General features: G+C 35.5%; 3 protein-coding genes across 5 annotated transcripts; 1 reads left to right on the top strand and 2 right to left on the bottom strand.

The window, feature by feature from the left end:
• Positions 1-22,148: 22,148 nt before the first annotated feature.
• Positions 22,149-26,258, bottom strand: LOC115713018 (chaperone protein dnaJ A6, chloroplastic). 3 transcript variants are annotated; one of them, XM_061114292.1, is made up of 9 exons: positions 26,043-26,248; positions 25,466-25,569; positions 25,013-25,122; positions 24,509-24,650; positions 24,339-24,396; positions 23,911-23,953; positions 23,685-23,733; positions 23,511-23,591; positions 22,149-23,414 (listed from the first exon to the last, which is right to left on the bottom strand). In XM_061114292.1, the coding sequence occupies exons 3-9, from the start codon at positions 25,111-25,113 to the stop codon at positions 22,566-22,568; spliced, it is 1,323 nt and encodes a 440-aa protein (XP_060970275.1). In that variant the 5' UTR covers positions 25,114-25,122; positions 25,466-25,569; positions 26,043-26,248; the 3' UTR covers positions 22,149-22,565. The 3 variants fall into 3 exon arrangements, with proteins under 3 accessions (XP_060970275.1, XP_030497345.1, XP_030497344.1); XM_030641485.2 differs by lacking the exon at positions 25,466-25,569 and having other exon boundaries at positions 26,043-26,258; XM_030641484.2 differs by lacking the exon at positions 25,466-25,569 and having other exon boundaries at positions 25,013-25,158; positions 26,043-26,256.
• A 26,475-nt stretch (positions 26,259-52,733) lies between these two features.
• Positions 52,734-54,528, top strand: LOC115713966 (wall-associated receptor kinase-like 15). The gene is made up of 2 exons (XM_030642462.2): positions 52,734-53,800; positions 54,190-54,528. The coding sequence occupies exons 1-2, from the start codon at positions 52,882-52,884 to the stop codon at positions 54,240-54,242; spliced, it is 972 nt and encodes a 323-aa protein (XP_030498322.2). The 5' UTR covers positions 52,734-52,881; the 3' UTR covers positions 54,243-54,528.
• A 63-nt stretch (positions 54,529-54,591) lies between these two features.
• Positions 54,592-58,403, bottom strand: LOC115713967 (uncharacterized). The gene is made up of 4 exons (XM_030642464.2): positions 57,535-58,403; positions 55,466-55,558; positions 55,241-55,308; positions 54,592-55,110 (listed from the first exon to the last, which is right to left on the bottom strand). The coding sequence occupies exons 1-4, from the start codon at positions 58,159-58,161 to the stop codon at positions 54,942-54,944; spliced, it is 957 nt and encodes a 318-aa protein (XP_030498324.1). The 5' UTR covers positions 58,162-58,403; the 3' UTR covers positions 54,592-54,941.
• Positions 58,404-72,089: the final 13,686 nt, after the last annotated feature.

Genomic DNA, 72,089 nt, shown 5'->3' with positions numbered 1-72,089 from the left:
AAAAACACTGGGACCACATATTAGAAATTCGTCAACAAGATATTTGCTGGCCAGATAGGGCATAATATGGAGGTGTATGTTGATGATATGCTAGTGAAGACCAAGAAAGCGGAGGACTTGATCAAAGATTTAGATGAAACGTTCGCTACCCTAAGGAAGTACAAGATAAAGCTTAACCTCGCTAAATGTGTCTTTGGGGTTTTATCGGGCAAGTTCTTGGTAAGGCTGAGCATGAAATCCAAAAAACTAGAAAAATCGTTTAAATTGACCTACCGAACACCGTTGGAATCAAAACTGACAGAACCAAAATTGAAAAAACCACTAACAATTAAAATCACCATTGAACGATTGGTTTTTTTGGATAATAAACTGACCAAAAAAACTGAAACCGATCGTTATACATATATATATATTAATTTATTAAGTTTTTTTTTTGCTTATGTATTGTAGCTACTCATAATATATAATAATATATTATAATTTTATTAATATTAAAGTCAAAAGAATAAGAGAGAATTAGTTTATGAACAATTAATTTGTATGGTTGTAGTTGTAGAATGTAGAATAATGTGCTTATAGAATAAATTAGATCATATTTTAAAGAAAAAAAAATTGGTTAGGGCAGTTTAAACTGTCCAAACCGAGGTTCAAAACGGTCGATTTTAAGATAAGTGTAGGATTGGTCAGTCGATTTTTGGATTGCACCAATTCGACCAAAAACCGAATTTTAGATTTTTATATAGAAAAAAACTGACCAAACCGACTGATGCTCAGCCCTAGTTCCTAGGCTTTATGGTCAATGAAAGGGGGATAGAGGCAAACCCATAAAAAATAAAAGTCTTGATAGAGATGGAATCACAAAAGAATTGGAAGGAGGTGCAGTGTCTCACAGGGAGGGGTGGTAGCCCTCAACAGGTTTATCTCGCGATCAATAAATAAATGTCTACCTTTCTTTGACGTGTTAAGAGGAAACAAGCCATTTTTCTAGAGTGGGGACTATAAGGAGGCCTTCAGGAAACTCAAAGAACACTTGGGGAAGCTGCCGCTATTGGCAAAACCAGAAAAAGGATAAAAATTATTTCTTTATTTGAGTGTGTCGAGGAACGCCCTCAGTGTGGCCTTAGTAAAAGGGGAGGGAAAGCATCAGCAACCAGTATACTACGTTAGTAAAAGATTGGTAGATGCTGAGACTTGCTACCCTAAAATGGAAAAGTTGGCTTATGCACTCGTGATGGCCTCCAGGAAGCTAAAGCCATACTTTCCATGCCCACTCCATAATTATGTTGACCAACCACCACCTATGCCAAGTCCTACACAAGCCTGAAACTTCAGGATGCCTTTTGAAGTGGACAATTGAACGCATATAATTTGACATTTTTATGTACCTTAGATAGCAATTAATGGGCAAATACTCGCTGACTTCATGGTTGAATTCACTTATCAGCTCGATGAAGAAGGAAGTCAAGGAGTATTGGAGGGAAGCACCTCAGATGGGGAGGAGAGGTGGAAGTTACATGTGGATGGGGTGTCGAGTGATGGAGGATCTGGGGAAGGAGTAGTGATGACCTCACCCAGGGGAAAAAGATGTATTATGCGGTGCAATTTGGGTTCGAGGCTTCCAATAATGAAGCTGAATATGAAGCTTTGTTGGCTGGCCTATACTTGGGAAGAGAGTTGATCACCAAGTTTGACATCTTTAGTGATTCCCAACTAGTTGTGTTCCAAGTCAAGGGAGAATACTTGGAGAAGGGGAGTAGGATGATGGCATACCTATCTAGGATGAAAAGTTATTTGGAATAGCTGCAGCTTTATACTGTAAAGTAGATAGCGTGAGATAACAACACCAACGTCGATGCATTGGCAAAATTGGGATCAATTAGGGATATTAATACCTTAGAATCAATACCCGTGGAGTACCTCAAAAGGTCGACCATTGAGGAGCAAGTGTGTGTAGTGACTGATGGAGACTCTTGGATGGCCCCATACCTTAGCTACATCCAGGAAGAGGAGCTACCAACAGATAAAAAGGAGGTCATGAGGATATTGTATAAGGCACCCGTTACGTGGTAATTGATGGGGTGTTAGAGGATTTTCAACCCCCTCTTGCGATGCATAGACAAAGGAGAAATACAATAAGTCCTACCCACCATACATGAAGGGGAACGTGGCAATCACACAGGGGGCATTCCATGTGTCGTAATATTCTAAAGTAGTGATATTATTCCTCCCTAGAGAAGTATGCCAAGGAATTTGCCAAAAGATACGACAAGTGCCATAAACATGCAAACTACAGCTGGCGTGCACCTATCGAACTCACCAGCATGACCAGCCCCTGGCTTTTTGCCATGTGGGGGATGGATCTAATAGGAGCACTATACCAATGGCAAGGGCTGGGGAAAAGTACGCAATTGTGGCGGTGGACTACTACACCAAGTGAGTGAAGCAAAACTGCTAGTGCACATAACTATTAAACAAGTAGTCTCGTTCGTCAACAAGTTCATTATCTGGAAGTTTGGAGTTCCTTATAAAATCATCACTGAAAATGGTACTCAATACAGAGAGTTACTAGGATCATGTTGTGAGGAGAGGGGGATACAAAGAGGATTTTTAACTGTGGTGCACCCCCAGGCCAACAGCTAGGTGGAGGCCACCAACAAAGTGATCAAGAAAAACCTCAAGACCAAGCTGGAGAAACTCAAAGGGGTGTGGGTCAAGGAGCTCCCTAATGTGTTGTGGGCTTATAAAACCACCCCCACACTATGACTAGAGAAACCCCATTCTCTTTGGCTTACGGGTGCAAGCCTATACTCCCTATCAAGATGTAGATAAAGGCTCACAACGTCAAGACTCAAAGAAAGAGAAAAATGTCGAAAGGCTTAGGTGTAGGGAGGATTTAGAAGAAGCGAGAAACTAAGGAAGATAGCAACTGATATGAAGTGAAGATGAGATGAGAATTGCAAAGAGTGGGATCCTATTTATAAGGAGGGGAGGTGAACGACAACCGTTAAATCGAGATGAGATCAAAGGATAGGGTTAGTCACATGAACACATAAGAAGTGACATGTGACCCACCTACCTCATTGAAGGGTCTCATCAATGTTTCGGTACGGTATATCAAGTGTTTCACCAGACGAGGTGCACCGCAAAGAGCTTAGAGAATAGCTCAGTTGCAGTTGAAAAGATCACTTAAAAGTGTTCTTTTGGAATGGGGGCAAGTGTTAACTGCAAAGTTTAAAAAGAAAGTATTCCTATGGACAAAAAATAAGAGGGAGAGATCATGTAAGATTCTTGAGACAAACAAAAGGAACAAGAGGAGGTCCCCAACTCTTTTATCCTTTTTTTGTTGTCACATCCCCACTACCTATTAGATTTTTCCTTCCATTACAACTCCACGCACAACAACAATAAGCTCCACGCAATATACGCCTACCCTCCTTGAGTAGCAACTAAGGATAGCTCCTCGCGTAAGCTACCCCATATAGCAGGAGGAGGCTCCTCAAATAAGGTTCTCCACGCAGCTGAAGGCAGCTCCTCGCACAAGTTTCTCCATGCAGCAACAAGTAACCTCCTCAACTTGCACACCTGCAACCTTCGATTCCCACATATCTGGTCTACTCATACAAATGAAAGTAAGGAGAAGTTATCGAGGCTAGAGATGTTTAAGTCAGGGATCGCACACCAGATAGCAACTACGCAATGCATATTGGTATAGGAGACAAGGTTCAGTTAATCCAAGAGGAAGCTTTAGTGTAACTTAGGATGTTTGATACATTAGGCTACTTGAGATATTGTATTATTAGGTGTGAAGGTGACTTGACATCCTAAGATTTACAGATCTGATAAGGTTGTAAAGTGTGAAGAGCTCACTATAAATAGAGCCCTTGAACTCATTGTAAAGGGGACCTCTTGGAGGAAAAAAAAGATATTAATTCAACAGTGATTTTTCTAAAGAGTGATGTAGCGCCCTAACTATTAGGCACGCTACCCAATAAACTTAAGAAACCCTAATCCCCTAAAAGGAATTACTAATAAAATTAGCGCGGAAATTAAACTTTAATTACAAATGGAAGAAAAGCAAACTTATAATAATTTAAACTTTATAAACTAAAAGTTTCATGTATCGGGATCCCAAAAGTATTTTACAAAATAATAATACAAGTTCGTTTTCACTAGCCGACCTAGGGAGCAAAACAGAGTCACGAATACATCACTAGTAGACTCCAACCCGCTTGGTCTAGTGTGGCTCGAACATGTACATTCGCCGTCTAGCTCCCATACTCATGGCTGATAAGAAACAGCTTTACCCTTTCCTGCACAGTAGAGCACCCGTGAGCCAAGCCCAGCAAGACAGTATAATATATCAAAAACATGTTTATCACACTATAATAACATTAATGCCATTCTTATATGTCTGTGTGACACAGACCTGCATGTTACGCTCACATGCCTATTTATACCTACGTAACGTAGGCCTACCTGTTGCGCTCACACGTCTAAATACAATAAGGCCTTAAAATAGTTCATCTCCGTTCTAGTTACCGAGTCCAACATGATTATGCCTTGAACGCATAACCCTTAATCTCAATATATATATAACACATAATTAATGGTGCCACTGCACTACTACTTGCTATAGACCTACATGTTACGCTCACACGCCTATATATGTCTATGTCGCATAGACCTACGTGTTACTCTCACACATCTATATACAATAAGGCCTTAGTAGGGTTACCTCGGTTTTGGTTACCGAGCCTAACCTGGTTATGCCTTGCTCGCATAACCCTATTCATATATATACGTAATCCATACATTACATTCTTTCGGTGGTTTATCCTAGTGATCTATACCAGGTCTAACCCAGTTATGTCTTATACACATAACTCTTAACATACATGCCTGTATTCAATATTTACCATAACATATAAAATCTTAGGGTAATAACCCTAACTTGCATACTAAGTAATCATTCATATAATACATTACTATATACTCAGATAACATTTACTAAGAGTGTTAACCCTAACTCATGCTTTCACTGGATTCATAATATTACCATATATTAATGATTTCCTACCTTCATAATATTCTAGGGTAATAACCCTAGACCGCATTCAAATTAAACTCTCAAGGTACTAGTTTACCGAGTCTAGCTTAATTATACCTTAGGCGCATAACTCTTTATTCTAACATATTTAGCATGCCATAATATTTAACATCTTTTAACTACTAGGGTAATAACCCTAGTCTAAATAACCGCTCATTTTAGGGTAATAACCCTAATCTCGGTTCTTAATTAATCACAATCACAACATACAATATGAGCGCCACTGTGCTTAACTCTACGTGCATACTACTGTCTTACCTGATGTCTTGCAAATATGGAGATTCCAAATCTCCGGGTGCTCCTGACCAAGTGTCGGTAATCTTAGTCACAAATTTTGGGATTCACACATATAGGGTTAATACCTAATTCCACATTTATAAATAATATACTTGGCATTCAAAATACAAATATTCACATAGAGCTCAAAACGAGCTTTCCAACGGTATATAGAACTCCCAAAACGGAGTCCGAATCACAAAGTTATGGCTATTCGAAGTTTGCATAAGGATCTGCTCAAAAAGAAAAGGGCAGCGGCACCTGGGTTCCAAACCCAGAAAAACCAGTAAAAACTTCGAATTTCAGCCCCTAGATCACCTCCAAACAACCCAACACTTAACCAAAACTTTGAAACCATCAAATAGATTTTTAATCATCATACAGAGAGTTTAAAACCCAATTTGAAACATTAAAAACCAACAATAATAACCCCGAAAATCAGATTAAACAACATACCATACACACTTCAATTTAAAGCAAGACTCACCAAGAATCTACCTTCAAGAACACCATAGCTTCACGAAAAACAATCTCAGCCCACAACAACAACAAATTACAGTTACAAGCTCAACTAAGAACACACTAGCATAAATCACAATATGCATTCTTATTTCTAGCAAGAATTTTAAATTGAAAACAGTAAGAACACTACCTCAAACTTTCCCAATCTCAAGCACAAAAGCCACCAATCTTTCAAACTTGAATCCAAGCAAATTTTCAACAAGATCAAAATTGAAGAGATGAGATTTGAGAGGGGGGGGTCGGTTTCAAGGGGCTGATAAAACAAAGCCAAAATTTCATTTTATTTTACAAATAATTCACCTTTGTTGTTAATTATCCAAATTGCCAAATTACTCTATTGCCCCCAATGGCCATTTAATCACATAAAGGCTTTCAAGGATAAGCATGTCATTCCACATAACATCGATACACTCAAATAATTTCAGATTATTCACACATAAATATATAATACCAATAATTAATCCCAGAATTATATTTCGGCCCCGAACTCGGTTCTGCCCGAAATACCCAGTTGTGACTACCGCGCCAACCTGTCAGAACACACCTGAAAAAGACAACACATACATACTATATATTAATATAATCCCATAAGCACGTTAATAAATTAATTTCACTGTTTCACCCTTCTCAGGTCAAAATTACTAAAATGCCCCTAGCTCACCAACGAGGTCTTAACATATCATAAACCATATAAATTCACATATATTAAATTATATATTAATATAATTCCTCAATAATTCTTAATTATTTAATTAGAGTTTTGCTAATCTATTTCTTAATCCTAGGCTATTACAAGTGAAGATTGTAAGATTTTTACTTTTAGTATCTTTAAATACCGCTTCGAGTTCCTATTATTTTGTTGATGATTTCTTACCATGAGGAGTTTAGCTCATAATCAAATCTAAAATTAATTTAACATCAATATACACATAGAATTCAAAAGAGAATGAGAAGGAAATCGGATTGGGATTGTCATGGATCCCCAAAGTCTTGCTCCAATCTTCTTCTTTTTCTTTTCTAGGGTTTATTTTTAGTCTCCCTTGGCTCCCCTCTATTTTTTTCAATCATCTTTTGCTTTCAAAATAGAAATTTTAGCCAAAACATGCAAAAAGACTAAAAACCCACCTTTTGCATGACGACGGTACCGCGGTGCCTGGAGCTTTTTCGAAAAGTCATTTTCCCCTGTAAAGTCATGTCGTGGTGCCTTGGAGGCACAATTAGCGTCGCAGTGCTAGTAATGGTCGTCGCAGCACCTGACACTCTAACCAGGTAATTTTTTGCTTCAATCTCTCTTAGTAAAATTTGCATAACTTTCACATACAAACTCCAAATGAGTTGTTTCAAGATTCATCGGAAAGTAGAAAAAGAGATCAAAAACTTATATGCTTTGACTTTTTCCAAAATATAATCAGTTTATAGTTAAATTTAGGCTTAAAGTTTCAGCTTTATTTTTTTATAAATTTTTTCTCTATTTTATAGATCACCATATTTCCGATATTTGACCAATTTATATATTCCAAATGTCGAAACCTGAAACTAAAGAAAACAAGTATAGTTCTGTTCCAAAAACTAGCATTTAAGAAGAAATTAGAAGTTAAAAATATTTTGAACAATAGGTTAAAAATAACCTAACTAACTCTCCCAAACTAAGTCCTTACTTGCCCTCGAATAAGACAACACTAAGCACAAACTAAAACTAACACACAAACAATTAAGCCTCCATTTTTATTCAAAAACTGCTCTCACCATCTGTAGAATTTTAATAAATTTTTCAAATAGAATTTCAACTCAATTACTCTAACAATTATTCTTGCAACTTCTGTTTTGAGAGCTTAATAACATGAATGGCTGGGAACATGTTATACAATAAGATGAATCCAAGCTTTCTAAAAAGATTGCATATTAGCTCTCCTATAGTGTTAATTCTGGGTGTGACTACAGTTATATCCAAATCTATAATTAGAATTATATTAACTACTCACATTGAATTAATGGAACTTAAGAAATTTAACAGATAATTAGAACGGTAAAATAGTAATTTTGACCAGCTCTAATTAGGTCCAAGCTTATATTAACTTGTCCTGTGTCGTACTCGTGTAACACACTCATGCAGATTTAGTGTTGTGCTAGAAAACTCAACCTAAATGTAGAGCTCTAATTTGTGAGTTGGATAATCTGATATGAATGACGATTGAAATACTATCTTTTATTATTTTTCTTTTATCTTAATTTTTGTAATTAAAGCAAAAAAAAATATTTTAAATTTTTTAAAATAATTTTATGTATTATTTTATTAAATTTTTATCTTTTACGTTCTCATGTTAAATCCTTTTTTTTTTTTTTTGAAGAATAACTTGCACTTCATTAAAATAAACCAGAAAGTACAAAGCCAACAAGTTATAGGGATGGCAAAGAACCATTCCAAACTAACTCATTATCTAGTCCTAATCCTAATTTTGCAACCCAATGAGCCAATTGATTAGAGTCTCTATACACATGCTCAACTTTAAGATTAGGACTCAAAGATAATAAGTTCTTAATACCTACTAAAATATCATCCAGAGGACTAGCATTCCAATTACAAGAATTAAGTTTATCCACTATAGTTTTACAATTTGTCTTTAAAACATCCACTGGAAGATGAAGCAGCTGAACCCATTGAATAGCATGATAAATGGCCTTTGCTTCAGGTATGATTGCAGGGATACCTCCAATTCAAGGCTTAGCTACACCAGCTTTCACAAAACCAGAATCATCAGCCACCACAATACCATAGCTATGCTTTTGACCACGAACATCAATGGTAGCATCAGTATAAACCTGCAAAGAAGATCTAGAAGCACCATCCGAGACCCTGCTTCGAGCCTGAGCTGAAACACTATAAGGCTGAATATTTTGCTGGGCATCAAGATACTGAAAAAAATAATTGGCACTCCAATCAAAGATATCAGCAGCATGTATAACATTATTACAGTGTATGTAATTGTTTCTTTGATTCCACAAAGCCCACAGAAAGCAAAACAAAATGCTAAGATAATCCTTATCCAAAGCCTGAAAAGAACACAACAAAAAATCAGTGATATCAAGATGTTTATACTTATGATAATGATCCAAAAACCTTGAGGATTTCCAAGCCTTTCTCAATCTGGAACACCCTAGCAGAGCATGATGAACCGTCTCAGAACTATTCTTACAAAAAGAACAAAGTGGGGAATCAATAATATGTCGAGCAAAAAGAGAGGAGGCAACTGGAATAGTATGAGACACAACTATCCACATAAAGTGCTTAATTTTTGGAGGGGCTTTAGAATGCCAAATTTTATTCCAAAACTTCCTAGAAGTCACAGTAGATGAGGGAGATGGGATATCCTGAGTAGAGAGAGCCAAATGATAGGCTGACTTAACAGTGAAAATACCAGAGCTTTCTCTAGACCAAATAATATCATCTTTACCAGAGAAACCAGTGATTGGAACTTCAAGGATATCCTGAATATCAGACTCATAAAAATGATTTCTAAGCTTACTAGAATCCCAACACCCAGAATCTGAGATAAAAAAAGAAAGCTTAGGTGAAGGAGGCATATTACCATCTTTATAGCAAAGATGGCTGTTATTGGGGAGCCAATGATCACCAATGGTTAAAATGTTTTCCCCATCCCCAATCTTCCAAATTAGACCCGAAGCCATCAAATCTCTTCCCCAAAGGATGCTCCTCCAAGCATAAGAAGGGTTATGAACAGGGACAGCTTCCAAGATAGAAGAATTTGGAAAATATCTAGCTTTAAGCACACGGCATAACAAAGAGTTAGGTTGTTTTAAGATTTTCCAAGCCTGCTTTGCAAGCATAGCCTGATTAAAATGGATTAGAGAGCGAAAACCTAACCCCCTAAACATTTAGATTGACAGAGCTTTTTCCAAGACTTCCAATGAATTTTATTAATATTACCAGAAGATCCCCACACAATCTAGCCATCACAGCTTCAATTCCTTTACACAATTTAACAGGAAGCCTAAAACAAGCCATAGCATAAACTGGGATTGCCTGAATAACAGCCTTAAGAAGAATCTCTTTACCAGCCTTGGAAAACCATTTACCAGACCAATTAGTAAGCAGAGACAGGATTTTGTCCTTAAGAAAGGCAAAAGAATGATATTTAGATCTAGTAAGGCATTGGGGTAAACCCAAATACTTACTAACAAAAGGCCTATCCTCAAGATCGAAGGTGGTAAAGAAAAGACTTCTAATATCCTGGGGAGTATTAGGAGAAAATAGGATGGAAGATTTAGCAAAATTAATAACCTGCCCAGAAGCTATAGAAGAAAGATGAAAAATATGCCTTAGAGAGCTACAGGAATCCCTATCAGCAGAACAAAAAATGAGGCTATCATCAGCAAAAAGAAGATGGGAAATAGAAGGAGCCCTCCTAGAGATAGCTATACCCTTAAGAGTACCAGAAGATTGATGAGCACAGAGAAGGGATGACAGTCCTTCAGCACAAAGAAGAAAGAGGTAAGGTGAAAGAGGATCCCCCTGTCTTATACCACGGGAAGGTTTAATCGATCTAGTGATTGAGCCATTAATCAAAAAAGAAATACTGGAAGTGGTCACACATTTCATAATCAAGGAAACAAAAGAGACAGGGAAATTGAAATGAAGCATTACACTTTCCAAATAGTGCCAATTGACTCTGTCAAAAGCCTTAGTCATATCAAGCTTCAAGGCAGCCCATCCACTTTTACCATGTTTCCTGGTATTAATAGCATGGACCACCTCTTGCGGAATCAAAATATTATCAAAAATAACTCTACCAGCCACAAAAGCGCTTTGGAAAGGAGAAATAATTTTGTGAAGCACCAATTTCAGCCTATTCGCTAAGACTTTGGAAATAACTTTATAGAAAGTAGAACAAAGGCTGATTGGTCTAAAGTCCCTAAGAGATCTAACCCTCTTCTTTTTAGGAATAAGGACAATCAACGTAGAATTGACCTCAGAAAAGTCAGCCCCATTATTTAAGCAATCTAAAACTGCATGAACAAGATCACTACCAACAGTGTCCCAATTCCTTTGATAGAAATAGGCATTAAGGCCATCAAGACCAGAAGCCTTATCTCCCGAGAGCTGAAACACAACCTTTTGAACTTCATCACATGTAAAAGGCTGATGCAAGAAATCAACCTCCAAATCCTCAAGAGGGGGACCAAGACAATCAAGAATATGATTAACAGCCTCCGTATCACAACTGTCACATTGGAAAAGATCCTCAAAATAAGAAATAACAAAATTACTCAAATCTTCCATACTACTAGCAATATTACCATTATCATCCCTAAGGAATGAAATAGTATTATTACGCTTCCTCTTAGAGGCATAACGGTGGAAGAACGTTGCATTCCTATCCCCATCCCTAAGCCAATTAACTCTAGCCCTTTGATGCCAATAAACCTCCTCCCTATACAAAAGAGCATCAAGTTGCAATTGAAGATGTTTGATATCTCATATTAAATCCTTTAGAAAATATAGGTTCCAAACATTACTCTCAATTCTTTCAAAAAAAAAAAACATTACTCTCAATCTTGGATTTAAAATATTAATAATTTTATATAATTTTTTACAATAATTTATTAAATTCATGTATTTAATCAAACAATATTATTCAAATAACAGTAATCTAACTAAATATTTTCAAAACATAACCAAAAATAGTTATAAATTTCCAAACTGAAAAACCGTGTTTTTGCAAATGTCAGTTGTATATGAGAAAATATAAAAACTGTAAACGTTTGCAAAAGAAAGTAGCACTCGCTACAAAGAAATCGAACAGCGAATATAAAATATTTTGCAGAAAAATAAATAACTTGACACAAGAGATTTATACGTGGTATCAGTGTTCTCACGAACACTCCTAGTCCACGGGGCCACGCCCAGAGAATGAAATCAATTAATAAAGTATCAAAATTACAAAGACAATTGACTTAAACAAGTTTAGACTCCCTCTAAAGTATTGCCGCAATCCTTTGTAATCCACTTTATGAATCTGACTTCTTGAAACACCTTCAAGTCCGAACTCCCTTCGTCTTTGAAGTGTGAGTGCTTACTTCCTCCCGAAGTAAGGCTTTAGCAAGTCTTCTCCCGAAGACCAAGTGCTTACTTCCTCCCGAAGTAAGGCTTTGTCAAGTCTTCTCCCGAAGACCAATCTCTTGTTCAGTCAAGTAGTTCTTCACAACCTCTAGGATAGAGTAAGAACCGAAATAGCACAACTAGAACCTAGGTGAACAACTAGGCTCTCACAAAACAAAGAAACACTCTCTTCTCACAAAAGATAAATGCAAAAAATGAATATTGGAAGAGGTAATCCGAATGGTTGCTCTCTAGGCTCTATTTATAGATCATAGAAACCAAAGAGGCAACCACAAGTTCGAATTAGCAGCTGTACAAAAACTTTCCAAAAGAAACATGATCTGCTACATCAGATTCGGTTGCTGACGAAGCAGATCCGCCTTAAACGGGAAACTTACTAAAATCGGGACCGATCTTCTTTCAATGCTTGATTCCTGCCAAAAACAGATTAGATATTCTGATTGTATCAAGATACAATCGAAATCAATAAGGAAAAGGCAATAAACAAAGTTTCCCTAAAAAAGACAACTTTCCAAAAGAGAGTTTCTTCTCTTTTGAGAAGTTTTCAACAAAGGAAAGTTCAGCTGAAAGTGCAACTTTCCAAACAAGGAAAATGGCAACTAAAAACCGAATAAAAGAGGTAAGATTTCGAAAATTAATGCATAGCAATCTTACCATAAAAAGGAAAAATTATTTTGTCACCTAACTTGCCAAAAAAGGACTTTACAATCTCCCCCTTTGGCACTTTAGATGAACAAAATAATTTTTTACCATAAAGTACCTGCAGTGCAAAGTTAGCAAGAGCAAACGATACTACTCCCCCTGAGTAACACAATCGAATATCACAAAAAACAAAGAGCATGCTAACTTTAAACATTAAGAAACATTAAGTTCACAAGTACTAACAAACCACAACTCCCCCTGAAAAAGAGGGTCCAGAGTTGGGCAACAAAAACCAAAAAATAAATATCTCTCCCCCTTTTTGTTTATCGGAGTGCCAAAGTAAACAAAGAACAAAAATAGACCAAAGTTTAAGGAAAAAGAAACAAACTATAACACTTTAATTTTTGGAGAGTTTAATCAAGGTGGACAGTTGCCTGGACATGTCATGCTGGACATCAGCCATTGCTTCAAGACGAGTGTACACATTCTGAAGTTCAGACTTGACTTCCAGGAGCTCTGCGAGCACAGAGCTCGAACTTGCACCCGGCGAAAGAAGAAAGACCAGCCTTTGGCCGTTTTTGGAACACACCATCAAAATATTCAGAAGGTTGGAATGTAGGGCCAGAGATGGGAGGCTCAAGAGTTTCATGTGCTTGGGCCACATTCTTCTGAGAGGATAAAACCTTAAAGATGAGATTTGGAAATACAAGTTTGAAGGTTGGCTTTTTACCTCTTCGAAAGGAGACAATCTGGTTGAGAATATGAGAGGCTAGATCAATGGAAGTTCCAGAGGTGATGCGGTATAGGAGTGTAGCCACTTCTTGAGACACCACGGTCTTGTTCGAATTTGGAACCCAATTGCTTAGTGCAAACCGCATAAGGGAAGCATGAGCAAAAGTGAGGTGAGTAATTCGAAGACTCTCCCCTGGTTTCAATTCTGAACGAGCACCAGTGAGTTCAGAGTGCATCAAGTCACGATCCATGGACATCACAGCATTGGATACATTCTCAGGCAGTTGCAGAGCCTGAGCAATGTCCTTTTCAGAAAATGAGAACCAGTGACCCCTAACATACACTCTTCTATACAGTGTAGAGTTCTCATCAAGGAAATCATCAGTAAGATTAGCATAAAACTCTTTAATAATGTTAGCAATGAATCCGATAAAACCAGTAAGAGTGTGTTCCCATTGATGAAATTGAATGAACTTTACAATACCATAAACACGATGGGCATGCAAATCATAATTCCTCTCACTTTCAAACTTACGAGTTGCATAAAGATTCCAGTCACGCTCATTGTCTCGATAGTAAAAAGTTGGACAGCCAGAGATAGAGGAAGGGATATTACCGTATGGAGGATCTTCCATGGGGCTGCTTGCCTTTGGCGACGGCGGGGGGCCTTTCTTTGCCGCAGGCGCTTTTGAACGAGGAGGCTCTGGCTCGAGTTCTGTGTCCTCACTGTCCTTCTCAGTATGCAGAGAAACTGATTTGTCTGAAGAGACTTCCATTGGATCCTCTTCTTCTGAACTGGAACTCGAGGAAGCCGAGGGAGGATTGGTCTTGAGTTTCTTCTTGGCTGGAGGAGCAGACTTCTCTCGAGATTGAGAGGCTTGAAGTTCTTTCTCAGCCGAGGCTTGCTGGGCTCGAGTTCGAGTGGAAGGGCCTGTTGGAGTGGTGCCAGCCATTGATGCAGCAGGAGGAGGAACGGCCAATGGAGGAGGAGATTCCTTCGAGGATTCAGACGACGAAGTCCAGGTGCGATAGGGCCTTGCTGCATTTGCGAGCAACTTGCTTGGGTGGACGTTTTGGCTTCACGGCTTGAGATTCACGCTGGGGAAGCGATGAATCTCCAGGCTTTGCAACAGCAGGAGGAGGAACTGAGGCAGCAGGGGGTGCACTAGAAGGAGTTGGAACGGTTTCTTCTAATTTTTTTGAGTGCCCTAGATTCTTGGTTCTCACCATTTTGAAACTGAAAGGGAAGATGAATAGTGTTTGACAGAGAAACAAGAAAGGGGGTTCGGGTAGGTGGTGAAATAAGTGACAAAAATTGGTTTATATAACCTTGGAATCAAAACAAGAAAAAGGAAACCAATTTTGAAAATTCAAAAGGAAACCGCCAGCCCATGAACCAAAAGAGGAAACCGCCCACTTCTCAACTCCTTTCCCCTTTTTTTTTTTCTTTTAAAAAAATAAAAGGAAACTAGAAATGCCAACAAATTTTTCCAAAAATAAAGCAAACTTTCAAGAATAAAGACACATTACCATATAAAGATTACTCTTTACTTGGAAAAATATCATAATAAATCAAAGAAAGAATGAATGTTGATACTTACCATTTATGCACAAGATTTTCCTTGACCCATGAAGCAAGTCACACGCCTCCCTCCCTTTTTTTTTTTTTTTTATTTAAAATAAAACCGAAACTAAAAAAAATAATGTGTACAGTGAGTATATGTGATTCGAATCAAGCAGAGAAATCAAATATCATTGACAATTGACAAAGTAGATTACATGTTATGCTTTCAAGGAAAATAACTAATTAGAATCTCATGAGATGATCATACTCAATTGATGTTGAGGAAAAAGATATGCATGTTACTGAGAATTGTGAACCAGGATTATTAATTTAATTTTAATAGAGGAGACTTACAGAGTTGAACACACTTGTCAGACATAAGTGTGTGCAGTGAGAATAGGATCATTGTCCTTGGCATGATTTTTCATTTTCGCCTTTTTCAAATTGATCCCGCAACTGGATGCTTTCACACCATACTGAAGGTAGCCCTTTTCTATGGTAGTGCATCCTCATCATAGTTGCTAATTACAATGTTCCAGCTTACTCATCAGATGGCTTTCACACTTCAGTATGGGTAGCTCTATTCCAGCAAGGGGCCTGACAAGCATGAAACAAAAATTGCTCAACTCTGTATAAGAACATTATTTAATCCCAGACACAAATAAAGAGAGTAACATGAATCTTTTAACACAACATCACAAAGTATGATCTGACAGAGATCCTAACTAATTATATTCCAAAGGCATAAACATGATTTGTCAAAAACAATGATAGAAGATTTAGAGCTAGAGAAGAATCACACAACACAATTGTACACGAATGATGAACAGATAAAATTAAACAATGCAAACTCCCAAAGACTTTCCGAGGAGTCAAAGCGACTTTGCATCTAGGGCCTTTGTGAAAATATCACTAATTGTTTTTCGGTATCAACATATTCTAATTGCAATGATTTATTTTCAACAAGTTCCCTAATAAAGTGGTGTCTTATATCAATGTGCTTTGTTCTAGAGTGTTGAACAGGATTTTTGGAAATATTTATGGCACTAGTATTGTCACAAAAAATAGTCAAAACACCCAAATCAAACCCATAATCAATCAACATTTGTTTCAACCACAATAGTTGAGTGCAACAACTGCCAGCAGCTATGTACTCAGCTTCGGCAGTGGATAAGGAGATGGAATTCTGTTTCTTGCTATGCCAAGATACTAGGTTATTCCCAAGAAAGAAGCACCCACCACTTGTGCTCTTTCGATCATCGGCATTTCCCCGCCCAATCCGCATCACTAAAACAAGCAAGATTTGAATTGGTATCTTTCGAGTACCAAATTCCATAATCGTGAGTGCTATTAACATATCTAATAATCCTTTTTACAGTGATACATGAGATTCCATAGGATTACTTTGATATCTAGCACACACTCCCACACCGTAACATATATCGGGACGACTAGCGCTAAATACAAGAGACTTCCAATCATGCTACGATAGAGTGTAGTGTCTACCTTTACTCCATTCTCATCTTTTGTTAATTTCAGAGTGGTGCTCATAGGAGTACTTACCTGCTTAGCCGATTCAAGGCCAAATTTCTTGACAAGGTTCTTAGCATACTTGCTTTGAGATACAAATGTACCTCCTTCCATTTGTCTCACTTGAAGACCAGTAAAGAAATTAAGCTCACCAACCATGCTCATTTCAAATTCACTTTTCATTTGATCAACAAATACCGCACTTCATGGTTAGATGTAGAACCAAAAACTATATCATCAACATAAATTTGAGCAAGGATAAAATCAGATTTAATATGTTTGATGAAAAGAGTTTTATCCACACTACCTCCGTGATAGCCATGAGAAAGTAAAAATTGAGTCAACCTTTCATACCAAGCTCGAGGAGCTTGTTTCGCACCATACAAAGCTTTTTCAAGTTTGTATACATGATCTGGAAATTGAGGATCTTCGAATCCTTTTGGTTGCTCAACATAAACTTCCTCATTCAAAATACCATTTAGGAAGGCAGATTTCACATCCATTTGGAACAATTTAATATTGAGAATACAAGCAATACATAAAAGTAAACGTATTGATTCTAATCTTGCAACAGGAGCAAAAGTTTCATCAAAATCAATACCTTCTACCTGAGTGTACCCTTGTGCCACCAAACGAGCCTTGTTTCTTACAATTGTACCGAACTCATCACTTTTATTTTTAAACAACCACTTTGTTCCAATAACATTTATACCTTTTGGTCTTCGGACCAAAATCCATACCTTGTTGCGAACAAATTGGTTGAGTTCCTCTTGCATTGCATTGAGCCATTCCTCAAAAGTCATGGCTTCCTTCACATTTTTCGGTTCATATTGATAAACAAAGCAAAGAAAGCGGATTAAATTAATATACCTTCTGCGAGTTACCATGCTTTCTTCAGGATTTCCAATGATGAGATCTTTTGGATGATTCAGTTTGACTTTGGTGCTTGGTTCTTTCTGAATAGAGTCTGTGATGATGTTTGGATGAGTCAAGATAGACGGTTCTGGTTCTCCAGTTTCAGCTGCGAAGCAGATTCGTCATTTGCGCATCGCAATGGGTTCTCCGCATCGTATCCGTTGTTACAACTTTTGGAGGAGTATCCATGAGACTATCTATCTTGGCTTCGTGGAAAACTCGAAAAATCTCTAAAATCATCAACAACCACATTAGCCGATTCCAAAACAGTTTGAGTTCTCATGTTATAAACACGATAAGCTCTACTGTTTAAGGACTATCCAATAAACACACCAACATCACTTTTAGCATCAAATTTACCAATATGCTCACGATCTCTATAGACATAACACACACATCCAAAAACATGAAAATGACTTACATTGGGGCGCTTACCTTTCCGCATTTCATAAGATGTTTTTGAGGTACTCGGACGAATAAACACTCTGTTTATTATGTAGCAAGCAGTGTTAATAGCTTCAGCCCATAAGCGCTTTGTCAATTTCTTGCTATTTAACATCACTCTTGCCATTTCCTGCAAAGTTCGATTCTTCCTCTCAACAACTCCATTTTGTTGAGGAGTTTTGGGAGCCGAAAATTCATGAGTTATACCCGTAGACTTGCAAAAATCATCATACACGGAATTTTCAAACTCCTTACCATGATCACTTCGAATTCGAACAATTTTCCCAATATTACACCCTTTCTCAACTCTTAATCTCAGACAAAGAGTTTTAAAGGCATCAAAAGTGTCAGATTTTTCTCTTAAGAAATCTACCCAAGTAAAACGAGAAAAATCATCAACACACACAAAAATATATCGTTTACCATTCAAACTTTCAACTTGGATTGGACCCATAAGATCCATGTGAAGCAATTCCAATACCTTTGAGGTATTGATATCAGACACAGGCTTGTGAGTGATTTTTAATTGCTTCCCAAGTTGACACGGTTCACACTTACCTTCACTTTCCTTACCAAGCTTGGGAAGACCTCGAACAATACCTGCATTTGACAGCTTTTTTCGTGTTTTTAAAATTAATATGCCCAAGCTTGGCATGCCACGTATCCGTGGTGTTGTTGATAGCCGAGTGACAAGTAAACACAGGGGTTAGAGTGTAACAGCTTATCATTGGATCGAAATCCTTGCAAGATACATTCATTGTCATCATTCCGTAACATAACAATGATCACTATCAAAAGAAACAAGAACCCTTGATCACGGCATTTGACCGATGCTAAGTAAATTAGCCCTCAGTCCTTCAACTAACATCACATTTTTCAGTCTAGGTAACCCTTCAAAATTTAGAGTTCCCATACCAACAACTTTTCCAGATAAGCCATTGCCAAAAGTGACTTCTCCACATTGCATAGGTCTAATGTTAGTCAAGAAATCCTTGTCACCAGTCATATGTCTAGAGCAACCACTGTCAAAATACCACATTTGAGATGCAAGCAGCTTTATCGAAAAACCAAATAGACACTTCTTTTTCACCCATATTTGTTTCAAACCTTTATGTTTCTTTTGAGATTTTTTCAAATTATCAAAATAATTTGTTTTAAACAGGTTGTTCAATGTGAAACATTTAGGTCTGATATGTCCTTTTCTACCACAGAAATGACAAATGGGAACAAATCTTTTTACCTGAGATCTTACCTTTTTCGAAAATCCTGGAGATTTTGCAGCATCAGAAGCTGTTCTTGCTGCCACAGGCTGTGAAACTGTTATGGCAGAGTTTGTAGCCTCACGGTGATTCGTTGGAACACTAGATTTTACAAACTTCGTGACTCCAGAACTTTCCATTCCATTAGAACCAAGGCCTGCAAAACCTCTCTGACTTGCATTCTGAGCTTTTTCAAAAATAAGATCCGAGGATTAAGCATTTGAACATTTTTCTTAAAGTTTTCAAGTTCCTTCTTCAATAGAGAGATTTTTTCATCTTTATCACAAACACTTGTCTCATATTCTTTTATTTTCAACTCACACATTTCAATCTGATGAGACAATTTTTTATTCAATTTATTCAACTCTCTATTTTCAGAAGCAACCTGAATCCATTTTTCATACATGACTTTGTATGATTCAGCAAGAGATTCTTCACAGATTTCAGACTCATCTGAATCTGATTCCTCTTGTTTGGTGGTATTATTCAAACATACCAATCTATCTTTCACCTGTGAATCACACAACACATTAGTCATAACAGAGGTTAAGGCAACATTTTCAGTAATATCTTCATCACTTTCGGTTTCATCATCACTCCAAGTGACATTGAAACTCTTCTTATTCTTTTTCAAAGTGTTTGCACACTCAGATTGAATATGCCCAAAACCTTCACATTCCCTGCACTGAATTCCCTTTTTGTTAGAGACAGATGGTTTAATGAAAGTATTACCTTTTGAACCTTTCGAAATATTCTTTTTATTTCCCATCTTTTTCATATATTTCTGAAAATTCTTAGTTAATAAAGCAATCTCATCATCACATTCACTATCAGAATTTTCATTATCAGCAACTTTCAAAGCAATACTTTTACCTTTATCAGCAATGGATTTGGGTTTGTCCTTTTGTTTAATCTGTTGATTTAATTCAAAAGTACGTAAGGAACCCATCAATTCTTCCACTTTCATAGTGCTAAAATCTTTAGCTTCCTCCATTGCTAAAAGTTTTGTATCAAACCTTTCTGGAAGAACTCTAACAATTTTTCTCACAAGAACAGAGTCATCAAGCTTTTCTCCAAGAGCAAAATATTCATTAGCAATGTCAGATAATTTTTCATAGAATTCAGTTAAAGTTTCATTATCAGACATTCTAAGTTCATCAAATTTAGTTTGAAGCATGATAAGTCTAGATCTTTTCACATCAGAAGTTCCTTCAAACTGAGTTTGAAGTATCTCCCAAGCTTCCTTAGCAGAAACACAAGATGATATAAGTTTAATGTAACCCTCACCTACACCATTAAAGATAGCATGCAAGGCTTTGCTATTGTAGGCAGATAGTTTATCATCTTCAATAGACCATTCCAGTTCAGATTTTATAATAGTATTACCTGAAGAATCTGTCTCAACTGGAGGAGACCAACCTGATAGAAGCATTCTCCACGCCTTCTCATCTTGAGATTTGATGAAGGCTCTCATTCTAACTTTCCAGTAAGGATAGTTAGAGTCATTAAGCAATGGTGGTCTAGAAATAGAACTTCCTTCTGCAAAAAATGACATTCTAACAAAAACGTTATAGGACCACACTAAGAGTTTAGTGTCCCGCTCTGATACCAACTGAAAAACCGTGTTTTTGCAAATGTCAGTTGTATATGAGAAAATATAAAAACTGTAAACGTTTGCAGCAGCAGAAAGTAATTCTGCTACAGCAAAACTGAACAGGCAGAATATAAAATATTTTGCAGAAAAATAAATAACTTGACACAAGAGATTTATACGTGGTATCAGTGTTCTCACGAACACTCCTAGTCCACGGGGCCACGCCCAGAGAATGAAATCAATTAATAAAGTATCAAAATTACAAAGACAATTGACTTAAACAAGTTTAGACTCCCTCTAAAGTATTGCCGCAATCCTTTGTAATCCACTTTATGAATCTGACTTCTTGAAACACCTTCAAGTCCGAACTCCCTTCGTCTTTGAAGTGTGAGTGCTTACTTCCTCCCGAAGTAAGGCTTTAGCAAGTCTTCTCCCGAAGACCAAGTGCTTACTTCCTCCCGAAGTAAGGCTTTGTCAAGTCTTCTCCCGAAGACCAATCTCTTGTTCAGTCAAGTAGTTCTTCACAACCTCTAGGATAGAGTAAGAACCGAAATAGCACAACTAGAACCTAGGTGAACAACTAGGCTCTCACAAAACAAAGAAACACTCTCTTCTCACAAAAGATAAATGCAAAAAATGAATATTGGAAGAGGTAATCCGAATGGTTGCTCTCTAGGCTCTATTTATAGATCATAGAAACCAAAGAGGCAACCACAAGTTCGAATTAGCAGCTGTACAAAAACTTTCCAAAAGAAACATGATCTGCTACATCAGATTCGGTTGCTGACGAAGCGTATCCGCCCTTAAACAGGAAACTTACTAAAATCGGGACCGATCTTCTTTCAATGCTTGATTCCTGCCAAAAACAGATTAGATATTCTGATTGTATCAAGATACAATCGAAATCAATAAGGAAAAGGCAATAAACAAAGTTTCCCTAAAAAAGACAACTTTCCAAAAGAGAGTTTCTTCTCTTTTGAGAAGTTTTCAACAAAGGAAAGTTCAGCTGAAAGTGCAACTTTCCAAACAAGGAAAATGGCAACTAAAAACCGAATAAAAGAGGTAAGATTTCGAAAATTAATGCATAGCAATCTTACCATAAAAAGGAAAAATTATTTTGTCACCTAACTTGCCAAAAAAGGACTTTACACAAACAATCATATTTTCAGCTTTAATATTTCAGTCAATAAAATTATTTTAAACTTCTCGTACCAAAGGCGTATTAAAGACTTATGTATTTAGGGCTACCAAAAAGCATGTTAGCCAAAGATATTTTAGCAAACAAAAAAAACAAATAATTAAATAAACAAAAACTAATTTAAGCCATACATAGTGATAAACTTCCATTTTGTTTCACCGTAATTTTTCTATAACAGCTGCGGGTAACAAAGAACAAGCACTGAAAACATGTAACCCCTCAAATCTTTTGAAAAATTGTTTTGATTATAAAAAATAGTGACCCAAATCACTGGTGATTGACGAAAAGAACAGGCTAACTAAATGTACTTTTGTTTTGTATCCAAACAGAACAAAAAAAACAAGACATCTAAGAAGTTTACTCTAATGCCAAAGAATATTTTATGATGTAGAATTTTATAGCTAATACAGATTGGAAGGCTATATATCCTTAAAGTTTCACTTTCCTCGTTAACACTCCTTTAGTTAAGATGACAAAACCATCACAAGATAATTCTACCTACGACCACAACCATCCAAGCATCTTTGGTTCCCAACGGCTGAGGAACAGCTGAATTCTCAATGTGCATCCGAAATCCAAAAAAGATGCACCAACAAGGTATAATTTTGAACTAATGATATAATTAAACCAACGACGCCGAAAACTATCTTCTACTGGCAGCCTTACCCTTGCTTAGGTCTGCAAGTTCCTCAATTAGCTTCTTCTCATCACTGCTTAATCTTTTTGGTATTTCGACCTGCACCCGAACCAGCTGATCACCTCTCATGTTGTTTTTATTTAGAAGAGGGACACCTTTCTTTGCCATCACAAGGGTAGTGTTTGGTTGGGTACCAGCTGGGATCTTCAAATCAACCATGCCATCAACTGTTGGAACCTTGATTGTAGTCCCCAAGATTGCATCGATGTAAGACACCTTGCAGGTGTATAAAATGTTGGTGTCATCACGTCTAAGGATAGGGTCTGGTATAACTTCAATAATAACAAATAAGTCACCAGGAGATCCACCACGTCTCCCAGCATTTCCTTCATTCCGGACTCTCAATCGGCTTCCAGAATCCACACCAGCTGGAACTTTCAGACTAATCCGCTTTGTTCGCCTAACTCGACCATCCCCAGAACATGTGTTGCAAGGAGTGGACATTTCCCCAGTTCCACCACAGGTAGAACATGTCATAACTTGCTGGAAGACACCTAATGGTGTCCTTGCTGATGAGACAACCTGACCTTGCCCACCGCAGGTGCTACATCTGGATGGAGTGGTGCCTGGTTTCGCACCAGAACCATTGCAAGTTCCACAGCTCTCTAGACGACTTATTTCAATCTCTTTTTCAACCCCAAAAACTGCTTCCTTGAAGTTCAAGACAAGATTGTAATATTCATCCTGGCCATCAGCTGCTCTACTCCTAGATCTTCCCCCCATACCACCCATCCCACCCATACCACCCATGCCTTCAAATAGCGATTCAAATAGATCAAAAGGATTGCTGAAATCCTGAGATAATCAATGGTCATCTCATGTGAGATAGTAAACAAATAACATCAAGTTATGAAAAATCATTTTCTGTATCATGATTTCAGATATACTTACCCCAGTGCCCATGCCAGCACCTTTTAGTCCAGCCTCTCCATATCTGTCATATAGAGATCTCTTTTCATCATCGGACAGAACCTGCAAAAGAATTACCCTCCTATAAGATCAGATAAATTGATAGTGTGATCCAACCTCCACCTCCTAAATCTTAATCCAATATAATTATTTTACCTCATATGCATTACTTATGTCCTTAAACTTCTGTTCTGCCCCTGGTTCTCTGCAATATCGAAGGGTGAACTCTCAGCAAGTAATAACAGGCACCTCACAAAGAGTAAACACATGCATACATCTCTATACATAGCATTACACAAAACAACAATAGCAATGCCGAGGACCTGAGGTTGGGGACAACTTATGACTAAAAAGACTTATGATAAAAATCAACTAAACTCACTTGTTTACATCTGGATGATAACTCCTTGCAAGTTTCCTATAAGCTGAAACAAATAGCAACACAGAACTACATTTGTGAGAAAGCTTTAACTGAATGACAATATGCTATGGTACAAATAACAATCAATTAGCTTTAGTGAAGATAAGAGAGATTTTATTACAACAAGCATATATTGCATGTGAAATATAAAACACTGAAGGTGAGAAAAGATTTAACTGAATGAACATATTAAACGATGGAACTTCTAATCATGCTGTGCAAGGAGATAGGCAGTGACAAACACTGTCAAGACCAGATAAATTCATGTGAATAAATGTTCCCTAGAAGGTAATTTACAGCACAAAAGCCAAGCATTTGAAAGAAAATAGTGACGGCAAAGAAACAAACAATAACTGCATGAATATAAATAATAAAATATTGATACAAACCGCTTTTAATTTCAGATTTGCTGGCGTTTTTTGACACGCCAAGGATTGAATAGAAGTCCTGGATACAAAAAGAAGTTACCACCATGCAATGAAGGGTGAAGCAGTTAATTGGTATTCATTTCATTTAGATCTGTTATACTGAGCAAATAAAAACCAGTGCTGCTACTTACAGCATCTGCTCTAACTATAAATCTTGCTCCCCTACGGCGCTGTGAAGTTTGAGATGACACTGAAGATGACAGAGCATGCAAGGAATCCTGAGAAAAGAAGCTTGATGCTGGTGCCCCGAAATTGCATATTTTGCTTCTAACACTGCAAACAATAATATATAAAAATCATCAAACAACGCTCAATCATTAAACTGAAATGAAAGTATATAATAATATTTACCCTGGTATCCTACCAGCTAGATGAGTGTTAAAACACAGTAAAAGCCTTCGTGAGACACCAATAAGAAACTCATCACATGTCCTTAAAATTAATTACTTACGATACTTAAATTAATCTAACAATGAATATATACACATTTTCAATCAAATCAATTCAGTTTGCCGATAAACTTGCATCATACAATGAAACAAGAACAGCAGATCCAACAAATTAAACTTTCAATATATATCTATGCATATATAAGCATTTCCATTTCTACAAACAATACATTCAAATATGCTTACCAACATTGGGATGTCATCTTATTAGTGCCATGCTTCAACATAGGCTGAGGACGAATGCCCCATTGAGCAGCACAAGTACTTCCAGAAGGTACAATTGCCATTCAAAATATCTTCAACAAATGAATGAGCTCAATTATCTTGATTGACTATTGCAAGTAGAAATACAAAAAAAAAAAAAAATATCAAGATATAGTACGAGGTAAATATAAGAAATCATGCAAAGTTACAAAGAAATGAGAGAGCTGCAACGAACTTCACAGGTTGAACTCAAAGGGTAAGCAAACCAGCAAGTATAGTTTGAGTTTAGTTGACATCAAGTGAAATACTCAATCCAAACCACCAGCACTGAATTCTCTTGGGAACCAAATACTGGTACTGTGGGATAATGAGAATTGAGAGGTGAAATGAAATCTATTATTGAGACCACAATGCAACTTTGTAATCAGCACTAACAAATATGTGTCAAGCTGTCAGAGTCATATGCGAGTAGTTTGTTTTCATGACGAGAAATTCCCCATGGGGAATAGTAGTAAAGCTTTGATATTAGAAGAAAATCACTGAAATTAAAAATAAAAAATAAAGTTACATAAGATGATAAGGTATCATCTAAATTTACAAGCATACTCCCAACTCCCAAGCCCTAATAAAATTATAAAATTTACAATCTTTGAAGCCTTTAGCGATGAGAAACCAGCGAAAACTTAACCATGTTTTATAGCGACTTATATATCTCCTTCCGCGTCTTCAAAGATTCTATTGTTTCATTCCATAGAAAGACCGTAAAATAGCCATAATGGCAACCTCTCTCTGCAATTTCACCAATCACCCCCTAAAACTTGAACCTTCATCAGAACAATCTCAACAACTTCATCTCTTAACAACCCTAAGGCACTCAAAACACAGCTTATATAACATTTTCATAAGCTACTATAAAGCAATATACATACTCAAAAACCAAACCTCAGCACCACCAATGACCCAATTCAAAATCCTAGCTTTGACAGCTGAAAAACTAATGTAAGAGACGAACCTGGTTGTTGTTGTTTTGGGCAGGCCCTCTGAATCTGAGGTGAGCAAGTAGAGGAGGAGGGGTGAGGGTGCAATCTCTCAGGTGTGGTGAATTGAGCGAGAGAGAAGGTGCTGGTGGGAGAGAGATGAGGTTTTAGAGCGAGACCGCTATAATTCCCCAGTTGCTGTGAAACAAAAAGTAAACCTCACAATTTTTCTGACTTGTTTTTCTCTTTCTCATATAATAATTAATAAATAAATAATATTAATATTAATTACGTAGGGCTGATTCGCTGCTTTCCAACCCTAATCCTACGGTGTGCGTGCCTAGGTGCCATTTTCTCCGCCATATTATATATTTTTATTTCATTTTTCTAACTCAGTTTATTTACTGCAGCCAAATAAAACAATTAAGTTTTTATAAAAATACTATCAAATAGAATATTTTATAAAATACTGTTTTTTTATACAACAATCCTAAAACAACAAAACAAAACAATTAAAACAATAGTGGAATAACTAAAAAATAATCGTAGAACAATCATAAAATAACACAGTATATAGTATAAATTTTACACAGTATTTTTTAAAAAAAAAAAAAATTATCCTACAATAAAAAAAAGTAAAAAAATTAAAAATTTAAATATGTAATGTAAAAATCCTTAAAAAAATATGCCTACTTTTTAGAACCTTTTTATGTAATTGATCTATGAAAATAATCGTAGAACAATCATAAAATAACACAGTATATAGTATAAATTTACACAGTATTTTTTTAAAAAAAATAATAATTTGTCCTACAATAAAAAAAAGTAAAAAAATTAAAAATTTCAATATGTAATGTAAAAATCCTTAAAAAAATATGCCTACTTTTTAGAACCTTTTTATGTAATTGATCTATGAAAATAAAATAGGGCTTTTTTCAATTTTAACCAAAAAAAAGTAACAATATTACAAAAAATACTTTCAGCTGGCCAAATAAACAAATATACAATTCAAATAAAAAAAATTACACAAATACCACTTACACAGACCTTCAACCCAGGATTCATGCTTCCTGGGCAACTATCGCGCAACCATTGTGCAACTACGCAACAACCTAACGCAACCGAAACGAAAATTCAACCAGAAAGAGAACCACGATTAATTTCGGCGACTTCACCTGAGAAGACGACCAGAATCAATGAAAACATGGGCTATTTCGAATTCATAAAAAAAAAAAAAGTGTAGAAAAACTACTACGAAACTAAAATTTAACCGAAAATCCAGTTTAATTTGCATAAAACTAATGTTTTGACTTCAATTTTTAGATCCATGAAAGGCAGATCTCAAAAAGTTGAACTGGAGTTCCCAAACAATCCAACTCAAGTATAATCCAAAAAAAAAAAATTACATCAATACTATAGTAAAATGTTTATCCTAGTGTATTTTTGTTATTTTCTAAATTCCTCATGGTGAATTTGTTCATATTAAATCATAAAGAGACATGTAGATAGAGTTACGTATGTGAAAGTACTATTCCGATTTTTAATGTTTCACAACAGTTGCATTATAGTTGCATTACAGTTGCATAAACATTTTGCTAACAGTTATTTCTTCTGATTGAAACCTTATTCTGATGCAACCTTCGACTAACCACCCCGCAACCATCCAATAACTTTCGTCTGATTGAAACTTTCATCTGATGCAACCTTCGGCCAACCACCTAGCAACTACCCTGCAACCATCGTTTGATTGAAACTTTCGTCTGTTGCAACTACCGTGCAACCACGCAGCAACCACCCTGCAACCATCGTCTGATTGTGCAAGTGATAGTGTAAGTGGTATTTTGGTAATTAAAATCAGATCAAAGGTATAAATATTGTATTTACCTTATGGAGGTATTTTTGTAAATAAAATGCCAATTTATATTTTTTATGTAATAATTCCAATAAAATATTGGTAATTTTATTTTATTTTATGTAAGGTTAAGTCAACACTTAACTTTCATCCCATAATTAATGTTATATTTTCTCTCTCTCATAATTGTAAAAGTCTCATTTTAATTCAATATCAATATCTTTCAAAGTAATTAATTTTTCATACAAACAACTTTCATTTTTTTTATCTTCCTATTATAGAACGATTTTTTTTTCTGGGTTTCTCCTAATTTATTTAAGAAGAAGAAAACAAGTAAGCTCTATTTTTTTATTTTTTTTTATTTGATATTTTTATGGATCTCTCCTATTTTATTGGATATTGCAGAATTGAATGAAAGCTATTAAATGATTTGTATTTGATAATCGATCAAATGTACAAAGGAGATTGATACAGCTATTTATAATGCTGTAAGGTCGGTTAAAAGAGACATAACCAACTCAATATCATAACCAACTTTGCAAAAGAAACAGTAATTAATTTACTTTATCCAAACCGACTTACATATAACAGATTCCTAACTAACTACCTTAACTACCCTTAACAGTCCAGCTAGAGAATAGTAACAGTAAACTTGTTACCCCCCCCCCCCTTCAAGATGGACGGTATAGATCATAGACATACATCTTGTTGATGTGAGTAGTGAGAACAGTAGAGGCCAATGGTTTTGTGAAGGCGTCTGCTAATTGAAGTGTGCTGGAAACAGGGATCAGTCGGATGGTTGAGTTGTTAATTTTGTCACGCACAAAATGGCAATCTAATTCGATATGTTTCGTGCGCTCGTGGAATGTTGGATTATTGGCTATATGGATAGCTGATTGATTATCACAGTAGATAAAAGTTGGTGTTGTTTGAGGAATTCTTAGATCCGTGAGGAGGTATTGAAGCCAAGTTATTTCGCTGGTGGTGGCTGCCAAGGCTCTGTATTCTGCTTCTGCTGAACTTCGGGAGATGGTTGGTTGTTTTTAAGTTTTGTATGAAACTAAGCAATCTCCAAGGAAGATGCAGAAGCCTGTAGTAGATCGCCGCGTGATGGGACAAGAAGCACAATCAGAGTCTGAAAAACCCCTAAGATGTAGAGAGGAATGTGGAGAGTACAATAGACCTTCGCCCGGATGTCCTTTGATGTATCTAAGGAGATGATGCAAGGCCTGCAAATGAGTGCTGCGCGGGTTGCTCATGAACTGACTAAGGCAATTGACAGCATACATTATGTCTGGCCTGGACAGAGTGAGGTAGAGTAGTTTGCCAACTACTTGTCTGTAGTAAGAGGGATTTGTGAGTGGTTCTCCCTGTTGATCGTCTAATTTGGTCCGGGGGTCCATGGGAGCTTTTGCAGGCTTGCTGCCTGCATATCCAGTTTCTTCAAGAAGCTCAATGGCATACTTGCGTTGAGACAAAAATAAGCCATCCTTTCCTTTGGCAATTTCGAAGCCAAGAAAGTAACGTAAAGGTCCAAGAGCTTTTAGTTTGAATATGGAATGGAGAGACTGTTGAAGTTGATGCAGGGTATCAAGATTAGGTCCAGTGAGAATAATATCATCCACGTAGACCAGTAATGCTATGAAATTGTCCTCGTTGCCTCTAGTAAATAAGGTGTAATCTGCCTGAGATTGATTGAATCCTCCTTGGATGAGAGCTTCGGATAACTTTTGTACCACTGCCTCGACGATTGCTTTAAACCATAGATCGACTTATGGAGTTTGCAGACTAGATTAGATTCTGCAGACAGAGAATTAGGTAGAGTTAGACCAGGAGGTAATTGCATATATACCTCTTCATTAAGATCACCATTTAAAAAGGCGTTATTAATGTCAATTTGTAGTATGTGCCATTGTTTAATAGTGGATATTGCAAGTAAAAGCTTAAATGTGACCATTTTGGCCACAGGGGAGAAAGTATCAAAGAAATCGAGTCCCTCTTGCTGAGTATATCCCTGAGTAACAAGGCGAGCTTTGTGTCTTTCAATAGAGCCATCGCTATTAAGTTTGATTTTGTACACCCATCGACAACCAATTGCTCTTCTTCCAGGAGGAAGGGGAACAACAGACCATGTCTTGTTGTTTCTGAGAGCAATAAGTTCATTGTTCATAGCATCGAGCCATTGTTTGTATTGTATTGCTTGTTTGTATGTTTGTGGCTCCTTTTGTGAAGTAACTGCAAGAATGAAAGCCTTGTTTGAGTTAGCTAATCGAGTATAAGATATGAATTTATCTAAAGAATGTGGTGTGGAGGATTGATCTTGAATGTATGAGTAGCATTCAAAATCTTTGAGGTAACTCGGTGGTTTAGTTGGTCATGAAGATCTTCTTGGAACATCAGGTGGGGCTTCACGAGATGTTGGAGAAACATCAGTGGGATTGTTGTTAGGTTGTAGATATTCAGCAGTGCTGTTGTCGGGTTGCTGAGGTGATGCTGTAGTAGGTGCTGAGTTGTTGATGGGAGATTCAAGCCTTGTTCCTGCATTGTCAGTATGGATAGTAGGATAATCTCCAACAGGAGTGTTAGTAATGTTGGAGGAAGGCAGTGTAGGTGTAAGAAAATGATCAATGCCACTGTTATTGTCATTCAATTTGTGAAAAGGAAAAATGTTTTCGTGAAAAACAACATTTCTTGAGATGAAAATTTGCTTTGTATTCAAGTCATACAATTTATATCATTTTACACCTTGGGGATAACCAAGAAAAACACAAGCTTTGGCCCTAGCATCAAACTTGGTGCGATGAGCAGTGAGGGTAGAAGCAAAAACAAGACAACCGAATGTTCTCAAATAAGCATAATCAGGTTGTCTTTTAAATAACAGATCATAGGGAGATTTATTTTTCAAGTTTGGAGTGGGAGTTCTATTAATCAAAAATGCAGCAGTCATAATACATTCACTCCAAAAACGAATAGGTATATTGGCTTGAAAATAGATAGCCCTGGCCACATTTAACAGATGCTGGTGCTTCCTCTCAGCAATTGCATTCTGCTCAGGGGTCTCTACACAAGTATAATCATGTAGAATTCCTTGCTGTTGAAATAGATCTTTGAATGCCAACTCAGGGGCATTGTCAGATCTAAACCTTTTAATAGAACAAGAAAATTGATTTTTAACATAGGAAATAAATTGGGGAATCACATTAATAGCATCAGATTTATGCTTTAGCAAATAAGTCCATGTAAATCTAGAGTGATCATCAACCAAAGTAAGGAAAAATTTATGTCCAGAATGAGCAGGTATATGGTATGGTCCCCAAATATCACAATGCACAAGATCAAAAATTTTAGAAGCAAATTTATTATTGCTAGCAAAGGGAAGTTTTCTTTGCTTAGCTAAGGGACAAATGTAGCAAGGTGTGTCTTTGTGTAAAACAGAAACATTACAACCTAGTTTATTGCTAAGAATATTCAAATATTTATTTGAGGGATGTCCTAGTCTAGAATGCCAAACATTAGCACTTATAGAGAACACAGGAAATCGATCGGGTGTAGGATCCAGTATGTATAAGCCATTCCTACATTCACCTTTGCCAATCATCCTCTTGTGCATTTTGTCCTGTATAATAAAATGATTAGTATAGAATTTCACAAAAAGAAAATTTTCTTTAGTTAGGCAATTCACAGATATAATGTTGTATTTGAAACTAGGAACATACAACACATTATTTAAAACCAAATTAGATGAGATTTTGACTGAACCTCCTTTATCAACAAGCAGATAGTTGTTATTTGGTAGCAACAGTCTAATGGGATCGATTTTACATATAAATTGGAATAATTTCATGTCAAAACTTATATGCCTTGTGGCTCCCGAATCAAGTATCCAAGTTTCATTGAAGGGAAGCTTGGTTACATTGGAAAGCATAATACAAGTGTTACCTGTAGATGTGCTAGGATCTGCAGTAGCTGTGTTGCTTTGCTGATGAGCCAGCAAATTTAAAAGTTGCTGATACTGTGTAGAAGTGAGTTGAGGAAGGATAGCTTGGCTGTCTGCACCAGTATTGCTCGTTTCAGGGCTGGCTTGAACTTGATTAGCAGCTGCATCTTTTCCTTTATTTTGATTATAACCAGGAGGATACCCATGTATTTTGTAACATTTTTCAATTGTATGTCCCAAGATGTTACAAGGGGTACAAAATGGCCTATTCCTTTTCTGTTGTTGAGTCTTGTTGCCTTTAGTATTTTTTTCTCTCCTTGAAAGGCAAATGCCATACTGTTGCTTTGATCATTTGACACATTGACATTTCCCTTTTGATTTTCCTCTTGAGTCACCAGATGAAAGACTCGGCTCACTTCAGGAAGGGGATCCATCAAGAGGATGCTGCTTCTAACCTGTGAATAAGAGTCTGAAAGTCCCATGAGAAAGGACATAACATATTACATATGATGATATTCTTGGATTCTTTTCACACCACCACAACTGCATCCATTGCAGGTGCATGTTGGTCGATAGTGAGACAACTGCTCCCAAATGGTTTTCAGTTTAGTAAAGTACATACGGATACCTTGATTATCCTGCCTTAGATTCATTAATCCTTTTCTTAGGTTGTATATATGTGGACCATTCTTTTGATGAAATCAAACTTTCAAATCTTTCCATATAGCAGCAGCCGATTCATCATAAAGAATGCTAGAGGATATTTCCTTTGAAATAGAGTTTAGGATCCAAGAAATAACAATATTGTTGTTTCTAATCCAAGCATTATACAAGGTAAGATCATTGAGAGAAGGTTTCGAACCATCCAAGAACCCGAGTTTGTTCTTGACAGAAATAGCCAATTGCATCGCCCTACTCCAGGACATATAGTTGTCTTGTCCGGTTAGCAATTGAGAGACCAACACGTTTCCTGTATTATCAGCATGATGAAGATAGTATGGATTGGAAGGATCTTCCAGGGGATTTCTTTGCTGCATCGTAGGATTGATGGTTTCTCTGATGGCAGTCTAGTTTGAGCTATCTCCAATCGAAGTGGGACTCGTCTGATCGTTATTGGACATTTCTTGAAAGAGAAAGGATCAAACAAAGAGTTTGATCAGAAGAAAACAGAGAAAAGAAAGCACAGAGTAGTTGAAGAAAACTTAGCTCTGGGAATAAGCACGCCGGAGAAGAAGAACACACGGCGGTCAGAATTGGGATCGAGGGAAAGCATCTCTTTCCCACTCTGATACCATATTGCGGAATTGAATGAAAGCAGTAAAATGATTTGTATTTGATAATCGATCAAATGTACAAAGGAGACTGATACAGCTATTTATAATGTTGTAAGGTCGGTTAAAAGAGACATAACCAACTCAATATCATAACCAACTTTGCTAAAGAAACAGTAATTAACTAACTTTATCCAAACCGACTTACATATAACAGATTCCTAACTAACTACCTTAACTACCCTTAACAGTCCAGCTAGAGAATAGTAACAGTAAACTTGTTATTGAAGAAAACAGGTAAGCTCTATTTTCTATTTTTTATTATTATTTTCTTTCTTTAAAATGAGTATTCACATAAACTATATATTCAAATCACATATATATATAATTTTTTTTGCTTTTACTGTATCACAGGTATATAGAATTATATATAATTAAATATTTTATTTTATTCATTCGTTTTTAAGGATTTATATTTTATAAAATGTAGAAAATATCTTGTTTATTCACTGTATCTTATTCTTATTATATATATATATATATTAATTTTTACTTTTTAAAATTTTATTACATTAATTTGATTCTATATATTTTCTTATAGTTATACTTATTAGTTTACTTTATAATAAATTATTAATTATTAATATTTAATTTATTAATTAATATATTTTTAACATCTAACTTATTTATATATAATATACAGGATTATGAATACTGATACAAATAATGAAGAACAACACTCCAACAATCAAAGGAATGAAGATCAAGAAGCTACAAATGATTACGCTGTAAAAATAATGCAAATTCATTCCAACATTCCTGATGATGAGATACCAAAGGTTAGTATGGAATTTGAAACTAAAGAACAAGCTTATAATTTTTATAATGTTTATGCTTATAAGATTGGTTTTAGCATACGCAGAAGCAAAAGTCATAAGGATAATGAAAACGGAAAAATAAAAAATAGAACTTTTTGTTGCTCATGTGAAGGTTTTCGTGATAAAAATAAACGAAATGATAATGTAAAATGTCATCGTGGTACAACAAGATTTGGTTGTTTGGCGAGGATTAAGATAAAACTTTATCAATTTGGAAAATATCAAATTATTGAATTTAATTCAGAGCATACACATGTGACTTCAAGCCCCAGTATGAGTCATTTACATAGCTCACAAAGAAGAATAACCCCTGCTCAAGCATCTGAAATTGAAATGGCTGAGAATTCAGGAATTGCTCCTAAAGCCAGTATGGAACTAATGATTAGGTGAACCGGCAGACATGAAAATCTTGGATTTATTTTTGATGATTGTCAAAATTATATACGCACTAAAAGAACAATTCAAATGCGTGCAGGAGATACAGGTGGTGTTCTTGAATATCTTCAAAAGATGAAGTCAAAAGATCCTAATTTTTATTATGCATTGCAAGCAGATAAAGATGATTTGTTAACAAATATATTTTGGGTGGATGCAAGAATGAAGGAATCATACTATAACTTTGGTGATGTTGTTAGCTTTGACACAACCTACCGAAAAAAATCATGATTGTCAACATTTCGCTATGTTTGTTGGGGTAAATCATCATAAGCAAACTACTATATTTGGGGTTGCATTGTTATATGATGAAACTACTAAAACATTTATGTGGTTATTTGACACATTTGTAGAAGCTATGTCATGGAAAAAAATCAAAAACTATTCTTACTAATCAAGATGCGGCAATGGCAAAAGCATTAAGATCCCAATGGCCAGAAACGTATTACCGTTTACGTATCTGGCATATGTATCAGAACGCAGCTAAAAACTTGAGTAGTGTTTTTGAAAGATTTCGTGAATTTGTTACTGATTTTGGAAATTACATATATGAGTATGATGAAGAATGTGAATTTATTGAGGCTTGGGGGAACATGCTTGGGAAATATAATCTTGAAAATAATGATTGGTTGGCACAATTGTTCAAGGGTAAGGAGAAATGGGCTTTAGTATATGGAAGAGAGACTTTTTGTGCAAATATGACTACTACACAACGAAGTGAAAGCATGAATAATGTACTTAAAAAGTATGTCAGCTATCAACATACTATGTTGCGTTTTTTAGAGCATTTTGAGAGGTTGATTGATGATCGACATTATGAAGAGTTAAAAGCCGACTTTAGAGTAAGTCAACGTAATTTGGCACCATCACTTCCAATTGAAATTTTGAATCATGCAGCGAATGTGTGTACTCCTGCAGTGTTGAGAATATTTGAGGTTGAGTTTTCAAAGGCTTATAGTTGTATTATGGAACTTATTGCTGAGTTAGGAGTTATGAGAGAATATAAGCTTGCTCAGAATGGTAAGACCACACAGTTAAATATGATTCATCGACTAATATAGTGATATGTAGTTGCAAGAAGTTTGAGTTTGCAGGAATATTTTGCTCACATATATATTCTTAAAGTCTTTTCCTTTCATAATATTGTGAAAATAACTTCTCAATACATTTTAAAGAGGTGGACAAAGCATGCGAAGATGGCAGTTACAAGTAGTATATTTGAGATTAAACAGGGAGATGATCCTAAAGCAAGTTTGGCACTACGTTATCAAGATTTGTCAAGATCCTACACTCATATTGTAACAAAAGCATCGGTAACTGAAAAAGCCTATAAACTTGCTAGAGATGGTTTTAAACGACTTTCAGATGACGTGGATGCTTGTTTGGAAGAAGATATTGTTGGAAGAAAAGAGGAGAATCATAATAACAGTGGAATCAATACAACAATAAAAGGTATAAAAACAAATAATAAGAGAATTCGTGGTAGTTCTTCTACACGTCCAAAGAATGCTCTTGAGAAGATGCGTAAAAAAACTAAAGTTTCTAAAAAAAACTTGTCTACAAAACAAGTGCTTATTCTTATTTTTTTAACTTTATGTTTTCAATTCTATAATTTTATAATATTAAATGTTATATATTTTATCTTACAGGTTTCACAAATCTTTAACAATAATGATCAAGTCAATAATTATATGCCATTTTGTAAACCAGATTTTCATTCCCGACTACATCATATAATCCTAACGATGTAATATATTATATGTTTTATTTAATTTTTTTTTATCAACAACCAATTTTATATATACTTATATCTTTTTATTTTTTACAGATTAATATGGCACCTGAAAATTCAAACATACAAATAAGCATGACTGAATTACTTTTACAGGTATATTGACTTTATTTATTAATAATAATAAATGCATTGCTTAATAAAAAATTTAGGAATAATTACACAAGGCATAATTTTTTGTAAAATATTTACTTTTTTACATTCAAAGAATATTTTTTTTTTACATTTTTACAGTTTTCCAAAAAATAACACGAAAATAACATAAAATCAACAAAAAAACTACATAAAAGTAGCAGCAAAATAGTATACATCTAACAAAAAATCAACAACAAATTAACAAGATTACAACATAAAAAAGACCGTATTTTATGCAAATAAAATAAAAAAAAAATCGTAAAAATGTTTAAAATTCTGTGAAACTGTATTTTTGTAATTTTTATATTTTTGTGAAATAATTCCTAAAATTTATTATGTATATAGGCCGAGAAGACACCTATTGGATTTGAAGATGGTCAATCTTTCAAGAATATCTAAGAATTTTGCTTGGTGGAGTTAGCAATTGTTAAAGGCACAAATTTATTGATATGTTTTGGAATTTACTTTATAATTATGATTATGTGGAGTTAGAATATAACTTTCATAAAGAATTTATTATTTTTAATAATTGTGGGGAATTTGATTATATATAAAAGATGTTATATAAATTCATACGAGCAAAATAAAAGAGTTGGACGAAAATATAAAAAGTTAAATAGGAGTGGTGTGTTATAAAGGTACATTTGTCAATAAAAAAAATCTAGTTATTTTTATAATATTTAAGTATATATATATTGATAAAATTATTAAATGTTACCCCTTTTTTTTTAAAAGAAAAAAAAAAGAAGAGAGAGAGAAGAAGAATTATGTACGTGCCAAATAAAATTGTCAAACTAATTAATATACATACAATATTTATTAAAAAAAAATACAAATATATTGAATAATAAATAAATATTAGCACAAGATAGAAAACGAAAAAAATATGATATATATATATGTGTTATAAATAGTATTAATTATGTGGATGTCCAAATCTTTTATTTATTTCCATTAATGTAATCAACATTCCCTTTTTCTTAGTTTCCCTTTCTCTTAGTTTCTTAATATTTGACTCTTGTATGTGTATAAATAGGAGATCACCTATTGGAATAAATCACTCAGAAAATTCTCATCTCTTCTCTATTTTCTTTCTCTAAATTATAATATTACATAATACTAATATTTTATAACACGTTATCAGCACGAGCCTCTAACCAAGGTATGACAATGTTTTTGTTATGTGATCTCGAATTGCTTCAAAGTCATGATACACTAAATATATATATGTATATATATATACTCATCTGACTGAAACACATTCGAGTTAGCCATTTTTTTAATGAATTAATATTTATACAATATATGTCTATGCTTATATATATCTATATAGATGCTTATATATTATATATGTGTGTTGATTTGTTTATCATATTATATTGTTTAATCTTATTATCTTATTCTATATTGTACTATATTTTGTTGTATTTTTTTTTCAAAGTTTATGTATATGTCTAATAATTTACACTTTATATTGATATAGTTTTATCCATGGCAAACCTTGCAAAACTTGATTTTGTGGCACTTGATATTTCTGGAAAAAACTATTTGTCATGGATTCTTGATGCTGAAATCCATTTAGATGCTATGGGTCTTGGAGACACCATCAAAGATCAAAATACTGAAACAAAACAAAATAAGGCCAAGGCTATGATTTTCCTTCGCCATCATCTCCATGAGGGGTTAAAATCTGAATATTTAACCGTAAAAGATCCTCTTGTGCTTTGGCAAAATTTGAAAGAAAGATATGACCATCAAAAAACTGTCATATTGCCAAAGGCTAAGAATGATTGGTTGCACCTGAGGTTGCAAGATTTTAAATCAGTAAGTGATTATAACTCTGCAATGTTTAATATCACTTCTAAATTAATGTTGTGTGGAGAAAAAGTTACTGACTATGAAATGTTAGAAAAAACATATACTACTTTTCATGCCTCTAATGTGCTCCTGCAGCAGCAATATAGAGAGCGAAATTTTAAAAAATATTCAGAATTGATTTCATGTCTTCTAGTAGCTGAGCAGAATAATGAACTTTTGATGAAAAATCATGAATCTCGCCCAACTGGGTCTGCTCCATTCCCTGAAGTGAATGCTACAATTGCTGACAATCATAATCATAGTCGTAGTCGTGATCATAATCGAAGTAATAGACGTGGTCGTGACCATAATCAAAGTCGCGGTCGTGGTCGCGATCGCGGTCGAAGCAATGTTTGGCATCGTAATGGTCAAAATAAAAATTCATATACTCCAATGAAAAGCACAACTACTGAGAACAAGGGAAAAGGTCCTCAAAATAATAATCATAGAAATTCTGAAAATTTATGTTCCAGATGTGGAATAAAAGGACACTGGGCACGCGCCTGTCGTACGGCAAAACACCTTGCTGATCTTTATCAAGCATCTGTGAAAGGAAAGGAGAAAATAGAAGCAAATTTTGCCTATCAAGATGATGGTTTTCTCAAAGAGCCTTTGGATATTACGCACTTAGATGTTGCAGATTTTTTTAATGAAGATCTCATTAATAACAACATGAATATCGATAATGGAGATGGGAATGTCCACAATTAGTCACTTTTCTTTGTTATGTTTTTTTTTATTATCATTTATTTACTTTAAGGTGTTTATTTTATTTGGCATGTTTATGTTATGAACTTTTAATATTTAAGCATTTATATTTTGAACTTATTATATTTTTTTTTGTTAATGAAGTAATGGACATTTGTCATTCTATACATGATTCTACAAATAATGGTGATGATATGTGTTTGGTGGATAGCGCAACCACTCATACAATACTTAGAAGTGATAAATATTTTTCAAATTTATCAAGAATGAAGGCAAATGTTAATACAATATCAGGCACTGCAAATTTAATTGAAGGCTCCGGAAGAGCAATTATATTGATGCCTAGAGGAACAAAAATTATTATAGATGATGCCTTATTATCCACCAAATCAAAAAGGAATCTGTTGAGTTTCAAAGATATACGTCGTAATGGATATCATATTGAGACAATAGATGAAAATAATTTTGAATATCTTTGCATTACATCTATTGTTTCAAGAAAAAAATGCATATTAGAAAAATTACCTGGTTTGTCTTCAGGTTTGTACGTTACACGTATAAGTACAATAGAAACTCATGTTATTGTGAACGAGAGGTTCACAAACCAGAAAAATTTATTTGTTATTTGGCATGACCGGTTAGGCCATCCCGGTTCAATTATGATGCGTAGAATAATAGAGAACTCACATGGTCATCCATTGAAGAACCAAAAGATTCTTTTATCCAGTGAGTTCTCATGTGCTGCTTGTTCTCAAGGAAAGTTAATCATTAAGCCCTCACCGGTAAAGGTTGGAATTGAATCCCCTGGATTTCTTGAACGAATTCAGGGCGACATATGTGGGCCTATTTGCCCACCATGTGGACCATTCAGATATTTTATGGTATTGATAGATGCATCAACTAGATGGTCACATGTTTGCTTATTATCTACTCGTAATGTAGCATTTGCAAGATTGCTTGCTCAAATAATCCGATTACGAGCACAATTCCAGACTATGCAATCAAGACAATCCGCCTTGATAATGCTGGTGAATTTACATCACAAGCTTTTAATGATTATTGTATGTCAATAGGGATAAAAGTTGAACATCCTGTTGCTCATGTACATACACAAAATGGTCTAGCAGAATCATTTATTAAGCGCCTCCAATTAATTGCAAGACCATTACTTATGAGAACAAAACTCCCAATTATAGCTTGGGGACATGCTATTTTACATGCTGCGGCACTTGTACGCATTAGGCCAACATCATATCACAAATTCTCCCCACTACAATTGGCTTTTGGTCAGGAGCCAAATATTTCCCATCTAAGAATCTTTGGTTGTACAGTATATGTTCCGATTGCTCCACCACAACGAACAAAGATGGGTCCTCAAAGGAGGCTGGGAATATATGTTGGGTATGAATCTCCATCTATCATTAAATATCTCGAACCCACAACTGGAGATGTATTTACAGCACGTTTTGCTGATTGTCATTTTGATGAGACAAGTTTCCCAGCTTTAGGGGCTAGGGAAAAGAAACAGCTGGAAAAAGAAATTATATGGAATGCACAATCATTATCTCAATTTGATCCTCGTACAAATCAATGTGAACTTGAAGTTCAAAGAATAATTCATTTGCAAAATATTGCAAATCAATTACCAAATGCATTCACTGACCCAAAGAAAATTACAAAATCACATATTCCAGCTGAAAATGCTCCAATTCGAATTGAAGTCCCAGAAGGACAATTAATTAATGATTCTAAAGCACGTTTGAAACGTGGTAGACCAGTCGGTTCCAAAGATAAAAATCCTCGAAAAAGAAAGGGAGCAAATAATCAAGATGGCCCTAATGAAGAGGCTGAAAATTTCGAGGAAGATGTTGACATAAACAAATCTCTTGAAGAGATTCAGGTACCTGAAAATATTAGCAATAATGAGATCTCAATAAATTATGTCAATACAAGAAAAGAATGGAACCGACTCGAAGTAATTGTCGACAATATTTTTGCTTATAATGTAGCGCTAGAAATTATGAATGAAAACGAGGATCTTGAACCTAAATCTATCAAAGAATGTCAAAATAGAAAAGATTGGCCAAAATGGAAAGAAGCAATTCAAGCAGAATTGAATTCACTTGCTAAACGCAAAGTATTTGGACCTATAGTCCAAACACCTGAAGGTGTGAAACCCGTTGGATACAAATGGGTATGTTTACGTAAAAGAAATGAGAAAAATGAAGTTGTGAGATACAAAGCAAGACTTGTAGCTCAAGGTTTTTCTCAAAGGCCAGGTATTGATTATGAGGAGACATATTCTCCTGTGGTGGATGCAATAACATTAAGATATTTGGTTAGCCTGGCTGTGAGTGAAAAACTCGATATGCGATTAATGGATGTAGTCACAGCTTATTTATATGGATCACTAGATAGTGATATTTACATGAAGATCCCTGAAGGATTTAAGATGCCTGATGCATATAATTCAAGCAATCGAGAAATGTGCTCAATTAAATTACAAAGATCATTGTATGGATTAAAACAATCAGGACGCATGTGGTACAATCGACTTAGTGAATATTTATTAAAAGAAGGATATAAAAATGATCCTATTTGCCCATGTGTTTTTATAAAAAGTTCAAGTCCTGAGTTTGTTATCATTGCTGTATATGTTGATGATTTGAATATTATTGGAACTCCTGAAAAACTTTCAGAAGCTGTGGAATATCTAAAGAAAGAGTTCGAAATGAAAGATTTAGGAAAAACAAAATTTTGTCTTGGTCTACAAATTGAGCATTTAAAATGTGGAATTTTCATTCATCAGTCAACTTATACTGAAAAGATTTTGAGACGGTTTTATATGGATAAATCACACCCATTGAGTAGCCCAATGGTAGTTAGGTCACTTGATGTAGAAAAAGATCCTTTTCGACCTAGAGAAGAACATGAAGAGCTCCTTGGTCCAGAAGTACCATATCTTAGTGCAATAGGAGCATTGATGTATCTTGCTAATTGTACAAGACCTGATATAGCTTTCTCTGTCAATTTATTAGCAAGATTTAGTTCTGCTCCAACATATAGACATTGGAAAGGGATTAAGCACATACTCCGCTATCTCCAGGGTACTATTGATAAAGGATTATTCTATTCTAATAATTGTGGGTCACAACTTATTGGCTACGCAGATGCAGGATATTTATCTGATCCACATAAAGCCAGATCTCAAACTGGCTATTTGTTCACTTGCGGTGACACTGCTATATCCTGGCGATCAACAAAGCAAACTCTGGTGGCTACTTCCTCAAATCATGCTGAGATACTTGCAATTCACGAGGCAAGTCGAGAATGTGTTTGGTTAAGATCAATGACACAACATATTCGAGGAACATGTGGATTAACATCTAATAAAGAAGTACCAACAATTCTCTATGAAGATAATGCTGCTTGCATCGCTCAACTTAAAGGAGGGTACATTAAAGGAGACAGAACTAAACATATTTCACCAAAATTCTTCTTTACACACAATCTTCAAGAAAATGGTGATATCGATGTTCAACAAATTCGATCAAGCGATAATCTTGCAGACTTATTCACGAAGTCATTACCAACATCAACTTTTGAGAAGATGGTTCACAAGATTGGAATGCGTCGATTAAAGGATCTCCACGAATGCCAAAATGAGGGGGAGTAATTTCATACTGCACTCTTTTTTCCTTGACCGAGTTTTGTCCCACTGGGTTTTCTCGGCGAGGTTTTTAATGAGGCAGTTATTATGGACATCCAAGGGGGAGTGTTATAAATAGTATTAATTATGTGGATGTCCAAATCTTTTATTTATTACCATTAATGTAATCAACATTCCCTTTTTCTTAGTTTCCCTTTCTCTTAGTTTCTTAATATTTGACTCTTGTATGTGTATAAATAGGAGATCACCTATTGGAATAAATCACTCAGAAAATTCTCATCTCTTCTCTATTTTCTTTCTCTAAATTATAATATTACATAATACTAATATTTTATAACAATATGGTTAATTTAATATTTAGTGTTAATATTGTTATTGAATCAAGAGAGAGAATATATAGCATTAATTGTAGGATAAAAATTAACTGCGTTGTTTACTTTGAAAGATATTGATATTGAATTAAAATAAGACTTTTACAATTTTGAGAGAGAGAATATAGCATTAATTATGGGATGAAAGTTAACTATTGACTTAACCTTAGTTAACGTTAAAAAAATTAATAATATACCTAATAAATGAAAGAAAAAAAAAAATCATGTAGCTTAAATTTATTGGTGGGACAGGGTGGAGGTCGGCCTTGAAAATATATGGGCCCAAGACGAATTAGATTTTGGGCCCTCAAATATATATATAAAAAAAATATCAAAAGAAGAGTGTTATGAGATTTGAACCCATGACCTTAGACATTATGTCATCCACCTCAACCAACTAAGTTATTTGTTGCTTATAATACACTTAAATTTTACTTAAATAAAAGCCTATATAAATTTTTTTGTTTTTTTATTTTGGGCCCCCGAAAAGTGTGGGCCCTAGGCACGGGCCTAGCCCGCCTATGCCTAGGGCCGACCCTGGGGTGGAGACATGGTTTTTTGGACAGAAGATTTTTTTCCCATGTTAAGCTGCTCAACCTAATGTGACATTTTATAATGGCTAATACGGATTTTTTTTCCACACGAACTTTGACATGTACCAAATCATGCCCCTTGAATTTTTTTGGCCATTAAAAAATTCCCCCAGAACTATTGAGATTGTAAGATTTAAGGACTTTTGTCTAATTTCATTCAATTTTACTATTTCAGTGATTGTTTATGTACTAAATCATGCTCCCCAGACTTTAGTATCTACCAAATCATGTCCCTCGAACTTTGATATGTACTAAATCATACCTCCTAAACTTTCATCCATGTTAGAATTTTTCTACTAAAATTGGACAAAAATCCTTAAACTAAACAATCTCAATAGTTCAAGGGGCATTTTTAACGACCTTAAAACTTCAGGGGGCATGATTTGGTATATGTCAAAGTTTGGGGGGAAAAAATCCTAATTAGTCTTTTATAATTGACTAACATTTTTTTATATTATTTATTAAATTTAAAAATGTGAGACTCGATATTAAAATATACTAACAACAATTTGTCACTTTTTATAGCATTTGGTACCTTAAGGTATCTCTTAGCATTTTAATTTCTATTGGCTTGGATGGTTGGGGTTTTGGACTGGTAAGCTCAAAGGGTACTGTAGTGGTATCTAGCTCCCTTTTGTGAATCACTGATCCAAAAATATAGCACGAGATTTAAAAATATTTGGCTAATTTGATGATATAGTTTTTTCTTGAGGGTCCCATGGCACCTTTAGGGGACTCGAAAACATTAACCAACTATTTGGTATCGGGACTCAGACACTTAAGTATGTCCAAACTACGGTTCATGGGGCCGTACGAGCGTTTTTACCCTAGAGACCTCAATCTGCCAAGGAAACCAACAAGGACTTGACTCATTTGAGCATGAAAATACTTAAATTTGTGCATAAAGTCAAAATGGCATAAAACTCCCATGGAATAGAGTCCATGCGCCCACTGCCATATGGAGATGGCAGTGCTCTCCAATTTTTTGAGAACACTGCCACAAGGAGATGGCAGTGGTCGTCACCTACAAAGCACTAAGGGAAAATTGTCAAAATGTATTCCCTAAACACCAAGGAGTGCAACACAAGTGAAAGAACTCATTTCTCACCAAGGAACAAACATAGACGATCACTCCCATCTTTGTGGCACAATGAGTGGCAATGGTCAACCATAAGGAAGGGGGATGAGATTTCTTGCCAAAAATATATTTTCACCAATAATATATCAAAACTAAGTGAAAGAAACCATCAAGTGGTATAAAAATATATATGCACAAAATTAATAAATTATACCCATATAAAAATTAAAACAAATAGATATTTAAAATAAAAATTTACATATAAGGGAGAATCGGAGATAGAGGAGGTGACAGAGCAGTGGTGCCGGAGTGGGTAACTCTATGTATTTTCTTTTATAGATAGATAGATAGATAGAGAGAGAGAGAGAGAGAGAGAGAGAGAGAGAGAGAGAGAGAGAGAGAGAGAGAGAGAGTGGGGGAAAGAGTGAGAACAAAAAAAGTGAGAGATTCGAAGATAGAGTAGAGAGAGAGAGAGAGTGAGAATCAGGGAGGGGAGAGAGAGCTTCAAAAACCAGAGAAAATGGGGAAGAAGGATCGTCTTCCCCAATTTATTTCAAAAAAATTTACCAGCGCAATTGGTTGTGCCGGTTAAAAGAAAAAAATCCCCTAAAAAATATAATGCATCATTTCACTTTTACTTTTACCAGCATAAATATGTGTCAGTAAAGGTTACCCTTTCACCGAAAAATTTTCCACCTACTTTTTTTAGGCTTTTTTCGGTGCATATATGCGTCAGCAAAAGCCTAAGCACCATTTCACTTTTATTTTTACCAGTGCAAATATACACCGATAAAAGGTTTCCCTCTCATAAAAAAACATGCGGGAAACTTCCCACCTACTTTTTTAGGTTTTTTCCAGTGCATAAATAAGCTGGTAAAAGCCTTAACATGTCGCCAAAAGATTTTTTCACGCGGGAAATTTCCCTCTAATTTATGGGACCTTTACCCGACGCATTTATGCACTGACAAAAGTAAATAATTCACTAAAAAAATTTGTGCCAAATGGCTATTAAGTTTCTAGGTTTTGAATTGCGTCGGTATATGTTTCCTTTACCGACGCAATAGTGCGCTGGTAAAAGTAATGCCCAAATAAATTTCCATTTCCTAGGATCCCCTTTCACCGATAACTTTTACTGGAACATTTGGCCAAATGCGCTGGCAAAAGTCTTATTTCTTGTAGTGTAAGGCCGAGATGATATGTTGAGGCTCCTAAGGCCGAGGTGATGCATGCTGAGGCCCTTTGGGATGAGGTGATGCATGTCGAGGCTCCAAGGTTGAAATGATTCGTGTCGAGGCCCCAAGGTCGAGATGATGCGTGTTGAGGCCCCAGGGCTGAAATGATGCATGTTGAGGCCCCTATGGATGAGATGAGGCGTGTTGAGGCTCTTAAGGCCAAGATGGCTTAAAGGGTTATGGGGGTGTTGGCTTCCTACCTAGGGACAAGATGGTGTACCAAAGCTTGGTTGAGATCCCCAAAATGGTGAGGTCGAGATGCTTATAGGGCATAGATCCATGGTGATGAGGCCTAGGTGAGGGAGACTGAGGTGATAAGGCCTAAGGCTATGTTTGGTAGGAAGGAGAGAGTAGGATGGATGGAGAGTGTAGAAAGGATGGAGATGATATTTGTTCTCCTTTGTGTTGTTTGGTGTTAGGAGTATATGGGGAAGGATGGAGAGTAAAATAAATATTAAAATTACTATTTTATCATTTTTAATATAATTATATATTATTTTTTTCAAGAGTAGAAAAGATATTTTGTATAATCTTTTTGTCTTTTTCTTGAATTCTCCCATGTTAAGAGGAATTAAAAATAATATGTTTGGAAGGAGACCCTCTCCTTCTATCTCTCCTCCCCATTCTTCTCTCCCTCTTGCCAAACAAGAAGATTTTCCAATCCCTCCATCCCTCCCCGTCCCTCCTTCTCTCCCCTCTACCAAACATAGTGTAAGTGATGATGAGATTCTCAAAATAGTATTAAGGTGATAAAGTGATGATGAGGGACATTTGCCCTGGGAAGGTGATTAGACATGATGTGACCACCTAGGTGCCTAGGTGATTAGAGATGGTATCACCACCTAGGCAATTTTTTTTTTTTTTGATGAATCAGAAGATTTCATTGCACAAAACTTTTATTTACATCCTAAAAGCACCAACATTGGCCTCAATAAATCTATACAATTATTTACAAATTATCAAACCACTCTCTATCTTTAATTTTCACTTTTTGAGGCAACACAAGCATTGTTCTAGTTTTAACCACCTGCTGTAGCCGCTGAATTAATTCCTCAACTTTGGGGACTTTTATTTGCCAAATGAGCTCATTCCTTGCCTTCCAAATCAAGTATACAAGTGCTGCAATACTTGAAGCTTTGACATTTTTCTTGAATTTAGTTTGCTTAGCTTTCCTAACTGTTTTGAGAACTGCCTGCAATGTATCGGCCTGAGTTCTCCACTTCAGCCATTTCTTCACCTGCACCAGACAAAGCTGGGAGAAAACGCACCTGAAGAACACGTGTTCAGTTGTTTCATCATCACTGTTGCAGAAGCTGCAGACTGGAGAGTCTATAACACTAAACCTGCATAAACGTTCTCTGGTTTTCAGCCTCTGCTGGATGGCTAACCAGGTGAGAAAACTGTGTTTCGGGGTGTTGATTCTAGCCCAAACCTCATTACACCAGTCCACCTTTTCATGCTCTTGAACCAGTACCCTATAACCTGTTGCAATCTTATACTCTTCATTGGAGAATTCCTCATGGTTCAAAGATTGCTTCACTAAATCTTTGATAGACACCAATTTCCTCCAATACCAACTACTACCTTGGGGAGCCTTGTACTCCCACCAATTATGATTTTTTATATATACACAATGCACCCATTTCACCCAAAGATTATCCTTTTTATTAGCTACAGCCCATATGTGTTTAAACATGGCAGCTATATTCCAATGAGCAATGTTCAAAAGACCAAGCCCACCTTCTTTTTTCGGGTAGCACAACTTTTCCCAACCAACAGCTCCAGCTCCTTCCATTAAGCTCTTCCCTGTCCACAAGAAGGATCTACAAATTCCTTCTATTTCTTTAATGACTTCTTTAGGGAGAACCATGATTTGACTCCAATACATATGAATTGTACTAAGCACAGAGTTAACCAACACCAATCTCCCAGCATATGACAGATTTTGGGTTGCCCATACCTGTATTCTTTTAGTTATTTTTTGAGCAAGTGTGACACAATCCGAGGCTGCAATTCTCCTTGCACAAATGGGAACTCCCAAATACTTGAAAGGAGCATCCTGCCTCGAGAATCCTGTCATGTCCAGCACCCTTTTAATCTCGCTTTCCTCCATTCCACTGAAAAAAACAACAGACTTACCCTTGTTTGGCGTTAAACCAGAAGTGTTTGTGAATAATTTGAGCCCTTGCATCAACAAATAGACACTTTTAAAGTCTCCCCTACAAAACAACAGCACATCATCCGCAAAACTAAGATGGTTTAGCTTCATTTCTACACTTCTCTCATGATACCTGAAATCTGTTTTCCTTCCAATCTTGCTCATAATTCGGCTTAGATATTCCATGCCCAAGACAAAAAGCAAAGGGGACATTGGATCTCCTTGCCTCAAACCCCTTTTTGCTTCAAAGAATCCATGCATGGATCCATTGAACATTAAGGAGTATCTAGGCGTTCGGATACAAGTCATGATCAAACTAATGAACTTCTCCGGGAATTCAAAAGCATGTAACATTTCTTTCAAAAACTCCCAATCCATTGTGTCATACGCCTTTTGAAGATCAAGCTTGATCATACAATTAGGCTTAGAATCCTTCCTACCATAATTCCTAATTAGATCTTGGCAAATCATGATGTTATGAGCTATATACCTGCCTTTAATAAATCCTCCCTGGTTTAGAGAGACTAATTCAGGCAAGATGTGTTTAAGTCTAGAACAAATCAACTTGGTAGCCACCTTATATAGCACATTACAACAAGATATAGGCCGAAAATCACTCACCTTATTCGGGCATTTAATTTTAGGAATCAAGGTAATGACAGTTGAGTTAATTTCTTTTAGCAGATTACCTGACTTCAAGAAGGAGGCTATTGCTTCACAAGTTTCACCCCCAACCAGATCCCAGTTATCTTGAAAAAAGTAACTCCCAAAACCATCTGGCCCCGGACTCTTCACCCCTGGAATGCTAAACATAGCTTCTTTAATTTCCTCATTGGAAAAATCTGCCATCAAGTTTGCAGCATGTGTAGGTGTTATCAATGGTCCCTCCTTCATGACTGAATTTTTAACCGTCGTCCTGCCTACCATGCTTGTCCCCAATAGATCTTTGTAGTAATCTATGAAAGCCTGAGTAATCTTCTCTTGTTCATCTACTCTTTCACCTTGAGCATTGACAATGGAGAGAATTCTATTTTGCCTTGATCGGTCCTTGATACTCGAATGGAAAACTGATGTGTTGGAATCCCCATTTTTAATCCAAATGGCCTTGGATTTTTGTTGCAGAAAAGAGATTAGTGCTTTATGTTTTCCAGCGTACTGCTCACGAACTGCTTTCTCTTGCTGCATTAATGTTTCATTCAACGGGTCCAGGTTCAGTCTTCGTTGACACTCAGTCAAGAGCTCCTTCACCCTCATTTCTTCTCCCTGTATATCAGCAAAACCAGACTTGTTAATTGCTGCCAAAACAGGTTTGAGTCACTTCAGTTTAGTGACTAGTTGATACATTTTAGTTCCCACAACCGATCCCTTCCAACTATCCCCGACTTGCCTTTGGTAATTAGGAGAACTCGACCACATTCGAAAATATTTAAACGGTTTTCTACCACTTGGGAGTGATGGGTAAACCGTCAATATTACGGGGGTGTGATCGAAGAGTCCCTCCTGCAAAAATAGTGCCTCAGCAATCGGATATAAATTCAGCCAACTAGGATTTGCCATAACTCTATCAATCTTAGAGTATATTCTATCATCTCCTTGTTGTCTATTATTCCAAGTAAAAAAATTCCCGCCATATTTCACATCTTCTAATTGGCACCTGATTGTACACTCCCAAAAAGCTGTTGGTGTAAAATGTGCTCTCTTCCCAATTCTTTCTCCCTTCTCAAGAATATCATTGAAATCCCCAAGCACTACCCATGGCTCATTTGATCTCAAACCCTCTAATTCTTTCCAAAGAAGCCTCCTATCCTCTTCCTTGTTAAAACCATAAATAAAAGAAACAAGAAACTTGTTCCTATTATCCATGGTTGTAACCGAAAGATGAATTATTTGGCTTGAGCAAAAAAGTATGTCAACTATGTAACTCAAAGGATTCCATGCTACTAAAATTCGCCCCCCTTTATGCCAAGCATTATTTGCCGTAAAACACCAATTGGAAAACATTCTAACATATAAGGCTCCAAGACTCGAAGCCTTAACTCTCGTCTCAAGGATACCAACCAAACCGACATTATTTTTAGCAATAAATTGCTTAACATCCATTTGCTTGTGTTGATTGTTGATTCCCCGGACGTTCCAACTTAGAATCCTATCCATTGTTTAAAGGAGGTTCTCCCCCTCCTCTAGTTAATATCTCTTCATGCACTTCTTCAGTCACCCGATCCTCTTCCTTCTGCAATTCATTTTCTTCCTCATTCTGTAAACCAGTATACTGGTTCGAGATAGATGCTTCAGTAGGAGCTTGCTTATTTTTAAGCTTCCAACCCTTCACCACTTGCTGAAACCCATCTGCATCTTCCTTAGGCAGTTCAGTCACTTGTTTCTTCACCCCTTTCACCACCCATTCTTGCTTTTTTGCCTCCTTCTTCCTACAATCATCCGAACTATGTCCCATTCCTTTGCAATGTTTGCACAGAATACGCTTCCACTCATAATTGACAACCACAGACACATCATTACCAAACTCATTCTCAAAATAGATCAGGCCAGGAAACTCTTGCTCCATTGAAACTTCAATAAGGATTCTAGGAAAAAGTAGCTTATCCCTTTCCCTAGTAACCTCATCAACCATAATAGGTTTTCCTAGCTGCCCAACTATTTTAAACAATGATTTCTGCCGCCAATACTTCAACTCTAAGTCCTCTAGCTGAATCCAAATAGGAATGGTTCTAATATCCTCTTTCTTAACATTACAATTAGGATCCCAAGCCTTCATAATGACAGGCCTCTTGTTAAAGAAGATATAACCCCCAGCAAGAATATCATCTCTATCTTTAATACTAGTAAATCTAATGAGAAAAACACCATAAGAGACCATACCTATCTTATCCACTTTGTCCTTCCAGATCCGTCGTGCAAAGCCTTCCAGAACTGCAAGAGGTGGATTCGCACCAAGAACGTAACAGACAATAGCCGATTTCCAGTATGCAACCTCCTCCTCTATGTCATCCATTGTTATCTTCACTTTCCCCTCTCTGTTTGAACTCTGAAAAGCTGAATCTAGGTTGCGCATCACTGGCTCTGCTCGAAGAACCGGAGGCGTAGGCTGAATTCCTTTCGAGATAGAGTTTTGACATTCCTTAGTAGCAGCTAAGAAATAGCCAAAATCTGCAGCTACCTCATCTTGTCTCTTTAACATTCTCAACGATGACTCCGGTGAAAGGGGCGGCTGTTCATACCCAGCAGCTCCTACTCTGTCATCTTCATCATCCGAAAATTCAACTGGTTCAACCCCAAGAATTTCCTCCATGGATTTAGTTTTCTTTACATCAGCAGTCGAATTCGGACCTTTCTTCTTATTCTTCCTGTTCGAGATTTGCGATTTCTCCACATTCTTGGACCTTGTTTTCGCCATGGCACCAACTCAGAGAGTTGCAAGGAGCGAAGAGAGAGAGAGAGAGAAAATCTAACTTTAATTAACTGTTTTTACTAATCACCTAGGCAATTTTTTATCATTTTCTTTGCTAATTTTGCAAAATCATGGTATAACATATTTCATTTCCTATTTTCTCACCTACTTTCCTAATTTAGTTTCTCTAAGGTTTTGTAAATATATATTATTTACATGAATAATAGAGACAATTCTACTCATCATTCTCTACAATTATAACTATTGTATCGGTATAATCCTAAATTTATATATACAATAAATTAAAGACACTTAAAAAAGTTAAGCGATTAGAACATACATATTTTTATTTTTTCTCCTCTCTAGAAAACTATTATTGCTCATGAGTTAGGATTTAACTCAAAAGCATTATTATGTGTATACTATCAGCTTACATTGATTTTTGTGTGTAGTTGTTGATTTGGAAGATCGATTTGGTGTGAGTTCGATTACCGTTCTTAGATACAACATACGAAAAATAGTGAAGAATCTTGATAATTCATCAAGGGGTAAATATTTTATGTTCATTTTTTATTTCTGATTTAATATACATACACATATGGGGGATCTAATCGTTTGGTATAATGATAATCTATATTAAATGCTTACGATGCACACGTAATTTAGTATTACAAAATTAACATTTTGTCTCACATTGCTTGTGTGAGTGATTTGTGGAATTTATATTACACACACCATAACTTTTAAGCCTTAACTCCACTATAGGGTTTTGGTACTTGAAATGCTAAGGGCGCTACATCATAACTTTTAAGCCTTAACTCCAGGTTTTGGTACGAGAAATGCTAAGGGCGCCTTAAGGTGTCATGTACCACAAGAGGTGACATACTATTATTGGTGTAATTTAATATCGGGTCTTATATATTTTGATTGAATATATAATATAAAAAACGGCTAACTACAAACAACATGCCACATTGATATGAGGTGCCGAATAGCAATGCTTTTTTGGTAATTGAATAAAGAGTAGTTAGTGTTACCGTCAATTTCTTAGTCAACTTGAGTGTCCAAAACTACACGTCGAAATATGTTTTTTAAAAAATAATTCGTGGTTGTAACTAATAGGTTTTTGGATAAATCTTACGTGTGTGATTGAAATTTATAAAAGAAAAGAAAACTTGTATGTCTATTTTGTGAGATTTATATTACATTAAAAATAGTTTACACGTTCAAAAAATAACATAGCAATGCAATTTAATATTCGATCTGGCATATTTTAGTTCAATAACTATATGAAAAATGAATATAAACTTCAAAGTATTAGTTCCATTAGAAAATATAGAAGTCATGCATACCCATTATTCGTAATTGGAAAAAGGAAAAGGAAATAAAAAGACAAACAACTTTTCTTCCTTCGTATATGTCCTACTTTTTATATATTTGGTTTTCCATCTTCTTACACATATCCACACACAAATACTTACAGTAACCTCAGCTAATAACAATGGAAAATCATCATCGACTCCCACTCATCCTCTTCTACCTCCTTCTTCTGTTAATCTTCATCACCCCACGGCGCACGTTAGCTTCGGACCCTTCATGTCGAAACATGTGCGGGTCTACACAAGTCAAGTACCCGTTCGGAACCGGCTACGGCTGTGGCTCGCCGCGTTTCCAACCATACGTGACGTGCGCACCTACCGACGACAACCGAGACCACGACCACCTCGTCCTGACCACCCACACCGGATCCTACCCCATCACCTCCATATCCTACACCACCTCGACCTTAACCATCACCCCACCATCCATGTCCACCTGCTTCAACATGCAACCCTCTCAGTCCAACTTCGGTCTGGACTGGCCCAGCCCATTCCAGCTCGGCCCATCAACTTTCATCCTCCTCTCTTGTCAACCCCCGACCTCTTCCCTCACCGTCAAAGATTCCTCAACCGTCTGCGACCCCAACTCCCACCTCTGCGCCTCGATATACACGTGTCCCTCCGTGGTTGCTCTAGGCCTCCCGCTTTTCCCGCCGACAAACACGTGCTGCGTGTACGCGCCGGCGAATTTGGACGGCAAGGATGAGCTAAACCTCCGCAAAATGAAGTGTTCAGCGTTCGCCTCTGTCGTTTCGCTTGGGGATTACGCCACCGACCCTGCCAGGTGGCAATACGGCGTCACTTTGGGGTATAATAACGGCGTTTTGGAGAGTAACGTTGTGGAAACCAAGTGCAAGAGCTGTGAAATAAGTGATGGGGTTTGTGGGTATTCTACTACTAATAGTGATCATGATCATGATAATTCGTTTCTTTGTGTATGTAAAAATGGACTCAATACGACGACGGATTGCAATAATGGCGCTGTTCCTTATTATGCTCAGGATGCATTTTGGGGTTCATCAGTTTCTTCTTTACCCACCTGTAAGTTTATATTTTATTATATATATTATATATTTACCTTATATTATTGTCATTTGAAAAATAAATTATCTCAACCAATTAATAACGGAATGCATAAATTTGTTTTTAAGTTTGATGCTTTTGGGATATGATTGAAGCGTTAATGTTACGTACATAGATCCGCACCATATTCCATAGAGCTTTTGCCTTAAAAAAAAACTAATTTTGGGAATAAAGCTTAGCTTTTCATACGTGGATAAAAAGGCACAAACTTAATGTAGAAGTTACTATATACAATATATTTATTTATAATATAAAAGAATGGTTACATATAAATGTATACCATTATGTTCTTCAGTACTTATTTTTCACATTAAGCATGTTAACTTTATTTTATGATAAAATTTCAGGGAAATTTTGGTATGGTATTTTGGCTGGCATGACTATCTGCATGGCAGTTTAAAAGATTAGATGGAGTCTGGAGATGGGCTTCCTTTAAATTTGCTTGTTTTCACTCTGTTTCAGCTTTTGTACAAAAGTAGTTGTTTTGGAAATGAAATGTGTGTAGTTATTGATTGATCAAATTGAAAAAGTAGAAAATAAAGTAACGCACAAAGCATCTTCTGCTGTTCAAATGGATTTTAACGTATATATATCCACTTGTAGGCTTCTTTTAAAGCCACATTCTTGTAGACGATGTCATGAAAAGAGAGTTTGAATTGGTAATTACAATGTTATTGTTTTAGTCATTCTTTTTCTTGTATCCAAATCGTGTTATGTACTGGCGATTAGTTTTGAATAAGCTGTTGAAATATATAAATATGGACTCTGACGATAAATATTAAATACGTAGAAAAGCCCATACGTACATTTAAGTAATTTACAAACGCCAATATCATCCCAATCCTCTGCTTTTATAATAAAAAAGAGTTACTCTAGTCTAGGCAAATTGTATCAAGAACCAGATTCTGTGGCCAACCCAGCAACTTTTTCGCTCCACCCAAACCAGAGATGGGTCTTAATTCATACTTTCTCTTTACTAACACACTTTCTAGTATAATAATTTAGGTATACACCAGTATTTCTAAACTTCGAAATTAATCCATGATTGGGCGAACGTGGATTTGTAAAATCTAGATTTTGCTTCAACTTTTGAACCTTTTCAGTCCAACTTGTGGCCATTGATGTTGTTTCCCTTTGCTGGCTTAGAAGGAGGGAGTGGACCAATGAGGAACGAGTTAAAGTGTTTGTACATCTCTTTTGGCTTCTCTGCGTTTATGGCATGCCCTGCATTTTTTATGACCGCTAGTTGTGCATTCTCACCAATGTGCCTGCAAAAGGGGTGAATTCAAACTCTGTTTATGGTCATAATGCAAAGCATTTCAAATATAAATTATAACTCTTTATGGTAAAATATTAAAGGAATAGTTACATTATTGTTCAATTAAAAACTCGGTGTACCTCTCTAATCGGTATGCTAGCTCTATTGGGAATATCCGGTCGTGTTCTCCCCAGATAATCAGAGTTGGCTGGATAAAGAATAATAATAAAAAATGACTTAATTAGAAGATTCTGAGAAAGAGGAACTTTCTGGGATTTTCATTGTTAAGATATAAATTTCCAAAGAAGGAGATAAAGCTGTGGTAAATGTTTATAAATATAGTAGAAATTAAAACTTATAATAACCTGTGTAATCTTGGGAAGATCAGACATTTTTCTGTCCTTGTGTAATGCATGGACTAGTTCTTTCCTCTCTTGAATGTATGATGTGCACATGTACTGCCAGGCAATCAAATTGATAAGTTTTAGACAGAGCATGCAGTAAGAAGAGTCAATATTATTATTGATCAGATTTGACAAGCCAAAGCTAATAGTTCTCATATTTTAGTTCTATTTTAAAAGTTAGACAGGTAGTCAGTACAAGAATACGAGAATGCAACTTATAATGCGCTATTGCTAACTCAATAAAACAAGTTGCCATCATAAAAAGCATAATGCATAATTAAAGCTGTGGTCCACCATCCTAGTAAACAATCAGCTTTTTTTAAGGAAAAAAAAAACTAAAGCAAAAGTAAAGTAGGAAAGACTAGAGAAGAGGAAATTTTTATGCCTGAAAACGTTAATGAGTTCAATTGTTCCCTTGAAATAATAAGATACATGTTTAATTTCCATAGGTTTTATAGGTTAAAATAAGATCATAATTTAAGCAACTGCTGTAGAACTCTCATGAAGCTTATCTCTATGTGGGACCAAAAAAAAATGAGAACATTATATTAAACTAAGTTGTAAGTGTATCCTATATGCTTTTCCTTTAACATTGAGGCCACAATTTCTGCTGTTTGAAGAAACTAGGGTCTTTTTCCGAACACCGAAGTGATATGACCCCGGTATTCCGCATGCATGAAATCTACGATAGATTATCTTTGGTGGGCTTCAAAGTAGTTTCACTAGATTTGTTAGCATATTAAAGGAATTTTTTCATAATTAACCAAAAAAAGATAAAATAAAAATAAAAAATTATATAGTTGCACAGATGTTTAGTTATTTTTACGACCAAAAGTTATTTTTTACAAATATTAAGAGTAATATTAATGTTAGAATTTTGTTAATTGAATAAATATTATGATTGGGATTGCTTTCAAAATAAAAATAATAATAGATAAGTATTTTTATGTTTTGTTTTTTGATTAGTTGTGTGACTCTTAAAAAATATAAACATCAGTAAACAAATAGTTAATAAAGATCAATAATATTAAAAAAGAGGCCTATTTAGCGTAAAAATAACCAAAATTAAACCCTACCTACACTCCCAAGCAGGGCCGGCCCTGAAACAAAGTGGGCTATAGGGAAAAAAAAAATTTTGAGCCCTTATGTTAGAAAAAATATGGTATTTTTCAAAATTGGTAAAAAAAATATATAATTTTAAAAAAGGAAAAAAAAATTTTGAACCCCTGAGCTGGGTGGGCCCTAGGCACAGGCCTAGCCCGCCTATGCCCAGGGCCGGGCCTGCTCCCAAGTTCCCAATTTTTTACTTTCATTTAAAATATTTAATCAAAATTTTACTTTTTTTATTTTACCTCACATTTATATTACACCATACATCATCACTTTCTCTATTTTATGCATTCAAAAAAATATATATTATTAAAATTAAAAAATAAAAATATATATAATAAACAAATAATAATTTAGAGAGATGGAGACAAGTACAAAAAACAATTAAAATATAAAATAATAAGTAGATCAAACGGCCGTACGCATTAAAATTAAAATAGTTAAAGATATTTTATACGAGAATTATTAAATTAAATTTTGAGAATTATATGTAATTGGGATACGACACTTTTAAACTGCACAGAATATTTTTGGGATTTAAAATTAGGTATTATACCGAATAATTTAGAGCATTTGACAGAGAAAATTTTAACCTAAAACTTTTCTTTTTAGCTCTTATAATTAAAGCGTCTATTGGAGCTTGAGTAAAGTCAACGTAAGCCAAACCATTATGTACTAATAAATAAACTACATTATAGTACAATACTCTCAAACTGATGTGAACTACTAGAACAAGGAACCCAACACTCCTTAGTCAAAATTAGTAATAGTTTAGTCTCATAGTATTTGTCACCTACTACGTACCTAACACTCAATTCCCATCAATAGAATTTTCCGATCAATCTACTGAATAAACCAATAACTATGATGTTTTTACCAAAATGGTAGCTAAAAGGGTCAAAGCAGTAATAATTAATTACCTCAATATAGTCTCTGAGGAAAAAAGAGGGAATTCCCCTAATGGGCTTGTGAAAAGAGAGCTTAATCAAATCCCTTGCCTTTTCCGTCGTCTGAGGAAACAAAACGTTGATCGAATCATCCACAGTCCTCGACTGAAACATCCCTTCATCCATATCCTTATCCTCCAAACACACCCCGGCGCAGCATAGCACCAGCCGCTCCACACGTTCCTTAAACTGCGCCGCCAAGCTGAACCCCACGAACCCGCCGTAACTGAGCCCCACCACGTTCATCCTCTTAACGCCGTGCGCATCCATAACGGCCGCTACGCATTGGGCCTGGAACGACTCTGACCTCTCGGGTCGGGTCGTGTACGAGTCGCCGAAGAAGAGGAGGTCCGGGACGTAAACGTTGAATTGTGGAGTCAGAAGAGGAACGAATTCGTTCCATTGCCACTTTGCGTTGGCTCCGATGCCATGGATGAGGAGGAGAGTGGGCTTAGAGTTGATGTGGTGGGTTGGGACCCAGCAATGCATGAAAGTACCGTCGCCGAGATCGGTTGTCGATGACTTTAGACCGGCCGCTGAGAACGATCGCCGCAAGAACCACTCTCTGGTGGCTGTGAGACTGAAGCTGCAGCACGCCATTTTTGGAGCTCTGAGGTGTGTTTTGTTTTTTTTTTTTATTTGGAAATAAATTGCACAAGGGGGAAGATTATATACAGACTACAGAGTGTAAAAAGCAGGTATTATGATGAGACTGCCGATTTGGTACCAAAATATTTAATTAAAAATTCGAAATTACTTTAATATTATTTTCGTTATAAAAACAAAAGCAACGAATCGGTTGGCTACAGAGATTCAAGGTTAGTAGATTTTATGGTCGTTAAAGGTAGGGTTCATATAAAAAAGTAGATTAATAAATAAATGAGAAAATTACAGTAAAAGTTAATTTCCACAAAAATTTAATTTGATGCAAATAATTTCTTAACTTTAAAAAACAGCCACCATAGTCCCAAACTCTAAATTGTTGTAGGTCTTCATTTTATATTAAATTATGGTATAAGTTCCTCAAAAATTAATAGATAAGTCCCTAATCTCGAAAATTTGTAATAATAGTCCAAGCTCAAGATTCTCGTTAGTCTATAGGTACTAGGAGTGTTCGCGGTGCGAGTGGTGCGATTTTTGACTACTTTTTCAAACCAACCCGCACATGCAGTTTTTTTAATTTCCCAAACTGCACTCGTACCGCGAAACTAAAAAACCGCCAAAAATGGTGCGATGTGTCACGGGCTCACCTTTTTAGGCAGCAGAATACTCGTGTGGCACCTTGACTTCTCTAAGCCAAGGTCAGCCTTCCAACCATCCGAGTAAACAATGGGCTCATTTTTCGCGCGACCGTGTGCCTCGTGCACACTTCTGTCTCTCGAACAACTCTCGTCGAGTCATGCTCGCAAGCATCCATGAGTGCATCCATGCATCGAGGCTCTCTAGCCAAGATACTCGCACTGTCCATAGGTTCCCACTATGATAAGGCAAATCCCAACACCGACGCTCACCTTGTCGCTCGTGACCAAGGTAGCATGTGTGGCAGATGCCAACACAAAGTTAACGTGCCAACGCTTCGATCATGCCCCATTCGATATTGTCCGAACAGTCTCCCTCGTGCCCAAGAACTCCCATACTTCCATGGACCAATCCTCAAGACGCCATGCCTCCACGCATGTTGGCAGGCCCTCGAGACAAGCCACCAAACTAGTTGCATGCATTAAACCTCTATCCTTTTCTAACATGGTGCATATGTCCCATGCGCGTATGCAAACTAGCCCACGAATGACTACCTGTGTCATCTTGAGTTAAGACTCGTGGCCAAGGCGCACCACAACGTCTCTTGGAAGTTTAGGCCACGTCCCGTGCAAGCGGCATACCGGCAAGCCAATGGAAACGTACCTGTTAACCTCTGGCAGCTTCTTAAACGCACTACCGGGTTGGCCCGATAATGTCCATGAGTACTCCAACTCATGGAGACATATGAGTCCCCTCGTGGTCCTCATATGCCCGTCCTACTAGCCATGCTGACTAGTAGTAGCTCACTTAGTACCAAGGTGCAAGAGGTGGTGGAGAGCTGACACCAGGGTACTATTGTTGGAATTTATTTTACCAGGATCTTAGATTTACTCACAACTATGTTTATTAACATCCTAAATAAGAACTTTCTAAAACGATAAATTAAACACATATAAAGTTTAAGAAACCTTACATTGGGTGCAACGGAGTTAAATGACTCCTTCCGTTCAGATCTCTAACCCTTGTATCCTTTCTGTAGCAGAGTATTATCAAGATCTGAACCTGGATCTCTTTCTCTGAATCCTTGATGCTAAATCTCCTTTGCTGATAATCTTTCTTCACAATCTTCCTCACTATGATTGAGGTATTGCTTGCTGTGTGTGGGCACTACTCTAATCACTAGGGTAAGTTCGAAATATAAAGGAAGAAGAGAGAGAGAGAGAGTGGCGGCCAAGGAAGAGAGAGAGAAGGTTCAGGTTTTTTCTGATTCAGAAGTGTAATTTTCCTGAAGCCTTCACTATCTATTTATAGCATTCCACTAGGGTTAGGTTTGAATTATTTGGCATTAAAATAATGAAAATATCAGCTTAAAAAGCCTACAAAGGTGGCCGGCCATGACTTAGTGGATTGGGCCTTGCTTTTTGCAATTTTGCAATTTTAACACTTTTGTATGTGATTTTCTCAAAAATGCCAATTTCCTAATTCAACCATTTAAATGCCAATTCTAACTATATAATAACTATAAATAATTATTAAATAATATTGTCATTTATCATATTTATTTATTGAACCATACAAAGTATCATAATTAACAAATATGACCCTATTAACTCTTTCTTTACAATTTCGCCCTTACTTAGTGAAAATTTCACAAATAGACATAGTCTAACTTGTGAATTATAATTGATTAATCAAAACCAATTACATGAGTCTTACAAACAATATTATCTCAACTAGTGTCGGGACCATGGGTCTATATAACCGAGCTTCCAATAAGTAGATCAAGAATTTAGCACTAAAATTCACTAACTTATTAATTCTTCGTTGAATCCACGCATAGAACTTAGAATTGCACTCTCAGTATATAGAATGCTCTATATGTTCCACCATATAGACACATCATTAGTTATCCATTGTTATAATCCTAATTTGATCAATGATCCTCTATATGAATGATCTACACTGTAAAGGGATTAGATTACCGTAACACCCTACTATGTATTTTATCCTTAAAACACTTGACCCCGTATAAATGATATTTCAGCTTATGTGAAATGAGATCTCCACCATTTATTTTCGTTTGGTCAAGCTCGAAGGAGATCATCCTTTGCTTACTATTCGCCAGATAGAAGCTATAGATTCCATGTTTATGCTAGCGCTCCCACTCAATTGCACTACCGTGTTCCCAAAATGTACGTATCACCCTGACCTAAAAGTAGGCTTAACTAACAAATCAAAGAACACGAATAGCCTTTCAAGATTGAGCCTAATCATAACAGGATTAAGAACATTTGATCTAGGATCAACTTGGCGATATTGACTTGAATAGATTTTATGGTAAGTTTAATTAAATCTAAGTCAAAGTTCAATATCGGTCCCTTCGGATGCATACTCCATGCATCCAACCCGAGCTTTACTTTAACCAATGTTCTGGAAAGAACATAGTATTTCTCCAAATACAAGTAAACTCTTGTTGTAGATTATCATATCAGTAAAACCCTGTGTCTGATAAATCTAGGAAACTTTATTCACATAGTCATGTTTACTTTCCAATGTGATGACAGCACAATAAACATGATCAAGTATGTGAAAGGGTTTAAGATGAATTTATAAATCAAATAGACAAGCAATTGATAAAGTGAACCAAAACATACACAAATGAATGAAAAATACTTTTGTTTCTTTATTGATGTTGAATAAAATAGATTACATTGAAATGGAGTTTTATTTAGGGCATAAAACTTAACAAACTCCCACATGCACTAATATAAAACTAATTAGTACATATCAATTAATCCTAAATTCTGACGGTGCTTTTCAAAGGCTCTCACGGCCAGGACTTTGGTAAATGGATCAGCTAGGTTGTCCTCTGTGTCAACTTTCTCAACTAGTACATCCCCTCTTGCCACGTATTCTCTGATAATTTGATACTTCCTTTCATTGTGTTTGCTTCTCTTGTGGCTTCGAGGTTCTTTACTGTTTGCTATTGCTCCATTGTTATCAAAGAGTAGTATCAGAGGCTTTTCCATTCCAGGAACAACACCTATGCTGGTGAAGAACTTTCTTAGCCAGACAAGTTCTTTAGTAGCTTCGGCTGCTGCTATGTATTCAGCTTCCATAGTTGATTCCGATATCGCGGTTTGTTTAGCACTTCTCCAAACCACTGCTCCACCCCAAAGAGTAAACACCATCCCAGATGTAGATTTCCTGTCTTCAAGACTTGCCTAGAAATTTGAATCAGTGTAGCCTATGGGATTTAAAGCACCACCCTTGTAGACTAACACAAGATTCCTTGTACTCTTTAAGTATTTCAGAATATACTTAACTGCATTCCAATGTTCTTGTCCTGGATTAGACTGATACCTGCTCACAATTCCAACAGCATAACAGATGTCAGGTCTAGTGCATATCATTGCATACATTAGACTTCCAACTGCAGAGGCATAGGGAATTTTCTCCATGTCCTGTATCTCTTGAGGATCAGTCGGTGACTGTTCCTTAGATAGACGAATACCATATCTAGAAGGCATGTTTGCCCCATTGGCGTTGTTCATGGAGAATCTCTCTAAGACTTTGTCTATATAGGTTGTTTGAGAGAGAGCAAGAGATCTGTTCTTCCGGTTTCTGATAATCTGAATACCAAGAACATAGGCTGCTTCACCCAAATCTTTCATATCGAATTGAGTGTTGAGCCATTCCTTGATGTGAGTCATTTTCTTGACATTGTTTCCAATGATCAAAATGTCATCAACATAAAGGACCAGGAATACTACTTCTTGGTCTTCCTTGAGTTGGTAAACACAAGGTTCATCTTCATTCTGAAGAAAGTCGTAGGTCTTGATGATTTCATCAAACCTTTTGTTCCATGAGCGAGAAGCTTGCTTAAGTCCATAGATAGACCTATTTAATTTGCAAACTTTCTTTTCCCGCCTGTGAAGAACATAACCTTCGGTTGCTCCATATAGATGGTTTCTTCAAGTACCCCATTAAGGAAGGCAGTCTTGACATCCATTTGCCAGATTTCATAATCGAAAGCAGCAGCTATGGAGAGAAGAATTCAGATGGATTTGAGCATGGCAACAGGACTAAAAGTTTCCTCATAGTCCACGCCTTCTCTTTGGGTATAACCCTTGGCTACAAGTCTAGCTTTAAAAGTTTTGACTTCGCCTCCATCTCCTCTTTTCTTCTTGTAAACCCACTTGCATCCTATCGGATGATAGTCGTCAGGTGCGTCTACATATTCCCAGACTTTGTTCTTTTTCATGGAATACATTTTTGAATCCATGCCGGCAGACCATCGTTTCCGTTGTGGACTTGCCATTGCCTGTTTATAGGTTAATGGATCGTCATCAATATTGTCACCTACGACCATATTGATTTCACCATCCAAGCCATAACGAGCAGGTTTTGTTGAAACCCTCCCACTACGACGAGGTACGGTTGTCTTCTGAACAGAAACTTTAGTAGTAGATTTCTCAGTTTGTTCAACTGAGGGAGTGGGATTGTCCTCTTCACGTGTGGAAGAGAACGGAACATTGGAAGGACTTATATCTGAAAGCATTTCCTCCAACACTACTTTACTTTGTGATTTGAAATTCTTAATATAGTCATCTTCAAGGAAAGTAGCATTTGTAGAAACAAACACTTTATCATCCTTGCGACTATAAAATAGTCCACCCCTAGTCTCTTTAGAATTACCGATAAACATGCAAACTTCAGTTCGTGATTCAAGTTTGCCGTCTTTCTTTCTTAAGACATGAGCAAGGCACCCCCAGATTCTGTAATGGCGTAAACTAGGTGTACGACCATTCCAAAGTTCTAAAGGTGTCTTAGGGATTGATTTAGATGGAACAACATTTAAAATGTCGGTTGCCATCTGAATTGCATGTCCCCAGAAGGAGGTAGGTAGAGTTGAAAAACTAAGCATAGACCTAACCATTTCCAAAAGCGTGCGATTCCGTCTTTCTGCAACTCCATTTTGTTGTGGAGTGCTAGGGGCGGTTAATTGGGATTCAATTCCAAGTTCAATTAAATGATCTTTGAACTGCATATCCATATATTCTCCACCCCTATCAGTTCGCAAGATCTTTAATGATTTACCTAATTGGTTTTGGGCCAAAGCATGAAATTCTTGAAACTTTGCAAATGTTTTAGATTTCTTATGCATAAGGTAAATATGTCCATATCTAGAGTAATCGTCAATGAAAGTGACAAAGTACTCATAACCACCTCGGGCTTTGACATTCAAAGGTCCGCAGACATCGGAATGCACTAACCCTAGGGGTTGTTTGGCACGCTCTCCCTTTGCAGAGAAAGAACGTTTAGTCATTTTTCCTTCCAGGCAGGACTCGCATACTGGCAATTCACCTAAGACGACATTTTTCAATGGACCGTCTTTGGTTAGCCTATTGAGTCTATCAAAGCCTATATGACCGAAACGTAAATGCCATAGATATGTTTCATTATCATCAACGATCTTTTGCTTTTTGTGGTTTCTAGGTTTAGCTACTTTAAAAAGTTCGTTATGTAGGGCAAATGGTGTTTCTGGTCTAAGAACATAAAGCCCCTGTTCCATGGATGCAACACAAATCTGAATGTAATTTCGAGAAATGGTAGAACCAGAATCCAAAAAATCTAATTTGTATTGTTGCATTTGTAGGCATGAAACAGAAACCAAGTTTCTACTGAAATTTGGAATGTATAAGACATTGTCTAATTCCAAAATTCTGTTTTGAAACTTGAGTTTGGCTTTTCCTCTAGCTCTAACCGAAACCATTTCGCCATTACCAACTTTAAGTTTCAACTCTCCAGATTTCAAATAATTCCAATTCTCAAGCAATTGCAATGAACAACTTACATGGTTTGTAGACCTAGAATCAAGAATCCAAATGGATTTATAATTCTCTAACACACATGATTCGAAGACTAAAGCATTACTGCTTATTCGTTTGTTAATTGTTGTTCTTGCTAGTTCATTTTGTTGTGAAGTATCATTTGAGGAAGTGGAATCACTTTCTCTTATCTTCTCAACTAAGCTTGAAGTAGTAGGATTTATGGAGTTATGAACTATTTGCTCTTCAGAGTGAACAATTCCCAGCTTACCTGCTTTCTGGAATTTAAAGTCCATCATGAGCATATGTGAAGTATTACTCTGACAAGGAGTTTATAACTTCAAGTTCAATTGCTAAGATATTAACTAGGAGTGGAATGAGAAGGGGATTATAGACACTACAACACATCAATAAAACAGAAGTAAGGTTTTGGTTCAAAATTCATACACAAGTTCAGAAAATAACAAGTAATGACATATGTTATAGAAATACTAAATCTAACATAGTTTATTTTCCAAGGTTTCCAACATAATGAAATACAGTGTCCTGTTAGGCGAGAGTCAAAGATAACATTAGTTGAATAGAGTTGTCAGCTCATCTAAAATTAAACATTTTAGCAACCTTTTATTCGATCAAAATGAGAATCCAACGTTGTCCCGGTAGGCTAGAGTCAAGGTTATTCTCATTTTATGAGCTTCCACCATTGTTTCATGTTTTATGAGTTTATCTCTAAGTAGTCACCGTAGGGGAGAGTCTAAATAGAGACGAAAACTCACAAAACACTTATCAAATGAAATCTTACGGTGTTAAAAGTGTTCAACGAATAACCATCCATAGGGGGACGAAGTCTAGCGTCTCGAGGTTATATTGAAAAAGTTTTAACTATTGTAAGACCAACAATAGAGATTGAATATCTTTTGATTAAAAGCTCATTATTTTAAAAAAATATATATATGTATTTTGTATAATCATATTATTCGATATTATAATAATGAAAAATTACAAATTAAAGTTGGTTTAAATAAAAAATCAACTTTAATTAATTTTCAATTATTATTTAAATTTGAAAAATAAATTCAAATAAATATCGAACAAGTTCTATAATATAATAATGAAAAATTACAAATCAAAGTTGGTTTAAATAAAAAATTAACTTTAATTAATTTTCAATTATTATTTAAATTCGAAAAATAAATTCGAATATTTAAATGGAACAAATTTAAAAATATCTCGCTTAAGTTGTTTTAGAAGAATCTAAAAAATCAACTTAAATATCTTTCAAATAAGATTTAATTAAATTTAAAATTAAGTTGTAACCACTTAATTTGAAGATATTCCATTTTAAGTTAATATTCGAAATGATATTAACCTAAAAAATATCTAAAATATTCCATTTTAAGTTGATATTCGAAAAGATATTAACTTAAAAAATATCTAAAGAATCTTAATAACCAATGCCTAAAATTCCTCAACTTAATTTTGAAATTTTAAATCCAAAAGATATTCAGATTTAAGTTGGTTAGTTGTAAATAACTAAATATCAACTTAAATAGGAATATTTAATGAAAAATTTAAATTAAGCTTCAGAAAGAATCTAGATGGTTATAATTCTATATTTAATTAAATACAAGAAAATACATATAGTTTAGCTTAGAATATAAAATTCTTTAAACTATGATTTTCTAAATTAATTTCAAAATAAATGAAATTAATTATGTTGCTAATCAATTTTTTTATTAGGTTAAACTAGTGTAATTAACCTAGTACAGTCATTCAAATCAGGCAAATGGGCCTTCACAATTGGGGTGGTTCATGTGAAGGGGTGCTGGGTTCAGTATGTCGTACCCATTTCTATGGCTCCCAACTCTCACACAAGGCCCAAAAGAGAGGAATTTAACCTTAATAAGAACAACTGTTATTAATTGAATAAGCTCAAAAACTAAATGGGCCTAAATAAATTCTATCAAGAACTATGATAATTTATTTTAGCAACAACAACCTATATGCATCTATAATAAAATTAAATACATAGGCTCACACAGGCACACTTTGGATGGGTCCTATCATGTTGCTAGGTCATACACAGATGAAAGAAGATTGTAAATATACTTGTTACAAATTATTAACTTGACCAAGGGAGCCATCAGATCATTAGATCTGGCAAAAAGTAACCATGGCTATTTACAATCAAGTAATAATAGGTTTTGAAAACTTACACACAAGCTAAAACACATACTCCTGTAACAAGGTTAGTTGGATAGTTGGATGTAGGATTTATTTAATTTTAAATTAAATAATTAATTTCGAAATAATTAATTAAATAAAAAATAATTTTCGAAAATTTAAAAAAAAATTGAAAAATAAAAAAAATTCGAAATTTAATTAAATATTTAAATTTAAAATTAAACGTACAATTTTGAAAAATTAGGTTTCAACCAACCTAAATATCATTTCAAAAATTTGCTAACTACTTTTAAAATTTAAATGTTATTTTATAAATAAAAATTAAATAAAAAATTAGAAAAGATAAATGAATATCTTTTCCAAATTTCAAATGTAATTTAAATAAATAAAATAACAAAATTTAAAAAATTAGCAAAATATCTTATATCATTTAAAAATTACATGATTATAGTTATCTTATTTTAAATTTAAATAAGGTCAAATTATTAAAAAAAAAATTAATTTAAAATACTTTAAATCTGACCTTAAATTTAAAAATAAGATAAGATATAATCAAATTTTAAAATAAGATATATTATTAAGCAAAAGGATAGATACTAACTATTTTCAAATTGAAATTACACTAATATTTTGAATTAAATTTTAAAAAAATATTAAATTAATTCAAAATGATAATTAGAATTGAATTAGGAATAGTAATAGTATAAATACAGAACTATACAAAAAATCAGAAGTTAATTCCATGAAAAAGCATGAAAAAACGAACAAAAACGAAAAAATTGTGAGCTGTACGGACAGTTTACGCGATCGCAGGAAACTTTCAGCACATCTCTGTTTTTTTCGAATCTTCAAAAAATCATAACTAATTCAAATTAAATCGAAATCGAGTTCTGTAAAAAAGTAACTTGCTTAATTGTTTCCATACTATCCAATAAAAATAATTCCAGAAACAGAATCGCAATTATTTTTCACGAAAATTCACAAACATCAATCAATCATCAAATAACACTCAATACAACATGATACCATCCAAAAACAAACAAACAATCGTTTTAAAGTCCAAATTTCTTGCAAGTAAATCAATTACCATGGCTCTGAGGCCAGTTGTTGGAATTTATTTTACCAGGATCTTAGATCTACTCACAAGTATGTTTATTAACATCCTAAATAAGAACTTTCTAAAACGATAAATTAAACACATATAAAGTTTAAGAAACCTTACATTGGGTGCAGCGGAATTAAATGACTCATTCCGTTCAGATCTCTAACCCTTGTATCCTTTCTGTAGCAGAGTATTATCAAGATCTGAACCTGGATCTCTTTCTCTGAATCCTTGATGCTGAATCTCCTTTGCTGATGATCTTTCTTCACGATCTTCCTCACTATGATTGAGGTATTGCTTGCTGTGTGTGGGCACTACTCTAATCACTAGGGTAAGTTCGAAATATAAAGGAAGAAGAGAGAGAGAGAGAGTGGCGGCCAAGGAAGAGAGAGAGAAGGTTGAGGTTTTTCTGATTCAGAAGTGTAATTTTCTGAAGCCTTCACTATCTATTTATAGCATTCCACTAGGGTTAGGTTTGAATTATTTGGCATTAAAATAATGAAAATATCAGCTTAAAAAGCCTACCAAGGTGGCCGGCTATGGCTTAGTGGATTGGGCCTTGCTTTTTGCAATTTTGCAATTTTAACACTTTGTATGTGATTTTCTCAAAAATGTCAATTTCCTAATTCAACCATTTAAATGTCAATTCTAACTATTTAATAACTATAAATAATTATTAAATAATATTGTCATTTATCATATTTATTAATTGAACCATACAAAGTATCATAATTAACAAATATGACCTTATTAACTCTTTCTTTACAATTTCGCCCTTACTTAGTGAAAATTTCACAAATAGACATAGTCTAACTTGTGAATTATAATTGATTAATCAAAACCAATTACATGAGTCTTACAAACAATATTATCTCAACTAGTGCCAGGACCATGGGTCTATATAACCGAGCTTCCAATAAGTAGATCAAGAATTTAGCACTAAAATTCACTAACTTATTAATTCTTCGTTGAATCCACGCATAGAACTTAGAATTGCACTCTCAGTATATAGAATGCTCTATATGTTCCACCATATAGACACATCATTAGTTATCCATTGTTATAATCCTAATTTGATCAATGATCCTCTATATGAATGATCTACACTGTAAAGGGATTAGATTACCGTAACACCCTACTATGTATTTTATCCTTAAAACACTTGACCCCGTATAAATGATATTTCAGCTTATGTGAAATGAGATCTCCACCATTTATTTTCGTTTGGTCAAGCTCGAAGGAGATCATCCTTTGCTTACTATTCGCCAGATAGAAGCTATAGATTCCATGTTTATGCTAGCGCTCCTACTCAATTGCACTACCATGTTCCCAAAATGTACGTATCACCCTGACCTAAAAGTAGGCTTAACTAACAAATCAAAGAACACGAATAGCCTTTCAAGATTGAGCCTAATCATAACAGGATTAAGAACATTTGATCTAGGATCAACTTGGCGATATTGACTTGAATAGATTTTACGGTAAGTTTAATTAAATCTAAGTCAAAGTTCAATATCGGTCCCTTCCGATGCATACTCCATGCATCCAACCTGAGCTTTACTTTAACCAATGTTCTGGAAAGAACATAGTATTTCTCCAAATACAAGTAAACTCTTGTTGTAGATTATCATATCAGTAAAACTCTGTGTCTGATAAACCTAGGAAATTTTATTCACATAATCATGTTTACTTTCCAATGTGATGACAGCACAATAACATGATCAAGTATGTGAAAGGGTTTAAGATGAATTTATAAATCAAATAGACAAGCAATTGATAAAGTGAACCAAAACATACACAAATGAATGAAAAATACTTTTGTTTCTTTATTGATGTTGAATAAAATAGATTACATTGAAATGGAGTTTTATTTAGGGCATAAAACCTAACAGGTACTCCCTTAAAGAGCATTCTGAGCTTTTAGCCTTCTACTAGGAACATACATGATTTTGGCTATGTAGACATACGGCCAAGCCGCATACCAAATCACATAGTTTTGCCAAACTGATTGCACCATTCTATTTGTAGACTCAAATAAATGGCGAATACCAAGTCCCGTCCTAATCCGGATAATATTGAAGATATTTACAAAAATATCACTGTATACAAACTAAGCATCAGCATGCCACCATCATGCACCACAACATGCGTCACACTGGCCAACTTGTGGGCATCACTTAGCTTGTAACGTGCCATCTTGGCACACACATTACACGGTGCAGTATGGTTTATGCAGTTTGAACTTGTTGGGTTTTGTGCCCTAAATAAAACCCATTACAATCTGATTAGTTATCAATCTAAGAAATTAGAACTGATTTATGTTTGCATGAATTTTTCATGCTTATGGTTTAATATGTTTAATATATGCACAAAATCAGTTAAGTCCAGAACATATATTTATTCACAATTACAGTATTGTCAACACAGTGGAATGTGATTGTGATTATATGATTCAAAAGACTAAGTCCCTGTTTCATCAGTGTTTTGGATTTACACAGATGTGATAATCAGCGATGATGTTGTTAGGTTTTATGCCCTAAATAAAACTTTTTACAATCTGATTAGTTATCAATATAAGAAATTTGAAGTGATTGATGTTTGCATAAATTTTACATGCTAATGGTTTAATATGTTTAATATGTTTATTACATTCATACACACAAAATCAGTTAAATCCAGATCATATGTTTATTCACAATTACAGTATCGTCAACACAGTGGAATGTGATTGTGATCATATGAATCAAAAGTTTTGGTCCCTGTTTCATCAGTGTTATTGGATTTACACTAATGTGATAATCAGCGATGATGTGTACTTACACTTGGAGTAAGTGTTATGTTCTTTCCAGGACATTAGTATAGTATACTAGTTTCGAATGTATGGAGTATACATTGGACTGGACCGATATTGCAACTAAGTTAAGATATTACAAACTTACCGTTATACATATCTTTCCAAGTCAATATCAGTAGTTGATCTTAAGATTGAAAAGAATCTAAATCCTGATATGCTTAGGCTCAACTCAGGAGTGCTATTCATGTTCTTTGATTTATTAATTAAGCCTACTTTTGGGTCAGGGTGATACGTATATTTTGGGAACATGATAGTATGATTGAGTGGGAGTGCTGAACATAAATATGGAATCTATAGCTTCTACTGGTGTATAGAAGTTAAGTGATGATTCCCTTCGAGCTTAGCAAATAGAAGTAAATGGATGAGCTCTTGTTTAACTGACTAATTATTAGATCACTAAACACCATTTACAGGTAGCTAAGTGTTTTAAGGGGCAAAATACATTGAGGGGTGAGAACGGTAAAGAAATCCCATCTCGATGTAAATCATCTATATAGAGGATCTTTAAATCACAATAAGATTATAACAATGGTTAAATGAGATAGTATATTGGTATCGTGAAACATACAATATGCTCTATATAAGTCTGAGAGTGCAATTCTAAGTTCTAAGAGTGGATTCAACGAAGAATTAATAAGTAGGAATTTACTTGGTAAATTTGGTTCACTTATTGGAAGCTCAGCATATAGATCCATGGTCCCCATTCTAGTTGAGAACATTCTGCTTGTAAGACTCATTAATTGATTCGTGATTGATCAATTATAATTCTAAAGTTAGACTATGTCTGATTTTATGAATTTTCACTAAGCAGGGGTGAAATTGTAAGGAAAAGAGTTTTCTAGGTTTATTTATTTATTAATAGACTTTATATGTCTAATTAATAATTAAATTAAATGACAATATTATTTAATAATGTATTTTAATTATTAAATAATTAGTTTTGGCATTTAAAAGGTTAGAATTGGAAAATTGGCATTTTTGAGAAAATAGAGATAAAATTTGATAAAATTGCAAAATTAAGTGGGGCCCATTACAACACCTATGGCCGGCCACTTATAAGGCTTTTTCAAATTATTATTTTTATTATTTTAATGCCAAATAATTCTAAACTTAAACCTAGTAAGTTGCCTATAAATAGAAAGTGATGGCTCAGTCAAAACACAAGTTTTGAATAAGCCTTTCTGACAGAAATTTCTCTCTTCAGAAAACTGAGCCTTCCTCACTCTCTACCTTGGCCGAAACCTCTCTCCCTCTTTTCATTCATCTTTTTCGTGACCCTAGTGAAAGAGTAAGTGCCCACACACAGCAAGCAGTAACT

This window comes from Cannabis sativa, chromosome 4 (assembly GCF_029168945.1).
Source record: "Cannabis sativa cultivar Pink pepper isolate KNU-18-1 chromosome 4, ASM2916894v1, whole genome shotgun sequence".
Taxonomy (NCBI): Eukaryota; Viridiplantae; Streptophyta; class Magnoliopsida; order Rosales; family Cannabaceae; genus Cannabis; species Cannabis sativa.
The sequence above is the reverse complement of the archived record's forward strand: the minus strand, read 5'-3'. Positions and strand labels throughout refer to the sequence as shown.

What these genes read in the sequence shown, in the direction of transcription:
- LOC115713018 (XM_030641485.2), bottom strand. Translation starts at nt 25,113, where the DNA reads ATGGCAATTGTACCTTCTGGAAGTACTTGTGCTGCTCAATGGGGCATT. An exon ending in AAGATGACATCCCAATGTTG is followed by an intron (nt 24,651 to 25,012) that starts GTAAGCATATTT and finishes TATTGTTTGCAG; the next exon opens with TGTTAGAAGCAAAATATGCA. An exon ending in TTATAGTTAGAGCAGATGCT is followed by an intron (nt 24,397 to 24,508) that starts GTAAGTAGCAGC and finishes TTTTGTATCCAG; the next exon opens with GACTTCTATTCAATCCTTGG.
- LOC115713966 (XM_030642462.2), top strand. Translation starts at nt 52,882, where the DNA reads ATGGAAAATCATCATCGACTCCCACTCATCCTCTTCTACCTCCTTCTT. An exon ending in AGTTTCTTCTTTACCCACCT is followed by an intron (nt 53,801 to 54,189) that starts GTAAGTTTATAT and finishes ATAAAATTTCAG; the next exon opens with GGAAATTTTGGTATGGTATT.
- LOC115713967 (XM_030642464.2), bottom strand. Translation starts at nt 58,161, where the DNA reads ATGGCGTGCTGCAGCTTCAGTCTCACAGCCACCAGAGAGTGGTTCTTG. An exon ending in TCCTCAGAGACTATATTGAG is followed by an intron (nt 55,559 to 57,534) that starts GTAATTAATTAT and finishes ATTGCCTGGCAG; the next exon opens with TACATGTGCACATCATACAT. An exon ending in ATCTTCCCAAGATTACACAG is followed by an intron (nt 55,309 to 55,465) that starts GTTATTATAAGT and finishes TTCTTTATCCAG; the next exon opens with CCAACTCTGATTATCTGGGG.